Here is a 60948-nt window from a genome sequence, read left to right as displayed (position 1 = left end):
AGAATTTATGTATTAATTCTGGGAGAAATCACATCTTTATAATATTGTTTCTTCCTAATCATGAACATGGTATATCACTTCATTTACTTTTGTTTTTAATAAAGCTTTATGATATTCATCATAAATGTCTACATGTGTTTTATTAGATTCATTCCTAGGCACCATAATATTTTTGTTGCTATTGCAAATGGTATCTTTTTAAAGATTATCTTACTCTAAGTGGTTTCTGCTTGTATATAGGAACCACTGATTTTTTTAATATTGATCCTGTATCCTGAAACCTTATTGAACTCTAATTATTAATCCTTGTAATTTGTAAGTTTTCTTGGATTTTCCATTTTTACAACTATATCATCAGAATGTAACAACTGGGTTTTCTTCTTTTCTGATCCTTATAACTCTTATATCTTTCTCCTGATCTATTTCTTGGGGTTGGATTTCCAGTAGAAGCAGAATAGTGGACATTCTTTGTTGATCCTGCCATGAAAGAAAATGCTACTAAAAGTTCACCATTAAGTATGTTTCCTGTAGATTTTTGCAGATACACTTGGCTATGTTAAGGAAACTCCTTTCTATTCCTTGTTTGCTAATAATATTTTTTTTATCTTGAATTGGTGTTAAAGGCTCTCAAATTTATTTATATGATAATGTGACTTTTCTCTGTTATTCAGTTAACATGTAAATTATAACAGAGAATTTATTTAGAGAAAATACTTTAATATTAAATTACCCTCACATTCTTGGAATTAATTCTACTTGGTCATGATGTATTTTTGCAATCTTTGCTGCATTCAATTTGGTAACATTTTATTTAAGAATTTTACATTTATGAGATTCATCTTTTGTGCTGCTTAAGATATAATTTTCTGAGGTGATTTGTAAATAAGTTAAAATCTTCTAGAATTATAGAAATTCCTCTTTCTCCTTGTAATTCTATCCATTTTTGCTTTATATATTTTGAGGCCATATTATTAGGTGTATCTTCCTAACAAATTATTCCTTTCATCATTAAATATGATCCCCTTTATCCTTAATGACTCTTTGTCTTAAAACCCTTATTTTTCTTTTCTGATACTGATATTGCTACACTAGTTTTCTTTTGGGTGGTAATTCTTTGATGAATCTCTTTCCATTCCTTTACTTTCAATTGTTTTATGTCATTATGTTTTAAATATTTCTTTTATAAACAGGATATAACTAGATTTTGTTTTCTCATTCTACTTGAGAATTTTTTCTTTTAGATGATAAATCAGTTCCCTTTTTCTCATTTGATGCAATCTTCCTTCATTTTTCATTTGCAATCTAAATCTATTTGCAATTTGTCATTTAAATCAAACAATTCTGTAACAGTCATTATAGGAATGGGATATAAGTAAAGGTCCTAGTCAGCTAATTCACTGTATCTGAGGGCCCAAACTTCAGGGCAGCTCCTCTCCCCTGCAGAATCAACTCCGGTCACAGGGAGCCAAATTCTGACAAATCTCATCCTGCTGAGATTGGGAGAGGCAGCATGCTTTGTTTGTGAAGTTCAAGGGAATGAACAACTGGAGAAATCCAACTGCTAAGGGGCCTATGCACAAAAATGTTTCTGCCATACATTCTACCAAAAAGGAATTAATTTGAACATTCAAGACCCTCCTTTTAACACTTCCTCAATTAAGTGATCTATTAGTCATTCAACTATATGCACTGTTGAACATCACTTGATGAGCATGTGTGCCAGGCACTGGTTAGGATTCAGGAAGCATTAGGACGTGCTTTCTGCTCTCCCAGGGATCACAGTCTAGTGGGAAAGCTGGGGTAACCACTGTGTCCCCAAGTCTTACCAGGCTGACTTTAAAAAAATATTAACTCGGGGCTCCCCAGGTGGCACAGTGGTTAAGAATCCACCTGCCAATGCAGGGGACACAGGTTCGAGCCCTGGTCCGGGAAGGCCCCACATGCCACGGAGTAACTAAGCCCAGGCGCCACAACTACTGAGCCTGCGCTCTAGAGCCCACGAGCCACAGCTACTGAGCCCACGTGCCACAACTACTGAAGCCTGTGCACCTAGAGCCCATGCTCTGCAACAAGAGAAGCCACCTCAATGAGAAGGCCCAAACCGCAGCAAAGAATAGCCCCCGCTCACCGCAACTAGAGAAAACCTGCATGCAGCAATGAAGACCCAACACAACCATAAATAAATAAATTTATTTAAAAAAAGAATTAACTCTAATAATTCCAGATGAGCTTTGCTCAAAGAGTTCATCCTAATAACTAAATTGAAGGACTTTGTACCATTTTTCAAGAAAATCAGTGCTGCCTGAAACTCTAAGCGTTGCAGTGTCTGAGCCTCACCTCCATGCAGTTCTTCTCCCCAGCACACCTGCCATCTCTGCCCCTCAGTCTCAACACCTGCGCATGCCCTCCTTCAGAGTCCGTTCCCTGAAATGGAATACCTGTCATAGGAGGTTTCATGTAAATTGGGTTTTATCTGAAATCTTTCCAAAATGTTTCCCTTTCCTTCAATCCGTCACTCCTAAATGAGTTAGGAGAGAGAAAGGATCACTTTGGAAAAGCTGTTATCTTACGGAACCTGCTCTGGTATTGACAGAAGGATTGGGGTCAAAGAGCAAAGCTCACTCAGGATTTAACTGATAAATCATTAGTGAACCTGTGTACAAATTTAAAAAACCCTATAATTATTAACATGACGACAGAATTTCCATGTTTCCTCTTTTGCCAATTATCTTTTTCAAAGAGAAATTCCAATATTTTCCTAGCTGGTGAAGTATATTCTGTATCTTCAAAGTAATTCATTATTTGGGAAATAGAGATGGCAAGTCTCTTGACTGATATCCTGTCCTTCCTATTTACCAGTCATGGGGTAGTTCCTCACCTTCTCTGGTCTTATAGAAAATGAAGAAAATTACACCTGATCTGCTTGAAGGAGAGAGAACAAAAAGAACGAGAGCAGAAGTCTCTTAACATCCCTTATAACTTGGAAATAATTTCTGTTTAATAGTCTTTTTACCTCTGAAACTAGAGGAAGATCTGGGAGTGTTATTTCAAATGCCTCCTAGATCGGGAGGGAACCCAAGTTTCCTCCTCATCCCAGTTTTCAGACTCAGTGGATATCACTGTAATTCTAAAAAGATCAAAAGACCCAACATCTTGGAAAACAACTTTGTGCCATGTTAGTTGAATTATAAACTGCCAACTTACTGGAGTGCATTTAAAACAGACATACATTTTGACCTAGAAATCCCTCTTCAAGTATTTCTCCAAAGGAAAAAACAGTTAATCTAGTGCACAAAGTTCTATGTCCTAGGATGCTGGAGAAAATATAGCTGTCCATCAATAGGGACTCAATAAAATGTATGTAGACTTCCAGCTTCTCCACCATGTAAAGGGCTTGGAAGATGTCACTCCCATTTTTACAAGAGGAAGCTGAACAAACTGAAAACCAATGACTTTTCTTGAACCCATCAGAGAAGTGAGGTTGCAGAGTGAAATGTCACTCTGAAATCTAGAAATACAGGCAGATCTTCAAAGTCACAGGCAAGACCTTCTTAACCTGGAGCCATAACTGGTAGAAATATTAAACAGTAATTTTGACAAATTGCTAGAGGCTGAGTGTGGACTAGCATGAGAATAAGAAACTCCCTGGTTGCCAGAGTTTTAGGAGGACCCTTAACTTCTCTGGGCCTTACTTACGGGCACATCACCAGGTGAAGATCCCTTGTCATGGTGAAGATCCCTTCATTGCTCTGGCTGGGAAAGGGGAAGAGTAACTATCACACGATGTGCACGGAGACTTCACCTTAACAAAGATCTGTTCTCCGGGGCAGATGACTTTGCCAGAGCCCTATATCAGCTGTGTGAAAGGCATTGCTCCCACTGTAGCCGCTCTATGCTTCCTACCTCACCTAAGGGAGAAAGAAAAAGAACATAGTCAGAAGGGGTAAGGGCTTCAAGGAAACAAACTGGGAAAACGAAGCCAGGGGAGGGAGTCGAGGGCGGAAAATTTTTTTAGTTTATACTTACAGAGAATTTATAGAGAAATACTTGTGAAGATCACAACCCAGTCCAGAGACATAGGCCCACTAAAAGACTAAGATCTAATCATAAGAGTTTTAAGCCTCCAGTATAGTAACAGTGGATTACAGCTGAAAGAGCTGCCTTGGCTCTATTTAGAGAGAATTTCTTAAGGAAACCCTAAGATAACAGGGGACAAAAACAAGGACACTAGAGGAATTTGAATCCTCTGGCACCTACAGTTACAGAAAACAAACACATCCCAGCTTCTAACCAGATTAACATAAAACCTCACAGTAAAGGCTTATTTACCTCAGGTCCTATTACCCAATACATCACAACCAGTTTTCATTAAAAAGTTGCAGGAATGCTAAAATGATAGGAAAAAAAAATACAGTCTGAAGAGGCAAAGTAAGCATGAGAACCAGACTCAGCTATAACACAAATACTGGAGTTATCAGACATTTTAAAATAATTACGATCAATACATTCAAGGCCCTAATGGGAAAGGCAGATATTATGTAATATCAAATGGTAATGTAAACAGAGAGATGGAAACTTCAAGAAAGAACTGAAAGGAATGCTAGAAATCAAAAACACATAACAACAGCAAACAGAAATGAAAAATGTCTTTGATTGGCTCATGAGTAGACTGAACACGGCTGAGGAAATAATCAGTGAACTCTGAAGATGGGTAATAGAAACTTCCCAGATTAAAATGCAATGAGAAAATATAGTGGAGGAAAAAAAAAAATAACAGAACCTCCAAGAACTGTGGGACAATTTCTAAAAGTGTAATATGTGTATAATTGAAATATCAGAAGGACAAGAAAGAACAGGGAAAAACTATTGAAGTAACAGTGGCCAAGAATTTTCCAAAATTAAATAAAATATATCAAGAAATATTATGAAAGAATTAGGAGTGATGACCCAGATCTACATTTTTTGAATGAAAAGCTATATTATTGACTATAAGCAGTTTATGAAACGTCATGTATATACACAGGTACACACATAAAAAAAATTTCTGAAAGAACGTTTACTAAAATATAAAGGTTAGATTTTTTTGTGATTTTTACTTTCTCTCATGCTTTCTAGGCAGGCTTGAGTTTGTTGTTTTCACGAAAAGCATACATTACATTACAGTGATCAAAATAAACATTTTTCCTTTTAAATAAAGAAGGTACAACTTCCCACTGTGAAGTTGTTCAGAATGCTGTGTTTTGCTTTCCCACCCTAGGCAGCCCCTGATGCTGTTGGGTGCCTCTCACCATAACAGCCTTTAAACTTACAGCCCAAGACAAATCTCAAATCCAAGGAGTTTATAGCCTCCAGTGCTCGCAGAAGCAAAATAGATCACAGCCCAGTAGAGCTGAGGAACACGTGCCAGACCTCAGGAACTCAGCATTTTCTCACCTCAGTCCAGCACCGTGACAGCTTGGGCACCCCAGGGAGAGGCTGCATCACCACTGGCCTTGCTGACATGTGTCATTCCCACAGCACTTGACCAGCCAGATCACAGAACCACTTCCTACAGCCCCCAGAGCAGGATGGGCTGGGAGCTGGGAGCCCACGCAAAAGGGGACACTTGACATTGAATTTAAAACCTTTCTGTGCTTACCTGGTAACCTCACCTCTGATGGGCATTTGGGATAAAAGGTTATTTCCCAGATGTGGGGGATGTGGCCAAGCCAGTTGTCCTCTGTGCAAGGTGATACAAGACGTCCACCCTGTATGCGGTTCCCCCAGCCCCACCCTGCTGGAGGAGAAAGTTGAGAGGACGTGAGCACTGGCTGACCTGCGAGCTGGATCCATGCACTCAGAGGCCCCTCACCCCCTCCTCTGTCCTTGGAATATACATTCTTCCCATCACTCGCACAGTGAGAGCTGGTCCAAGGATGCAGCCTTGAGAGAGTACTGTGTACACGACTGGACGGTGTATGTTACTGAACGCAATTAAGGCCTCTATATAAAATTTTAAGATTCCAGTGGGCAGATGCAGAGACCTACTCTACCAAGACAAGCCTCATAAGTTCCCTTGTTTATTAAATCTGCCACCTACCACTGTGGAGGTGCCTGGCTCTTTCTTGCCCTCTGTGTATGGGAGTCAGTTATCAACCCAACACCCCCTCACCCTCCCAGCTCCAACTGCCCTTGTCACTCTCCCTTCTTAGGCACTGCCTTGCAAAGGCACATGGACACCCAGTCCAGAGCAGCTGGAAACCCGGAAGAGACCTACTCACAGCAACCTGGATGGATTGTTAAAACATGGTTCTGAGTGAAGAAAAAAAAAAAAGCACACCTATTGACATAAATTAAAAATGCATAGGACTTCCATAGTGGCGCAGTGGTTAAGAATCTGCCTGCCAATGCAGGGGATAAGGGTTCGAGCCCTGGTCCCGTAAGGATCCCACGTGCAGTGGAGCAACTAAGCCCGTGTGCCACAACTACTGAGCCTGCGCTCTAGAGCCCACGAGCCACAACTACTGAGCCCGTGCATCTAGAACCCATGCTCTGCAACAAGAGAAGCCGCTGCAATGAGAAGCCCGCTCACCACAACTAGAGAAAGCCCGCCCGCAGCAACAAAGACCCAACACAGCCAAAAATAAATAAATTTTTTTAAAAAATACATTCACCCCAAACAATAAACATTTTACAAGAATACATACCAACAAAAAGGTATATATTAAACACACAAAATAGTTGCTTACGGAGATTAGGGGTGCAGGGGAGTCAGGAGTGACAAATGGGAATTTAAGAAATTAAAACATAATAAAAATAAAGCACCCTAACTCCTCAGCTCTCACCTTCTTGCCCTATTCAGATACCTAAGGGGATACGCAGCTGTCCAGAGCCGTCCCTAGCTTTTTGGTGCCCTTCTCCTTTCCTGTGGACTACCCCCTTCCCCATTAGTCCCTCTTGTCTTCCTCCAAGACCCCCAATACGAAAACCAGTGTCTTTACCCATTTAATTCATGGATATCTTCCTTCTCTCTCTCTTTTTCACTCCTCTCCTTTCTAAGTCTCTGACCCCTGCAACTATATCCTGACCCTTCCCCCAGGCCCATCACCACCCTTCCGCAGAGAGACTCTCATCCTGATGAGACCCCGATGGGACATAAAACTAGCAAAATAGTCCAGAAGACCTTTGCTTTGCCTGCCTGCCTGCCTTCTCTTTTCCCTCTCCCTCCCTCCCTCCTTCCCTCTCTCCCACTCCTTTTCTCTTTCTCTCCCCTTGGGACCCGCCGGAAGCGGAAGCAGTAACCCCTCCAGGACTCCCCTGGGGAGCTCCTCCCCTTCCGTCCTAATCTCAAAGTCCAGCTGGTGAGTGAGCAGTGGAGCCCTTCCTCAGACCTGCTTCCACGGGGATTTGCTGCCTGACTGGGAGAGATGACTCTAGCCTGGAGACATTTGCTGAGAGCTTTGTACCTGGAGACCTCAACTCCCAGGACTCCCAAGACACGCCCTTCCCCCAAAGGTGAGTGGAAACCAGAGGGACGTGGGTCAGCAGAGGGTCAGCGAGAGGGGAAGGGCTGAGCTCTGGAGCCTGTTGCCTGGAATTCTGGAATGTTAGACCCGGATAGGGTCTTAGAGACAAGTCAACTAAGACCTGTGAGCTAGACCTCACCTTGTCAGACCCACTGCCCCCTTCTCCTGTCCAATATTTTGTAATGCTTCCTTTCGTCCTGAAATGAAATTCATGGATAATAAAAACTGACTATACACAAGTTCAAAATAAAAACAGTCGCACTAACATAAAGAAGAAAGAAAAAGAAAGAAGTTCAAAATAATAAAGTATTAACTGTAGTATACAGATGCTTGAGGATAACTATTTTAAAAAACAAAGCATTTTCACAAATTTCTACCAGGCCTCCAGAAAGTGGTACCACCCCTTCAATTACTAACAAGGAAACAGCCTCAGAGAAGTGTAGTCATTTACCCAAAGTCATTCAAGCCAGGTCTAGACCCTGAGCCCTCTTCTTCTACTCAGACTCTCCTCTTTCTCCAGCAGTAACAGACCTGGGGTAGCCAGGTCTGGTGGTGGCGTCATGTGCCTATCTTGTTTCACTAGGAGCTTACCACCTACTCACCAACTTCCCTGCTGCAAACTCGAGCGTAAGTAGGCATTTGCACACTGATGTGTCATAGTGGGACCCTGTGCCCCACAGGCCCCGAACAAACAGAGGGGACCCTTTTCCATTGCCCATCATGATCAATTTTATCTTCATTCTCTCCTCATCTTTCCTTTTCCTATCTCCTTCCTTCCTCTTCCGTTTGCTTTTTTCCTCCTTAACAATTGCAATTCTTTGAAACTTAATACATATCTGATGCTTTAAATGCATTATCTCCTCTCATCTTCAACCAAACTTCTTAGGGAGTACTATTATCCCATTTCACAGATGAGGAGACAGAAGAATAAAGGATAATTAAGAAATTTGGTCAAAGGCAGAAACATAGAAGTGGCAACTTGGGGTTCAAAGCCAGGTCTGTCTGGCCCCAAAGTCAGAGCGATTCCACCAGGCCCTTTCTTACCCACCCTTTTTCCAATCCTGTTTGGATTTGTCTTTTCCCCTAGTCATGGGTCTTTCTCCAGAACACTATTTAACTCCAACATTTCCTGAGAAGGAGCTAGAATTATACCCAGAGTCTTATGCTCGGTAAAGAGGATGCTATCCTAAAAGTACCAGTTGTTGACAAAGTAAGAGAAAATGCCCTCTCTGCTGCCTCTTCCCCTTTCCTACCCCTGCCCTGAGGGTTGTGGAGCTGGGCTGATGGTGGGAGCAGGAGATGGGAAATGGCAGGTGAGGCTCGGTGCCTAGAGATCTTGATCAACTCACTGAGGACCCCTTCACGTGGCTCCACCAAGGACACTACGGGGGAAAAGTAATCTTGCAAACCCAGCACACGTAGATATGGATGTCATACTTTTTACCTGGTCTTTCCAAAACCTTTGGGACTTGGCTTCTACTTTCTTACCTACTAGTCCTAAATACCTGCCTGCTTGTTCATCCAAACACACACTCATTGAACACACCCTTCTTAAGAATCTGCGGGGTGCAAATAGACATTAGGCAATAAGTATGTGAGGACCTACCCACACCTGAGCAAAACAAAATCTCAGCCCTTACGTATCCCAGTGGGGGAGACTGAGCATAAACAGATAAACAGGTAAATATGTAAAAAATGAAATCCAGTCGAGATACATGCTGTAAATCAAACCAAATCATGGTGAGGCAATAGAAAAATAAAATGGACGGAGGGGGAGGCAGGGGCCATGTTAGACAGGAAGATCACCTGGTGTTAAAAGCTGTCAGACATGCAAAAATAAAAATGTGTCACAGGACTTCCCTGGCAGTCCAGTGGTTAGGACTCCAAGCTTCCAATGCAGGAGGCGAGGGTTCAATCCCTGGTTGGGGAACTGAGATCCTGCATACCTCATGGTGCAGCCAAAAGAAAGAGTATGTCACAATCCTTGTAGAACACCTGCATGTATATTATGTGATATATGTGTGCATACAATGTTCAGCCTTACCTCTGTTTGATAGGCACAATCACTTTAGGCTATGTCCACAAAGTTACAGAAGCAATTTGTTTTCAGGATAAAAGAATGGAGAAAATATCTCAGCCATGCCTTCTTTCTTACTAATTAGCTAAAGATTATTAAATTTATAACATGTCTAGGCAGGTGGGGTATATGCTCAAACATACCATTTTGCTATCACCTGCCTTCTCTCCCACAAGGAGGGGTGCCCAGGAGGGCAAGTGGATTGCAAATAACACCCATTTCCAGCTGAGAAACTTCCCAAGCCTCCTGCAAAGTCTTTCTAAGAAAAACATTCAAATTAGCCCTAAGGGTAGGTGTCCCACCTGCCCCTCCAGGTCATCCTTGCGGCCATCTGCGGACTGAGCTAAGCCCAACAGAGGGCCAGGAGGGGCTCAGAGAAGGCCTGCCCCCAAAAGTACCAAAGGAAGGCTGGAGCCACCAGCCTGGGAATCAGGCAGAGCTCTTGCTGGTGAACAATGGCATCTGGCCCTGGTTTACTTAGGGAAAAGGACATTTATTGGAAGGATACAGAGGGAAGGTGGGAGGGGCTATAAGAATCAATAGGATGGTGAGGAGGTGGGCAGGACTGGACGTGCAAAGATACCAGGGAAAGCCCCGTGGAAACAGCAGGAACTCCAGGCAGGAACAGCCTCGGAAGCACATCATGGCTCTAATGAGGACCTCCAGCTAGTCCCTCCACCCGGGTCCTTTGCTCAAGACTTCAGATCCAGAAGCGGGGACATCTGATTCACCCTTCAGAGGTCTCACGCCCTTCCCTTGGCTTCCCTGGCGGGAGACAGGCAGCTGGTATTATTATCCGGTCACCTAGAGCACACAGTTCAATCAAGGCTGAACATCCTCCGTAACTTCCTGCAGACTGTGGGACAGTTTATGAAGGGAGAAAGGAGGTGGCCTCAGGCCCTCAGCCCCATGGGAGGTGAGGGTGGGACCTCAAAGCTGCAAACACGTCACGTTTAATCACGGCCTCAGCTCTAAGGTAAGGGATAAAATCTTCCTCTCCTAACTCGCTGGCTAGCCTGAGTATCAGATGAGATACACAAAGTGACAAGCTTTTTTAAAGTGACCTAATATGCTATGCAGAAATAAGACATCGTTAGCACTTTAATAAATTCCCTTAATGTTCTACCAAGTATGTCCATTGTGTATTTTCAAATATTTTATAACCTTTTTTTTATTTGAAAGAGTCACAGGCTCTTAATAAATACCCACGCTGTGTTGAAAGCTGGTTGTGGATATTAGAAAAATCTTCATCATTACAAAGAGAATTTCCCCAAGAATTTTCAAATGTCTACAGAAACGGATTTCTCTCACTTACCTTGCCCAACAGGTTTTCATTTTTTGATACTATGATTTGGGGGGAAAGAACACAGAGCTAAGGTGACTTGTCTGTTGTGGAACCCTGTTGGTGAGAATTAGGCGGCCGGAAAATTAAATCTAGTTTCCCACTTGGCAAGAGTGGTGGTGGTCTCCAAACCGAACCATCTTTTTATTTGAAGTAGAGTTGGTTTACAATATTGTGTAAGTTTCAGGTGTACAGCAAAGTGATTCAGTTATACATGTATCTTTTTTTTCAGATTCTTTTCCATTATAGATTATTGCAAGATATTGAATATAGTTCCCTGTGCTATACAGTAAATCCCTGTTGTGTAGCTATTTTACATAAAGTGATGTGTATCTATTAATCCTATACTCCTAATTTATTCCTCCCCCTCCCTGCCCCAAATGCCATCTTTAAATGTCTTGAGTTGTTCAGATGAATTGAGTGGAAGTTGATGAATTTAATGAATTTAATGAAAATCATTAGCTGTCATCCATGTTCACCATCAGGCTTAAAAAGGCAACATCAGACCAGCCAAAATGATAAAAGAGGGACAAAAAAAAATTTCTATGCCGAAATAGACGTGGGATTCAGTTTTATTAACCCAGATTTCATTATCCCTTCCCCGACCCCCTTGGTGCTGTCTTCTCCCCACCACCACTAGCCCCATACTCCCGGGCCCCAGGCGTGCAAACAGGCAGGTGCACACACGCGCACACACAATTTCCAGGAGCCCAAGAGAAGCTTTATCAACCCTCAGCTCTACGTCACCCTCAAAACATAGGCTATTTTGAATAAAGAATGCAGGCAACTATCAACATGTTTAGGTTTGAATTTCTTCCAGCAAATAATGAAAACTGAAGCATTTTCTTTCTTTTTGTCAATCAACTATTATACGTACTGTTATTTTTGAGTTTGGGTTGTTTAGCGAGAGGTTTTCAGCTGTTTGAAGATGTTGTCTAGACTTTTTTCTTTTTTTATCAAAGTACAGTTGATTGACAATACTATATTAATTTCAAGTGTGCAACATAGTGATTCAATATTTGTATAGATAATACTCCATTTAAAGTTATAATGAAATACTGGCTATATGCCCTGTGCTGTACAATATATCCTGGTACCTTATTTATTTTATACATAGTAGTTGTACCTCTTCACCCCCTACCCCTACCTGGCCCCTCCCCGTCATCCTTCTCCCCACTGGTAACCACTAGTTTGTTCTCTATATCTCTGAGTCTGTTTCTGTTTTGTCATAGTCATTCATTTGTTTCATTTTTTGGATTCTACATACAAGTGTGAGATGTAATCTAGACTTATTTCACTTACTGACATTATTTTTCCTACTTGCTTGCTAATCTTCCTTCCTTCCATCCTTCCTGAGAGCAGAATTTTAGGTATTTCATTTTGAGCACTCATTCAGCCATCATATTCCTATCAGTTTGGTGAATAAACAAATGAATGAATGCATATACCTAACTTGACCATTTAAAATTCAAGCTTTTCCTTATCAAATTTTTCCAGCTCTCTTTCTTCCCCCTCCAGACTTTCATAATTTCCTGTAACTTTGAAGTCAAGAGACCTTTCAGTCTCCTCAATGGATAACTCCAATTTCGCAGATAGGAAAATGAGACTGCAGGAGTGAAGAGAATTCGAATTCTTAGAAACACTCAGAATTTTTTTCCCCATATTAGAACAGTAACTAATGTAGAGAGACACAATGAAAAGCTTTTGAAAAGGTGAAATTCTCAGAAAACTTAGCTATTATTTTTTGGGTCATTTCTATGTATGGATAGCCAAAAGCCACTTGCTTTTAAAGTAAGAGCAAATTAACGACATTCGTGATTATTTAGAGCAGAAAAGTGGATGAGCTTTCTCTGAAAGAAAGAGAGTCAGTATCATTACTTTCCAGATTCATTTAAAAACACAATTGTTCATTGTGTTTCTCAGGAGGGTGACTTTATAGCCACACAAAACACCAACATTACATCCATGGATTCAAACCTTCAGGCTGAACAAGAGACATCGTTTCCTCAGCTCTCTCCACCTGTAAAATTTTCTCGATACTGACCTTGAATCCTCAAAATTAGCAGCATTCTTTTCTAAGAGTACTTATAAGGTTTCTAGATATCTCTTCCAGCGCCGATGTTCTCTGGTTCTATTATTCCATCCCACTGCTATAGAGGGGTCAAAATCTGTGCTGGCGGAGGAGGATGGAGGTGGCCAGGGAATGAGCGAAACGGTACCAGGCTGGGAGTCAGAAACTGGGAGTTTTGTTCTTGTTCTGCAGCTAACTAGCTTGGTGATCTTAAACAAATTAATTTACCACTTTAGGCTGGTTTCTACATCTATAAAATGAGCATTTTGACCACCCCCCCCCCAAAAAAAAACTAAGCTTCCTTCTAGCTCCAAATATTTAATGATTCCTCTGGCTCAGCTTATCTTTTCTTTGCCATGGTCTTGTGTTGTCATGGACTTCAGGTTGTGTTTTACAGGAAGGTTTTGTCTTCCAGATCTCCTTGCATGTATTTATTATTATAGTACATGGCCTAGCACCTCTCTCTCCTCATCCCCTACAAGAATAGTCAAAAGCCATTCGTTCTTTGTTTATTGGAGCCAACCCAGTACTGGGAACTGGGCTAGGCACTGGGATTCAGGGACTAGGAAGGTCAAAGCTTAGAAAGCACCTCTATTGACAGAGGATGGGCTCCTGCAACCCCCGGCCCTGGCAGAAGTTTGAACTGAACAGAGAGTTACAGTCCATACAGGCGGCAGAGGGCGGAACTTCTCAAGCTTGTGAGGGACCCAGGTGGGAGAAACCATGACTTCCCCCAGTATCCTCTGTGCCTTCCCTGACTAGATTTGAGAGGAGCTCTCTTTTTTTCTCCAGAAAATTCATTATTTTTTAATTTTTATTTTTAATTTGATTGAAGTATAGTTGATTTACAATGTTGTGTTAATTTCTGCTGTACAGCAGTGACTCAGTTATACACATATATTCTTTTACGTATGCTTTTCCATTATGGTTTATCACGCGATATTGAATATAGTTCCCTGTGCAGTACAGTAGGACCTTGTTGTTTAAGAAAATTCATTACTGGGACTTCCCTGGTGGTCCAGCGGCTAGGACTCCGCACTCTCACTGCCGAGGGCCTGGGTTCAATCCCTGGTCAGGGAACTAATATCCTACAAGCCGCGTGGCACAGCCAAAAAAAGAAAATTCATTATTAAGATACCTCAGTTTGGGGCCTGAGCTCACTGGCCTGGTGACGTCAGAGGCTGGAAAATTCCACCATCCGGTCCCACTCAGAGCCTCCGTTTTGAATATGCAGACTTCGTAACCGAGATGCACCTGCGCAGAGCACCAATTACCTCACCTTCTTCCCTACCTCCGATTACCTTTCCCCACATCTAAGACCACTCTGCTTATTCCATAAATATCCCAACTGGGGAGGCAGTTCTGAGGCTTGTCCTCCAGTCTCCTCGCTTGGCTGCCTTGTGAGTAAAACTCTTTCTGAGCTGTTAAAAAAAAAAGAAAAAGATACCTCAGTTTTAAATCCAAAGGGTGATTTAAATAAGAAATAAACAAAAGTGCCTCAGGACTTTGATTCAGGTAACCATAGATGATTCTTACGAACGTGCCTGTGTGATGTTTAGCTGAGGACACTAACTCACTTCACTTTCAGCAGGTGCTTTCTGGACATCAGTAACCAAGCTCGGCCTTCATACGAAGCCCAGCATGCCTCCGTGTGACTTCACACCTGAAAGATACCAGGTGAGAGTAAGAGCTTTAGGAATACCCCAACGAGGTGGTTCTTCTTGGGAGGGCTCAAGTAGTTGCTTCCTCAAGAAGGACCCACAGACGGCCCTGCCTGCCCCTGAGCCATCCATCTCAGATGTCCTATCCCTTAAGTCACTGGGAGCTTCTGAACTCTCTTACCCCATTCAGTGGCATTGCATGAGTTGGTTTGTGTGTGAGACAGAGACAGACAGAGGCAGAGATGGAGAGACAAAACAGAAGGAGACAGAGAATACAAGGAAGAGACTGTCCATGACAATATACGTATCACAGGGATGTAGGCATAGATGTACTCACACAAAGAAATACATAGATCACAAATGTGAAGGCTCACATTTTATTCTATCTCATATGTCAATGCATAATCTGACCTTCCTGAGTCCTCCACCAAAAAATATAAAGTTATCATTTTGCTCTCAGGCTAATAAATATTGAACTCATTCTCTCTCTCCCTCTCTGTGTCTCTGTCTCTCTCCCTCTCTCCCCAACACCCCTTCATCCTACATAATATTCATAAGTTAGAAACTGTAGAATTAATAGAGTCAGGAGGGACCCACAGAGAAGAGAACTATAGGACAGAGGCTTTGTAATTAAAGACATAAACACCACAAACACTTCATTCTTTTATTCTCAAAAAAAAAACTACAGAGGAAAAAAACCACATTACTTCAGACATTTACTTCCAAAGTCTTTTACTTTTTTTCACAGCTAGAATTAATTCAAAGCCAAGGCTTTCCATTGAGAGGTAGAAAATTCCAGCCCCCTTCTCCATGTTTGATCTAGAAAGGGATTAAAGGGCCACACGAATAATTTCCTCCACTTGAGAGGAAGGACCTGGGTGTCTGTCCTGCAAGGAGGTCACTGGGCAAAGAGCTGCCCTGATGGGCGAGGGCAGCAGCCCTGTGCTGGGTTGGTGGGGAGGCCAGGCCCTGCTATATGGACCTGCTAGTGATGTTGTAAGCAATGTGGGGATGAGGAAGATGTTAAACACTTAAATCTTGCCTACCTACAGTCCCTTGCCTATGATCGAGTCCTGGAGATCCACAAGCAACATCTTTCTCCTGTGCTGACAGCCTATTTCTCAGAGCCCTTGTTGCTCCACCAGGGGCACATGGAGTGGCTCTTTGATTACGAAGGAAACAGATACCTGGATTTCTTTTCTGGGATTGTCACTGTCAGTGTTGGTCACTGCCACCCGTGAGTATCCTTATATTCTGGCATTTTCATTCCAGAAAAATATACAGAAAACAGGCTAATGATCATGTTCGTGATTCAGAACCTCAGTTAAGGGGGGCACTTCAAGATGGCATAGGAGTAAGACGTGGAGATCACCCTCCTCCCCACAAAAAACACAAAAATACATCTACATGTGGAACAACTCCTACCGAACACCTACTGAATGCTGGCAGAACACCTCAAACTTCCCAAAAGGCAAGAAACTCCCCCGCGTACCTGGGTAGGGAAAAAGAAAAAAGAAAAAACAGAGACAAAAGAGTAGGGACGGGACCCACACCAGTGGGAGAGAGCTGTGAAGGAGGAAAGGTTTCCACACACTAGGAGCCCCTTCGCGGGCGGAGACTGCGGGTGGCAGAGGGGGGAAGCTTCGGAGCCATGGAGGAGAGCCCAGCCACAGGGGTGTGGAGGGCAAAGCGGAGAGATTCCCGCACGGAGGATCAGTGCCGACCAGCACTCACCAGCCCGAGAGGCTTGTCTGCTCAGCCGCCGGAGCGGGCGGGGCTGGGAGCTGAGGCTCGGGCTTCGGTGCTAGCTGGGAGGGAGTCCGGGAAAAAGTCTGCAGCTGCCGAACAGGCAAGAGACTTTTTCTTGCCTCTTTGTTTCCTGGTGCGCGAGGAGAGGGGATTCAGAGCGCCGCCTAAACGAACTCCAGAGACGGGCACGAGCCGCGGCGATCAGTGCGGACCCCAGAGGCGGGCATGAGACGCTAAGGCTGCTGCTGCCGCCACCAAGAAGCCTGTGTGCGAGCACAGGTCACTCTCCACACCGCCCCTCCCGGGAGCCTGTGCCGCCCGCCACTGCCAGGGTCCCGTGATCTGGGGACAACTTCCCCGGGAGAACGCACGGCGCGCCACACACTGGTGCAACGTCACGCTGGCCTCTGCCGCCGCAGGCTCGCCCCGCCCCTCCGTACCCCTCCCTCCCCCCCGCCTGAGTGAGCCAGAGCCCCCGAAGCAGCTGCTCCTTTAACCCCGTCCTGTCTGGGCGAAGAACAGACGCCCTCAGGCGACCTACACACAGAGGCGGGTCCAAATCCAAAGCTGAACCCCGGGAGCTGTGCAAACAAAGAAGAGAAAGGGAAATCTCTCCCAGCAGCCTCAGGAGCAGTGGATTAAATCTCCACAATCAACTTGATGTACCCTGCATCTGTGGAATACCTGAATAGACAACGAATCATCCCAAAATTGAGGCAGTGGACGTTGAGAGCAACTGTAGACTTGGTGTTTGCTTTCTGCATCTAATTTGTTTCTGGTTTTATGTTTATCTTAGTTTAGTATTTAGAGCTTATTATCATTGGTAGATTTGTTTATTTATTTTTTTAAATTAATTTATTTATTTATATTTATTTTTGGCTGTGTTGGGTCTTCGTTTCTGTGCGAGGGCTTTCCCCAGTTGCAGCGAGCAGGAGCCACTCTTCATCGCGGTGTGTGGGCCTCTCACTATCGCGGCCTCTCTTGTTGCAGAGCACAGGCTCCAGACGCGCAGGCTCAGCAGCTGTGGCTCACAGGCCTAGCCGCTCCACGGCATGTGGGATCCTCCCAGATCAGGGCTCGAACCAGTGTCCCCTGCACTGGCAGGCAGACTCCCAACCACTGTGCCACCAGGGAAGCCCCTAGATTTGTTTACTGATTTGGTTGCTCTCTTCTTTCTTTCTTTCTTTTTATTACTTTTAATTTTTTAATTTTTAATAATTTTTAGTTTTTTATTTTAATAACTTTATTTTATTTTATTTCCTTCTTTCTTTCTTTTTTTTTCTCCATTTTCTTCTGAGCCATATGGTTGACAGGGTCTTGGTGCTCCTGCCAGGTGTCTAGGCCTGAGCTTATGAGGTGGGAGAGCTGAGTTCAGGACATTGGTCCACCAGAGACCTCCCAGCCCCACGTAATATCAAAAGGCAAAAACTCTCCCAGTGGTCTCCATCTCAATGCTAAGACCCAGCTCCACTCAACGACCAGCAAGTTACAGTGCTGGACACACCATGCCAAAAAACTAGCAAAACAGGAACACAAACCCATGCATTAGCAGAGAAGCTGCCTAAAATCATAATAAGTTCACAGACACCCCAAAACACACCACCGGACGTGGTCCTGCCCACCAGAAAGACAAGATCCAGCCTCATCCACCAGAACACAGGCACCAGTCCCCTCCACCAGGGAGCCTACACAATTCACTGAACCAACCTTACCCACTGAGGGCAGACACCAAAAACAATGGGAACTATGAACCTGCAGCCTGTGGAAAGGAGATCCCAAACACAGTAAGTTAAGCAAAATGAGAAGAAAGAGAAATACATAGCAGATGAAGGAGCAAGGTAAAAACCCACCAGACCAAACAAGCGAAGAGGAAATAGGCAGTCTAACTGAAAAAGAATTCAAAGTAATGATAGTAAATGTGATCCAAAATCTTGGAAATAGAATGGAGGAAATACAAGACATGTTTAACAAGGACCTAGAAGAACTAAAGAGCAAACAAACAATGATGAACAACACAATAAATGAAATTTAAAATTCTCTAGAAGGAATCCATAGCAGAATAACTGAGGCAGAAGAACAGAGAAGTGACCTGGAAGATACAATAGTGGAAATAACTACTGCAGAGCAGAATAAAGAAAAAAGAATGAAAAGAATTGAGGACAGTCTCAGAGACCTGTGGGACAACATTAAACGAGCCAACATTCGAATTATAAGGGTCCCAGAAGAAGAAGAGGAAAAAAAACTGAGAAAATACTTGAGGAGATTATAGTTGAAAACTTCCCTAATATGGGAAAGGAAATAATCAAGTCCAGGAAGTGCAGAGAGTCTCATACAGGATAAATCCAAGGAGAAACACACCAAGACACATATTAATCAAACTATCAAAAGTTAAATACAAACAAAAAATACTAAAAGCAGCAAGGGAAAAGCAACAAAATAACATACAAGGGAATCCCCGTAAGGTTAACAGCTTATCTTTCATCAGAAACTGCAAGCCAGAAGGGAGTGGCAGGACATATTTAAAGTGATGAAAGGGAAAAACCTACAACAAAGATTACTCTACCCAGCAGGATTTCATTCAGTTTCAATGGAGAAATTAAAACCTTTACAGACAAGCAAGAGCTAAGAGAATTCAGCACCACCAAAGCAGCTTTACAACAAATGCTAAAGGAACTTCTCTAGGCAGGAAACACAAGAGAAGGAAAAGACTTACAATAACAAACCCAAAACAATTAAGAAAATGGTAATAGGAACATACATATCAATAACTACCTTAAATGTAAATGGATTAAATGCTCCAACCAAAAGACATAGACTGGCTGAATGGATACCAAAACAAGACCCATATATGTGCTGTCTACAAGAGACCCACTTCAGACCTAGGGACACATACAGACTGAAAGTGAGGGGATGGAAAAAGATATTCCATGCAAATGGAAATCAAAAGAAACCTGGAGTAGCAATACTCATATCTGATAAAAGAGACTTTAAAATAAAGACTATTACAAGAGACAATAAGGACACTACATAATGATCCAGGGATCAATCCAAGAAGAAGATATAACAATTATAAATATTTATGCACCCAACATAGGAGCACCTCAATACATAAGGCAAATGCTAACAGCCATAAAAGGGGAAATCGACAGTAACACAATAATAGTGGGGATCTTTAACACCCCACTTTCACCAATGGACAGATGATCCAAAATGAAAATAAATAAGGAAACACAAGCTTTAAATGACACATTAAAAAAGATGGACTTAATTGATATTTGTAGGACATTCCATCCAAAAACAACAGAATACCCTTTTTTCTCAAGTGCCTGAGAACATTCTCCAGGATAGACCATATCTTAGGTCACAAATCAAGCCTTGGTAAATTTAAGAAAATTGAAATCGTATCAAGTATCTTTTCCAACCACAACGCTATGAGACTAGATATCAATTACAGGAAAAAATCTCTAAAAAATACAAGCACATGGAGGCTAAACAATACACTACTAAATAACCAAGAGATCATTGAAGAAATCAAAGAGGAAATAAAAAAATACCTAGAAACAAATGGCAATGAAAATATGATGACCCAAAACCTATGGGATGCAACAAAGGCAGTTCTAAGAGGGAACTTTATAGCAATACAATCCTACCTCAAGAAACAAGACACATCTCAAGTAAACAACCTAACCTTACACCTAAAGCAATTAGAGGAAGAAGAGCAAAAAAACTCCAAAGTTAGCAGAAAGAAAGAAATCATAAAGATCAGATCCGAAATAAATGAAAAAGAAACGAAGGACATGATAGCAAAGATCAATAAAACTAAAAGCTGGTTCTTTGAGAAGATAAACAAAAGTGATAAACCACTAGCCAGACTCATCAAGAAAAAAAGGGAGAAGACTCAAATCAATAGATTTACAAATGAAAAAGGAGAAGCAACAACTGACACTGCAGAAATACAAAGGATCATGAGAGATTACTACAAGCAACTATATGACAATAAAATGGACAACCTGGAAGAAATGGGAAAATTCTTAGAAAAGCACAATCTCCCGAGACTGAACCAGGAAGAAATAGAAAATATAAACAGACCAATCACAAGCACTGAAATTGAAACTGTGATTAAAAATCTTCCAACAAACAAAAGTTTAGGACCAGACGGCTTCACAGGCGAATTCTATCAAACATCTAGAGAAGGGCTAACACCTATCCTTCTCAAACTCTTCCACAATAGAGCAGAGGGAGGAACACTCCCCAACTCATTCTACGAGACCACCATCACCCTGATGCCAAAACCAGACAAAGATGTCACAAAGAAAGAAAACTACAGGCCAATATCACTGATGAACATAGATGCAAAAATCCTCAACAAAATACTAGCAAACAGAATCCAACAGCACCTTAAAAGGATCATACACCATGATCAAATGGGGTTTATCTCAGGAATGCAAGGATTCTTCAATATATACAAATTAATCAATGTGATATACCATACTAACAAATTGAAAGAGAAAAACCACATGATCATCTCATTAGATGCAGAAAAAGTTTTTGACAAAATTCAACACCCATTTATGATAAAAACTCTCCAGAAAGTAGGCATAGAGGGAACTTACCTCAACATAATAAAGGCCATATATGACAAACCCACAGCCAACGTCATGCTCAACAGTGAAAAACTGAAACCGTTTCCACTAAGATCAGGAGCAAGACAAGGTTGCCCACTCTCACCACTTTTATTCAACATAGTTTTGGAAGTTTTAGCCACAGCAATCAAAGAAGAAAAAGAAATAAAAGGAGTCCAGATCGGAATCAATGGAGAAAAGACAGCCTCTTCAATAAATGGTGCTGGGAAAACTGGACAGCTACGTGTAAAAGAATGAAATTAGAACATTCCCTAATACCATACACAAAAATAAACTCTAAATGGATTAAAGACCTAAATGTAAGGCCAGACACTATAAAACTCTTAGAGGAAAACATAGGCAGAACACTGCATGACATAAATCACAGCAAGATCCTTTTTGACCCACCTCCTAGAGAAATGGAAATAAAATCAAAAATAAACCAATGGGACGTAATGAAACTTCAAAGCTTTTGCACAGCAAAGGAAACCATAAACAAGACCAAAAGACAACCCTCAGAATGGGAGTAAATATTTACAAACGAAGCAACTGACAAAGGATTAATCTCCAAAATTTACAAGCAGCTCATGCAGCTCAATACCAAAAAAACAAACAACCCAATCCAAAAATGGACAGACGACCTAAATAGACATTTCTCCAAAGAATATATACAGATTGCCAACAAACACATGAAAGGATGCTCAACATGACTAATCATTAGAGAAATGCAAATCAAAACTACAATAAGGTATCACCTCATACCAGTCAGAATGGCCATCATCAAAAAATCTACAACAACAAATGCTGGAGAGGGTGTGGAGAAAAGGGAACCCTCTTGCACTGTTGGTGGGAATGTAAATTGATACAGCCACTATGGAGAACAGTATGGAGGTTCCTTAAAAATCTAAAAATAGAGCTACCATACGACCCAGCAATCCCACTACTGGGCATATACCCTGAGAAAACCATAACTCAAAAGGAGTCATGTACTACAATGTTCACTGCAGCACTATTTACCATAGCCAGGACATGGTAGAAATCTAAGCATCCATCCATCGACAGATGACTGGATAAAGAAGATGTGGCACATATATACAATGGAATATTACTCAGCCATAAAAAGAAATGAAATTTGAGTTATTTGTAGTGAGGTGGATGGACCTAGAGACTCTCATACTGAGTGAAGTAAGTCAGAAAAAGAAAAACAAATACCGTATGCTGCTAACACATATACAAGGGATCTAAAAAGAAAAAAAAAAAAGGTTCTGAAGAACCTAGGGGCAGGACAGGAATAAAGATGCAGACATGCAGAATGGACTTGAGGACACGGGGAGGGGGAAGGGTAAGCTGAGACGAAGTGAGAGAGTGGCATGGACATATATACACTACCAAATGTAAAACAGCTAGCTAGTGGGAAGCAGCTGCACAGCACAGGGAGATCAGCTCAATGCTTTGTGACCACCTAGAGGGGTGGGATAGGAAGGGTGGGAGGGAGACGCAAGAGAGAGGAGATATGGGGATATATGTATATGTATAGCTGATTCACTTTGATATAAAGCAGAAACTAAGACACCATTGTAAAGCAATTATACTCCAACAAAGATGTTAAAAAAAAAAAAAAAAAAAAGAACCTCAATTAAAAATTCTTTCTCCTTAGGTGCATTCTGGTTTACAGCTAACATGCTCCCTGCTATTTCCTGGGTAACAAAAAAAAATCTTAACGTTGTCCTTTACCTTTTCTTGACAATTCAAGATTTTGTCATCCTCATGGCACGTGCAGTGGGGCCTGTACCATGTGATTGGAGTGTGGCTGTGAGTATGTGTGTCCTCAGTTAACTACAGCTTTCCAAAGAGAGGGAATGCACTGAGGAAAAGGCAGAGAAGAAGGGAAAGGCCAGTGGTTCTCAGAGAACACGGAGCAGGTGGCAGGTGGGAGATGATGAGAGATGAGAAATCACTTCTAGCTCTTCTTCATCAACTTCGAGCCATGAAGGAGGAAAGAAAGGATTATAAGAGAAAGATGTAACCAGAGCTCGAAATTTACACCGGCAATGGATGGCTCCATTAATCTTGAGATTTTCTGTGACCTTGATTATCAGCCCACACACACAGATGTCCTGGGCAGGTCCTTCTGTTGTCTTTTTGGTTTGGGTGCAGCCATCTAATTTTCAGGTCTATTCTGGCTTGCCTTTAATAATCTGACCAATAAAACTCATAGTACGTGGGACAAAAATAAAGCGGCAAGTCTAAATAAATTGTGTAGGTTCAGGCCCTTCTGTGGAAGCAAGGGCAAAAGGTCTTCTCCACAAGCACCCGTCAGGCCGTGAGGAGTGAGTTAAACCTCCCGGTCCAGCTCTCACCCATTCCTCCCATAGCCTTTTCCTTCCTGTTTGCATCTTCAGGAGGCACTAGTCCCATACCAGGTCCTGAGGAGCATGCAAAATAAATTTCAGAAGCAGTTTAAAACATAGGACAAACATGCATGAAGTAAGTAAACAAAAATGAAGTAGAGAACACATTTAAACATTCACATTGAATCCTCCCAATAACATGCAACATTGTGCCTGTGAATCAACAACTCCCACTGGCTCTCATGCCCTTGGTGCTTCTCCTGATCTCCCCCTGACCTTTCAGCTGGTCCCTCTGACCCCCTAACTCTGGGTGTCTCGGGCTCTTTCCTGAGCCCTCTGCTCTTCTCTCTATACTCCCTTCGGCTCTCATGCCCTTGGTGCTTCTCCTGATCTCCCCCTGACCTTTCAGCTGGTCCCTCTGACCCCCTAGCTCTGGGTGTCTCGGGCTCTTTCCTGAGCCCTCTGCTCTTCTCTCTATACTCCCTTCATCTCTTATCATTTCCCCCATAGAATTGGCCCCACCCCATCTCCCCACGTCTGCTCATTTAGTTGCTACATTTTCAGCAGCCTCACCCAACTCTTCACCCTTGGCCTCCCACCAAGCTGTGATAATAGCTCTAAGACACCTAACGTGGGCTCTAAGGTGCCCCATATTTCCCACAGCCTCCAGGACACCCCTGACCATGATATTCCACCATCGGCTGAAATTCGACATTGCCAAGACCAAATCCACCATGCTTTCCACAAAACTCTTTCTATTCACACATTCATTTATTCAAGGAGCACATATGAGCCACCTCCTCTGCAAAAGTCCTTGCTAGGAGCTGGGTAGTTAAGACAACCGACTGTGTTTCTCAACCAATCCTGGGATTTCCCCAATATTACAGGCAAGAATATTGAAGTCATCTTTGACTCTTTTCTGCCTTTCATTCCGTATAACCAACCTGACACCAAGGTCTAGTTTTCCCTCTGCTGAAATGCCTCTTCTAGTAACCCCTCTCACTAATTCCCAGTAGCCCCAGTCTCCTAGGAGCTCTGCTCCTCCCACACCTGGAAGGCTACCATGCCCTCCCAGCTGGCCTCACCATTACCAGTCTTACCCCTCCATTCTACCCTCTTGTGACTCTCAGATTTACTTTGCTAAACAATGCTCTTGTCAAGTGTCTCTTCTATTTAAGAGTTTATTGATACTCCACCATTTTCCAAAGTGAGTTCTGTGGGACACTGATCACAGGAGAGGTTCATTGGTAAAGTGTCCCATTAGAAAGTAAGGTTGGGAAACACTTTAAACTCTATCTCCCTCCTGAGGAGACACAGTGCACATTAGCCTATTAAAGGTACTGAGAAGTCCTGCCGTAAAGAAATCTGATCTGGTATTTCTCAAAATTGTTTAGCCACTGAACTGATGATTTTTTTTTTGGTATGCCAGTTATTAATAAAAACAGAATTAGTGTGTAACAGACTTTGGCAATTGCTCTCCTTTAGATCAAGTTCAAACACCTTGGCCTGTCTTTTTGAAGCATTCCAAGTCAAGTCCCACCTACCTGTCTACCCATAGTGCCTACTACCCTTCAACGTGAACCTTCGGATCCTTCACAGAATGTGGTTACACAGTCAGTGTTCATCAACGCTGACCACTACTAAGACCCAAATGTTGGAATCTTCTTTAAAGGAAAAACTGTTGATCTTTTAAACATGTGCTTGATGGATCTATAATTCTTTAGAATAAAATGGGAAGACACTCAGGCTTACTTCTAGTTGTCTCTATTTTCCAAACTGTTCAAAGTGTAGTTAATAAGAAAATCTAGTTAGAAGAGATTGTAAGTTCAACTTCCTTCTATACTAGGAATTTCTCTTTTAAAATCCCCAGCACAAAAGTCTCCTTTTGAACACTTCTCTTGGTGAGGAATTCATTACATTTTGAGGCAACACATCCCATTGCCAGATACCCCTGGTGGTTAGAGAAGCTCTTTCTTGTGTGGGGATGAAATCAGCCTCTTGAAACTCTTTGAGAAATAGCCGTGGGTTTGAGTTCAATGGCCTGTGTTGTGTTGGGAGGGACATGCCCGCTGGCACTGTGGGTAACTCTGCTCTTCTGTTTATCCAGGAAAGTAAACGCAGTGGCACAAAAGCAGCTTGGCCGCCTATGGCACACAAGTGCCGTCTTCTTCCACCCTCCGATCCACGAATATGCAGAGAAGCTTTCAGCGCTTCTTCCTGAGCCTCTGAAGGTCTGATGCTTCCAGTTCAAAGGGATAGGAGTCTCATGATCCCAGGGAAGCTGGCCTAGGAAACGAGAGTATGGGTGGGAATCTGGTCTGTGCATTGAACATCCAAAATGAGTGCACTAGTGGCCATATCGGAAAGCACTCTAGGAGAAGAAAGGAATTGATGAATTACTGGTGAAACCAGCCGATGTTCGCTTCGTCAGTTCCAAATATCTGCCTCTCCTTGGTCACTCTCCTCACCAACCACATCTTTGCAGAAATCACTTAGCGGGAGCCCCAGGCTTCCTGACACTCTCCTCTGTGTTCCTCAGGAAGTTTTCATCTCTTTGCTCCACAGCCCCTCTGCAAAGTCATTGACATTTCTTCTTTTTTTTTTTTAACTTTTTATTTTATACTGGAGTAGAGTTGCTTAACAATGTTGTGTTAGTTTCAGGCGTCCAGCAAAGTGATTCAGTTATACATAACCGTGTATCTATTCTTTTTCAAATTCTTTTCCCATTTAGGTTGTTACATAATATTGAGCAGAGTTCCCTGTGCTACACAGTAGGTCCTTGTTGGTTAACCATTCTTCTTTAACAAAGAGTGGAGCCATTTTTTTAGAAAATTAATATACCATTAAGTTCATTTGGTCTGAGATGCACTTCGATATTTTTGTTAAATGAGATGTTTTTCTGCGTCCAAAATGATTGAATTTTTTAACTGAATTGAGATGTTAAAATGTTGGCCAAGGTTTGCATTTCGGGATTCAATGAGTTAATACATATTTAGAACAGTGCGCCGTACCTGGTGTTAGCTATTATGATCATCTTCCTGTATTATTTAGGTACCATATTTACTATGTTATCTACAAGAGATGGAGGAAGTTGCAAGAGCTGCAACCTCAGTTCAGGGCAGGCACACTCATGGATGAGTAGAGGCGAGGAAGCCCGCAAGGGCACAGCCCCGGCCTCCCAGTTGCCGAGCCTGGAGGATCCAGTACCCTTCAGTTCTCCCCTTTCTTTCAACCAGGATGAGCCGCACTTTTTTGTTTGTTGCCCGTTTGTTTTAACATTCACACACACCCAACAGGCTCTTCTGGGAGCCTGACTTGTTTCAAGCCTTCAGAATCAGGTGGGGCGGTTCAGGTTCAAGAACCAAGAGACCTGGTCCTCACATGCCCTCAGCCACTAACCACTGTACATCTCAGCAAGTCTCTCCATCTTAGCACTCTGCAGAACATCAGGTAAAACCAATGCAAATCTGGAATATTTCACAACTCCGACAATCCCTTAGTCATTTTTGTATCTCTAGTGCTTAGCAGCTGCGCAGTGAATAGCTGTAGAATTAATATAGTAATTCAATGATGGGACTGCTGGTATGAAGGGAACTCTCCTTAATAATCAGAGGCTGGGATACACTGTCTTTAACAATTTCAAATGAATTGGGTAATCATGTGTCTCATGACCATGTGTCTTTTTTTTTTCTCCAGGTCATTTTCCTGTTGAACAGTGGCTCAGAAGCCAATGACCTAGCCATGCTGATGGCCAGAGCACACTCAAATAACACAGATATCATTTCTTTCAGGTAACCACACCTTGGAACATTCAACTTTAACATTGACTCACCCCAATAGTAAACGTTTATCTTTAAAATATAGCCTAGAGCAGGAGAGGGGCTTTCCCAGGGTGTTTTTCTAATTTTAGATTTTAGGGTAGGGTCAGTCAAATGAATTTTATGGCTGGATAACACCATCCAAATTGGCCTGATCCAAGGTAGGGGTCCCTGACTGAGGTAACCAAGAGTTTGGAGTCCCAGTTTTGTCATAGATTCTCCTATGGAATTAAGAAGAAGGTGACATGACAGCTTTTTAACTTTAAAGATATGGTATAGAAACTAACACACAACAGTTTTCATCAACTATGCTCCAATATAAAATAAAAATTAAAAATTACAATTAAAAAAAATAAAAGTTAAAAAAAAGGTATGGCATTGACTATGACCTATGCCAAATAGTGAATGATTGGTCTGCACCCCCAGAAGCTCATGACTTTGCCATATGACACTGGGCCCACTTTCATCTCTGCTTATGGGAAGGAGCCATAGCCTGAATAGCCTACATGGACTTTCTTTTTTGTCCTACCCAGTGTTCCACAGGCCAGCGATCATAGAAAAGTAAACTTAACCCAGTCCTCCCACTGTTTTCTGTCTGCAGAGGAGCCTACCATGGATGCAGTCCTTACACACTTGGCTTGACAAATGTAGGGTTCTACAAGATGGAACTCCCCAGTGGGATGGGCTGCCAATCAGTAAGTTTTGAGATTTTTGTCATATTTCTCTAAAAACTCCTGGGTGTATGGAATCATTTATCAGATTTTCCAGGCATTAGGACTAGAAACTAATACAAACTAGCTTATATTATATAACTATAATTAATCAGGGGCTCAATGTGACTTAATCGAATTAAAGACCATTTAAGGGAAATGTTTCTTAGGAAGACCTTCAGAGTCTGAGTAATAATTAATGATAGAGGTTTTTTTAAATTTTGTTTTGCTTTTAAATAAAATCAAGTAAACTGCAAATAAATGCACTGAAATAACTTCCCAGAGCCTTGAATGCATAAAATTTCCATAGAGTCGTCCCTGTACTCACCTTCTCTTCTCACTCACTGTTTCCACATTTTCAGCATCAGAATCAGATACCTAATTATTCTTATTCTTTCAGATGCCCTTACCGACCAAACTCTTGAGCAAATTGTTTCCAGGCTGACATTGAAATCAGTTTGCTTTGTAGAGTGCCCTCATAATTGATTTCCAAGAAAAAAATTATCTCTTCAAAGCAGAATATTAGGTTTTTGTCCTAAGTGGGAGAAGAGTAAAGGAGGAATCTTAGTTTCAAATTAAGAAGCCCTCTTGCCTTAACTTGTACCATAGGTTGCCCCAAATTTGCTGTCTTGTGTTCACGTCTTGCTAAACTCCCTCTTTTGTCATTTGCAGACGATGTGCCCAGATGTTTTCTGTGGCCCTTGGGGAGGAAGCCACTGCCGAGATTCTCCAGTGCAAACAATTAGGAAATGCAGCTGTGCACCAGGTCCAGCTGGGCAGGGAGGGAGGCACATGGTGGAAGGTCAGGAGGGATAAGGAATGTGGAGAGAGGCAGAACCATTCCTGAGCGAACAGATTTGAAAAAGTGGGAAAGGGAAAGCCAAGGCAAATACAACTAGGAAATCACCCCTCACTGAACTAACACCTCTTCTGCCAACGTCCACTGTACCATCAGAGCATCTGTCTCCTGTTAGGAAACGCATCTCAGCATCTCATGCTATCAGAGCTAAGCCAAAAACAGACTATCACCTGGTGCTTCACTAAAGGTGCTCTCTTAGCTCTCCCAGCAATAGCTCTGCTGCCAATTTTAAAAGAAAACAAGGTTTTTTTGAGGGATTATTTACCAATTCCCAATGGGAGGAGGGGAAAGGGGAAAGAACATTTAGAAATCTCAAAACTCCAGTCAGGAAGTTCCCCAGGGACTCAGAATACCAGCCAAAATGAGAGCCTTTGTCAAAACAGAAAACCATTCCTGAAGGCTGCTGACATCTCTTCAAAAGTTGTAAAGGCGTCCTCACAAGGAAAGCCACTATTCATCAAGCACGTTGCTATTACATTCTTTACCTCTTCTTCACGGGAGGGAGAGGAGGCGTGGAGACAGCATCTGTTCTTTGCTCATCAGCAAGCCCCACCTCGCACTTGTCATCCCAGGGCAGCACCCTTTGGACAGCGGCCCCTAAGCAGTGCTGAAGGAAATCACTAATCGCTCCAGCCGAGAGATCTTTAATGGAACAGGGTGAGTCACTGGGCTGAGAGGAAGAATGCAAATGGAAGCCTCAAAAATCAGCTTCGAAAGGAAGAAAATTCACAGTCAGCTTAAAATTCAGATGGGATAATGGCAATAAGGAGGTAGGAGGATGAAAGAATGAGCTTTAGAACAAGATGTTATAGTCACAGAACTTAAAACCATAGGGAAGTTTAAAGCTATCTTTCACACTCTCCATTTTAAAGATGAAGCAACACGTCCACACCTAGGAGGCCGAGAGCTAGGACTTGACCGCAATTCTTCTGCCCTCAAAGCCAGTGCTCCCCAGCCATGACCACCCTTGTTCACACCGATATGCCAGCAGGAGGAACCCAGGCTTAAAAATAATTCCCACTCTGCTGGCCAGGATTGAAGAGACACATGAAGTCAGGAGCCCTGGGTTGGACTCTTAGCCTTACCGTGGTTCAGCTGCAAGCAAAATTCCATCTTTTGCTTCCGTTTCTCATCTGTGAAATGGAGGCGGCAATACCTGCCCCCATGGCCCCTCATCCCAGGCCTTCAAGAGACCAAGGAAGAGAGCTTTTGTAGAGGCAGGCAGACAATAGCGATGCCAAGTACAGCCATGCCTGTATCTCATATCCACGTGGCACCAACAACTAAGATCGGTTGGATGAACCTCACAGACGTCAAAAGCACCAGCGCAGAGCTTAAGCAGCAGAAGCCCTCGAGACATGGCCACTTCCTGCCCTCTCAGCTCGTGTCCCTCCCTCTCTGAGGCCTTCTCTCCCTCAGGCCAACCGGAATATACCAGAGCCCCAGGGTCATCTCTCTAGTGGCCTCTAGAGGTAAAATGATAGTGACGGACAGACATTTCTGCTTCTCGGAACTGTGGTCTTTGGCAAGTCTGAAGTCAGCTGTTTTCTTAATGCATGTCTTCAAGAGACAAGACTGATAGCATATCTTTATACAGAAAGGGACTTCAGCCTCCTCTGATGAGTTTAGGGCCTGAGAAGAGTTTGGTATTTGCTGTAAAAAGGCATATTCATATATGTTTATAAATGCATCCCAACGTGTGAATTATTCTGAGTATAGAAGGTTCCAGTTCTCCACTCCTCTTAGAGTTCATTCAGTGGGCACATCCAGGTGCCACTCTTGGTTGGGGGCTTTTTTTTTTCACCTCAAAAGTATGTCGTCATTCCCCACATAGGCATCCATTTTTGAGCCTAATATAGGTATTTATGTGGTAGATTTCATTCCCTTCCTCCACCCCCTCCTCAGGATTTTTTCTTTCCCACTGGTCATTCCACTCCCTGAATTTCAGATGTAACCTGTGATGAAAAGCACCTCTCAACCCACTACCCCACAATGTTCCAAAACTGGTACCGATCATGTCATCTCTCCTTCTCCTTTTGCAAGACAAGTTTCCTTTTTCTTAAAAAATTGTTCTTTCTTGGCATCTCACTCTGCTTAACTCTCTCTTTACCACCAGCTAAAATGAAAACTCTTCCCTCTCTACTCTGTTGCTTGGATAACATCCAGGAGAGCATCCCCTCTCCACTCGCTTGATGTTGTCATGGTGACACTACAGCACCAAGTCTCTCTCCAGAGGCGACCTGACCTGAAGTCACAGCAATGAGCCAATGAAGTAAATGCGAAATGAAGGGAAAAGCCAATGACAGTTGATGACCTCTCATCACTGAATTTGTGGGCAGTGGGGGGGGAAATTATGAAAGGTCTAGTGCAGGTGCAAGCAAAACCTTCCCCACGGTTTGGTTTTGTCCAAATTTAAGCCATTAGGGTTGATTTTGCTCCACCCTTTGATTTCTCTAGTTACAAATGATCTTACTAAATTCCCAAATTATATCCTTTGAACATATGTCTAATTCATCCTTTAGGGTCATCCTAGGTTGTTTTCTCTTCCTTTCTTAATAATAATAGGAAATTTCAACCTCTAGGGGCACAGATTTATTTGTCTACTCTATCCTACCCATCATACAACATAGTGATGCTAAAAAATGTACTTTCTGGGTTTGCTATTCATTTCATTACTTCCTTCTTCAAACCCCCAGCCCTCAATTCCAACTAACTAAAGATCAGGTAACTCTGTCAAGCAAGCTTTCCCAAACATCGCATGTAGTCTGAAAGTATGTTTGGGGCCAGGTCATGTTTTTCCCACTCTTTAATGAAGAGCTAAGTATTCAATATAAAATTTATTTATGGTTCACTTTCAAAGACGATAACTGAAGGTTTCCATTCCTCATCTCTAGCCTTCAGGAGACAGGATCGCATCCATGCCTCTAAGCAAACATCATGATGGTAGAAGGTGACTTGCCTCCCAGACTGCTTTCAGCAGAAATCCCCCCATCACACCCACCTCTCTCTCTGCATCTCTTCTGCTGTCCATGGATGTGGGTTTAGATTCAGAGACTATGTGATGCTGTTTAGAACCAAATTACAGGTGTGGATAAAAATTCTGAAGGTTCAGTCATATATGGATGTACTTGATCTGGGACCTTTGGTATTCCAGAGGAGAAAGCTTCCTCTGCCTTGCTATAATGGATGAAAGTTATCTGACTGTAGTACATGCCTCTTTAGACTGAATTCTGATTGCTATATAAACATATTTACTAACCATAAAGACTGAGATACTTTGTAGCTTTAAAATTGTACATCAGATTAAGTATCAATGAAAGGTAAACATAGTTATTTCCAAATAGATTAAATCCACACAGCAATTACATTTGAATTAAATCTACGTTGTTGAGAGGATCAGTATCCTTAGGTGAAACAGCTATCTATACCAGACTCAATGATGCTTTGGAGCGTTGCTTCTCCAGATGGAAACAATTGAAGTGGTTTGTTTATGCTTTTGTGGCTATGCTAGTCTTGCTGCTCGAAACAAAGTATGAGTCATTCTGACAGAATGTTCAGAACATTCAGAAACCTATATCCTCATATTCTGGTTTACTGTATCTTGAGGGACTCTATTCAATTTACTGTCCTGTTTTCTTTTTTTCTGTTTTCCCCCCATTCTTCTGGATGCCATTCTCACATCTTCAAATGCTGTGTTTTCTGTTGTTGTTGTTGTTTGTTTGTTGCAGACTGCTGCCAAGCTAAAGACCAGTATATTGAACAATTCAAAGATACTCTGAGCACTTCTGTGGCCAAATCAATTGCTGGATTTTTTGCAGAGCCGATTCAAGTGAGTGTATTAACCAAACATTAATTGAGCTCAGTTCTAAATTATCAGATTTTTAACTCATACATTCTAGAGAATTCCAAATTATTTAAGCGACCACTGCTATGTCCCTCTCCAAACTTAATTCATTCCATTGGTCCCCTTAAAAAGGGGGGGGGGGGCTGGTTTTCAGTGGACCTTTGAAAAAACCATCTCCTGCACTCCCAGACTGAACAGAGAGATACATGAAACTATCGAATCCCTAAATCTGTAAAAATAGAAAACCCCAGCAATTTTTAGTTGTTTATCACCCACACTGTCAGGGGGAGCCTTTCTATAATCTTACTAAATCCCCTTAATCTACTTTATTTCTACTCTCAGGAAAGAATATGCTTGCATCCTTTTTCAGCAGGCATGGCATAAGAGTAACGGCCCCTCTTTTCACCCATAGTTGAAACAGTTCTAGAGACTGTTTTAAGAATTGCTGGTATCACTAATGCTAATATTGATCATGACCCGTCTTCAATTTTCTTTTAGTACTTTCAAGGGCTGTACTGCTACTCTAGGTCTTCTTGGTTTGGTCTTTTGCAGGGGGTGAATGGCGTTGTCCAGTACCCAAAGGGGTTTCTAAAGGAAGCCTTCGAGCTGGTGCGTGAGCGGGGAGGCGTGTGCATCGCAGATGAAGTGAGTGGCCATGGAATAGGTGCAATGCAGTGCAGCCGGGACAGGAAAAGCACAAGGAGAAAGTTCTTTAAACCCTCCTCTGTGGTCCAGGCAGAAAGCATCTACTCTGGGGATTCCAAGACGTGGGTATAAGTTAACGAAGCTTTGGCTAGTTGACTGGTTAGTTTGTTATTGGATTAGTTGGTCCATTTAATCAAGTACAACAGAACTTAAACATCCAAATTGAAGTCTATCAAATAAATTGTTAACACGCATAGGTGATGCTGCCATTCCTCAACATACTTTTAAAATTCCTTTTGGGGAGTGCATGTCAGGAGCAGCTTAAACTTCGTTTAATCTCATAACCAAGTTTTCATCTTAATTTTTGCCAAAATAGTATTAACCAGTCTGGAAGCATTCATCTTACCTTAATAACAAAATTTGTTTGGAAATCATACTTAAAAAGAAAGGGTCCAACCTCTAAGTTAGATGAGGGCCACCATCATAGATATTCAAAAATAGTGCCAGGGACTTCCCTGGTGGTCCAGTGGTTGGGACTTCGTGCTTCCACTGCAGGGTCACGGGTCCAATCCCTGGTCTGGGAAGTAAAATCCCACATGCCATGCAGCATGGCCAAAAAAATTAAAAATTAAAAAAAAATTTTTAAGTAGTTCCAAAAAATAAAATAGTTATGGCAACATTGTTGGAATAATCATACAGTACCTCTAAGGGGACACTTTAAGGGAATAAAATCCATGGGCTCTGTGAGCTCTAGCCTGTGTCTTTCCTAATGGGTTTAATTTACATTATAATCACACCGCTTATTGGAGTGTCTTCTGCCTCCTGAGAATAGCAATGGAGATCAAAAGACCAGAGGGTAGTCGCCAGGGCCTCCAAAGTGCTCCTGGGTCACTTCTGGGTGAGCCATCATGATTCTAACAAGTGATTAGACCACCAAAAACAGGAGGAGAACTTGAATGATTCATACCTGTTTCAGTCCTGCCATCTTTGCCTAAACAGTTTTCCTCAACTAAAACATCCCCTATAGGGGACAATGGGCTGCCCCCTCAGCAGAATTCTTTTGCAGTTTCCTACCATGCAGCCAGGTCTCTGTGATCCCCAGGTGAACTGGACAACCCCCGGGCACTGCCCATGGAAGTGTGGGCCAGCTCCTCCTCTTGTGTCCATCCTCCCTTTCCCATCCTACCCGTGCAAGTTTAGGGAACGTGAACCAAAGTCCTGAAGAAAGTTAATCTGCTATTAAAAGAAGAAAAGTCTATTCAGTCAGTTTATAAATAGCTACACTGGTGAAGAGAATAAGCTTTAACCTTTGGAATCACCCATAGTGAAGCTGCCACCATTGGATTAATTAGCGGGAAGGTAGATTGAATTCAAAGAAATTAATGTATTTCAGAATTTCCTATGGTATGCGTTTTTATCATTTTCAACAACCTAATTGGAAACTAACACAGGGTGACCTTCAAAAGAACTGTTCTAATGAGTAGGTAAAGATAAGAATACCTAGAACTTTCTGAGCACTTACTAAGTGTCAGGCACTGTTCATAATGCTTTGTATGTATTAACTAAGTTAATGTTCATCGCGATTCTATAAGGAGTGTCCAGTTGTAATTATGCCCATTTTACAGATGAGTGAATTGAAGTCCAAGATGGTTAATTTGCCTGTTGAGATCATGCAGTTAGTAGGGACAGAGCCAGAACTTAAACCACACTAAGCCAAGACCACACTAACCACTGCGTAAACCTGCCTCTCAAGAATGACAGAACAGTAGATAGCCTCATCCACCAACGGGCAGACAGCAGAATCAAGAAGAACTACAATCCTGCAGCCTGTGCAACAAAAAACACATTCACAGAAAGATAGACAAGATGAAAAGGCAGAGGGCTATGTACCAGATGAAGGAATAAGATAAAACCCCAGAAAAACAATTAAATGAAGTGGAGATAGGCAACCTTCCAGAAAAAGAATTCAGAATAATGATAGTGAAGATGATCCAGGACCTCGGAAAAAGAATGGAGGCGAAGATCGAGAAGATGCAAGAAATGTTTAACAAAGACCTAGAAGAATTAAAGAACAAACAAACAGAGATGAACAATACAATAACTGAAATGAAAACTACACTACAAGGAATCAATAGCAGAATAACTGAGGCAGAAGAACGGATAAGTGACCTGGAAGAAAGAATGGTGGAATTCACTGATGCAGAACAGAATAAAGAAAAAAGAATGAAAAGAAATGAAGACAGTCTAAGAGACCTCTGGGACAACATTAAACGCAACAACATTAGCATTATAGGGGTCCCAGAAGGAGAAGAGAGAGAGAAAGAATCAGAGAAAATATTTGAAGAGATTATAGTCGAAAACTTCCCTAACATGGGAAAGGAAATAGCCACCCAAGTCCAGGAAGTGCAGCGGGTCCCATACAGGATAAACCCAAGGAGAAACATGCCGAGACACATAGTAATCAAATTGGCAAAAATTAAAGACAAAGAAAAATTATTGAAAGCAGCAAGGGAAAAATGACAAATAACATACAAGGGAACTCCCATAAGGTTAACAGCTGATTTCTCAGCAGAAACTCTACAAACCAGAAGGGAGTGACATGATATACTTAAAGTGATGAAAAGGAAGAATCTACAACCAAGATTACTCTACCTGGCAAGGATCTCATTCAGATTCGATGGAGAAATCAAAAGCTTTACAGACAAAAGCTAAGAGAATTCAGTACCACCAAAACAGCTCTACAACAAATGCTAAAGGAACTTCTCTAAGTGGGAAACACAAGAGAAGAAAAGGACCTACAAAAACAAACCCAAAACAATTAAGAAAATGGTCATAGGAATATACATATCGATAATTACCTTAAACGTGAATGGATTAAATGTTCCAACCAAAAGACACAGGCTTGCTGAATGGATACAAAAACAAGACCCATATATATGCTGTCTCCAAGAGACCCACTTCAGACCTAGGGACACATACAGACTGAAAGTGAGGGGATGGAAAAAGATATTCCATGCAAATAGAAATCAAAAGAAAGCTGGAGTAGCAATACTCATATCAGATAAAATAGACTTTAAAATAAAGAATGTTACAAGAGACAAGGAAGGACACTACATAATGATCAAGGGATCAATCCAAGAAGAAGATATAACAATTATAAATATATATGCACCCAACAAAAGGAGCACCTCAATACATAAGGCAACTGCTAACAGCTATAAAAGAGGAAATCGACAGTAACACAATAATAGTGGGGAACTTTAACACCTCATTTACACCAATGGACAGATCATCCAAAATGAAAATAAATAAGGAAACAGAGCTTTAAATGACACAATAGACCAGATAGATTTAGTTGATATCTATAAGACATTCCAACCAAAAACAGCAGATTACACTTTCTTCTCAAGTGTGCACAGAACATTCCCCAGGATAGATCACATCTTGGGTCACAAATCAAGCCTCAGTATATTTAAGAAAATTGAAATCATATCAAGCATATTTTCTGACCACAACGCTATGAGATTAGAAATTAATTACAGGGAAAAAACGTAAAAAACACAAACACGTGGAGGCTAAACAATACGTTACTAAATAACCAAGAGATCACTGTGGAAATCAAAAAATACCTAGAGACAAATGACAATGAAAACTAGATGATCCAAAACCTATGGGAGGCAGCAAAAGCAGTTCTAAAAAGGAAGTTTATAGCTATACAAGCCTACCTCAAGAAACAAGAAAAATCTCAAATAAACAACTAACCTTACACCTAAAGGAACTAGAGAAAGAAGAACAAACAAAACCCAAAGTTAGCAGAAGGAAAGAAATCATAAAGATCAGAGCAGAAATAAATGAAATAGAAACAAAGAAAACAATCACAAAGATCAATAAAACTAAAATCTGGTTCTTTGAGAAGATAAACAAAATTGATAAACCATTAGCCAGACTCATCAAGAAAAAGAGGGAGAGGACTCAAATCAATAAAATTAGAAATGAAAAAGGATAAGTTACAACAGACACCGCAGAAATACAAAGCATCCTAAGAGACTACTATGAGCAACTCTCTGCCAATAAAATGGACAACCTGGAAGAAATGGACCAATTCTTAGAAAGGTATAACCTTCCAAGACTGAACCAGGAAGAAATAGAAAATATGAACAGACCAATCAAAAGTAATGAAATTGAAACTGTGATTAAAAATCTTCCAACAAACAAAAGTCCAGGACCAGATGGCTTCACAGGTGGATTCTATCAAGCATTTAGAGAAGAGTTAACACCCATCCTTCTCAAACCCTTCTAAAAAATTGTGGAGGAAGGAACACTCCCAAACTCATTCTACAAGGCCACCATCACCCTGATACCAAAACCAGACAAAGATACTACAAAAAAAGAAAATTACAGACCAATATCACTGATGAATATACATGCAAAAATCCTCAACAAAATACTAGCAAACACAATCCAACAACACATTAAAAGGATCATATACCATGATCAAGTGAGATTTATCCCAGGTATTCAAGGATTCTTCAATATATGCAAATCAATCAAGGTGATACACCATATTAACAAATTAAAGAAGAAAAACCATATGATCATCTCAATAGATGCAGAAAAAGTTTTCGACAAAATTCAACACTCATTTATGATAAAAACTCTCCAGAAAGTGGGCATAGAGGGAACCTACCTCAACATAATAAAGGCCATATATGACAAACCCACAGCAAACATCATTCTCAATGGTGAAAAACTGAAAGCATTTCCTCTAAGATCAGGAACAATACAAGGATGTCCACTCTCATCACTATTATTCAACATAGTTTTGGAAGTCCTAGCTATGGCAATCAGAGAAGAAAAAGAAATAAAAGGAATACAAATCAGAAAAGAAGAAGTAAAACTCTCACTGTTTGCAGATGACATGATACTATACATAGAGAATCCTAAAGATGCCAACAGAAAACTACTAGAGCTAATCAATGAATTTGGTAAAGCTGCAGGATACAAAATTAATGCGCAGAAATCTCTTGCATTCCTATACACTAATGATGAAAAATCTGAAAGAGAAATTAAGGAAACACTCCAATTTACCATTGCAAAAAAAGAATAAAATACCTAGGAATAAACCTACCTAGGGAGACAAAAGACCTGTATGCAGAAAACTATAAGACACTGATGAAAGAAATTAAAGATGATACAAACAGATGGAGAGATATACCATGTTCTTGGATTGGAAGAATCAATATTGTGAAAATGACTATACTACCCAAAGCAATCTACAGATTCAGTGCAATCCTTATCAAATTACCAATTTCATTTTTTACAGAACTAGAACAAAAAAATCTTAAAATTTCTTTGGAGACACAAAAGACCCTGAATAGCCAAAGCAGTCTTGAGGGAAAAAAACGGAGCTGGAGGAATCAGACTCCCTGACTTCAGACTATACTATAAAGCTACAGTAATCAAGACAATATGGTACTGGCACAAAAACAGAAACATAGATCAATGGAACAAGATAGAAAGCCCAGGGCTTCCCTGGTGGCGCAGTGGTTGAGAATCTGCCTGCCAATGCAGGGGACACGGGTTCGAGCCCTGGTCTGGGAAGATCCCACATGCCGCGGAGCAACTGGGCCCATGAGCCACAACTACTGAGCCTGAGCGTCTGGAGCCTCTGCTCCGCAACAAGAGAGGCCGCGATAGTGAGAGGCCCGTGCACCGCGATGAAGAGTGGCCCCCACTCGCCGCAACTGGAGAAAGCCCTCACACAGAAACGAAGACCCAACACAGCCAAAAATAAACATAATAAAAAAAAAAAAAAAAAGATAGAAAGCCCAAAGATAAACCCACACACCTATGGTCAACTAATTTATGACAAAGGAGGCAAGGATATACAATGGAGAAAAGACAGTCTCTTCAATAAGTGGTGCTGGGAAAACTGGACAGCTACATGTAAAAGAATGAAATTAGAACACTCCCTAACAACATACACAAAAATAAACTCAAAATGGATTTGAGACCTAAATGTAAGACCAGACACTATAAAACTCTTAGAGGAAAACATAGGAAGAACACTCTTTGACATAAATCACAGCAAGATCTTTTTTGATCCACCTCCTAGAGTAATGGAAATAAAAACAAGAATAAACCAATGGGACCTAATGAAGCTTCAAAGCTTTTGCACAGCAAAGGAAACCATAAACAAGACGAAAAGACAACCCTCAGAATGGGAGAAAATATTTGCAAATGAATCAACGGACAAAGGATTAATCTCCAAAATATATAAACAGCTCATGCAGCTCAATATCAAAAAAACCAACAACCCAATCCAAAAATGGGCAGAAAACCTATATAGACATTTCTCCAAAGAAGACATACAGATGGCCAAGAAGCACATGAAAAGCTGCTCAACATCACTAATTATTAGAGAAATGCAAATCAAAACTACAATGAGGTATCACCTCACACCAGTTAGAATGGGCATCATCAGAAAATCTACAAACAACAAATGCTGGAGAGGGTGTGGAGAAAAGGGAACCCTCTTGCACTGTTGGTGGGAATGTACATTGATACAGCCACTATGGAGAACAGTATGGAGGTTCCTTAAAAAACTAAAAATAGAATTACCATATGACCCAGCAATCCCACTACTGGGCATATACCCAGAGAAAACCATAATTCAAAAAGACACATGCACCCCAATGTTCATTGCAGCACTATTTACAATAGCCAAGTCATGGAAACAACCTAAATGCCCATCTACAGATGAATGGACAAAGAAGGTGTGGTACATATATACAATGGAATATTACTCAGCCATAAAGAGGAACGAAATTGGGTCATTTGTTGAGACGTGGATGGATCTAGAGACTGTCATACAGAGTGAAGTAAGTCAGAAAGAGAAAAAACAAATATCGTATATTAAAGCATATATGTGTAACCTAGAAAAATGGTACAGATGAACCGGTTTGCAGGGCAGAAATTGAGACACAGATGTAAAGAACAAATGTATGGACACCAAGGGGGGAAAGCGGTGGGGGCTGGGGGTGGTGGTGTGATGAATTGGGCGATTGGGATTGACAAGTATACACTCATGTGTATAAAATTGATGACTAATAAGAACCTGCTGTATAAAAAAAAAAAAAAGAATGACAGAACAGCAGTGTAGAAAGACAAAGATAGCAGAAAATGAGGGAGCAGAAGAAAATCCTTAGTTTGGGGCCAGTGCTGCCACTCAGTGATCTTACATGTCTTCTTAATTAGCTAACCTTGGCTTTCTCTTCTTTAAAATGAGGAATATGGAATTTGAATAAAAATAGGCCACTGCTGGGACCACAATGGGCACTCAGTCTTTGCTGGTCTGGCATGGGCTGGGTTTAAATTTTAAATTCACTGCTTTTAGGCAGGTTGTGCACGCCCATAGTTCCATCCCCACTCATTGATGTAGGCCCAGCCTGCTTCTCTCAAGACGATATGCCCCTCATCCCTGAAGACATTTGAGTTTAAGAACCTTAGAATGAATCATCTCTGTTCGACTAAAAGATTCTATGGAACTGATACTTCCTAGGTGGCTAAACATGGTTTATGGTCCTACATAATTTCACGTGTTGTCCAAGCAGTCTGATATTTCACCATTTATTGATGGTACTTTGATAGATGAAGTGAAAAATGAAGATAGGCAGAGAGGCAAAATGGATGGTTTGCCATGAACTCTTCCTACGTTATCTCATTTGGGCAAATTCGTCAGCTTGTCCAGAGGCCCGTAACTAGGAAGTCGGAGACCCAGGATTCGAGCCCACATCTGTCTGACTCCCACGTCTAAGCTCTTCTCCTATGTTGTTCACTCTCATCTAATTGTAACCCCCAACATCTGCCTTTGCAACAGCACCCTGGAGAGAGCAAGAAAATAATCAGGAAGCCTGAGAAGGACCCTTGCTCTTTCAAGTGCATTTCAGAATCAACTTCAAGTGCTCACACCTCTACCCCAGACCTGCAATATGTGTATGTGTAGAGAGAGAGATAGACAGACAGCCCAGGAGACTGAGAACCAGAAGGAGATCAAGGAACCTTCACCAAAAAGGCTCTGGCGAAAATTTGCGTGGAAATGTTTGTGTGGCTTTATTCACTTAGGCACTTCTGCCACTTTTTTATCCATTCTACAAACACTAAGTGTCTACTTTTATCAGGCACTCTGCTAGGTATTGTGGATAAAGAGAAAAATAAGATACATGTATGCCGGTGATAATAGTCCAAGGTGAGAGGTTCTGACGGCAGCTTAGGTGCCTTGAGTGGGGGCCCTAGTGGGGCTCAGGAGAATCTTCCTATCCCGAATAATGATGAAACTGTGTTTTGAAGGAGAAGAGGAGTTAGTGAGATGAAGAAGCGGGGAGAGGGCTTTCTAGAAAGAGGAAACAGCATGCACAAAACAACTAAGTTCAACTTAGTTCCATCCTGACTTAACTGACTCAGCTGGGTCCTCCTCATGACTAATTCTCAGGAGGAAAAAGAAATCACAGGGAAGAGGATGACCAGCCTGTCTGGGCTGGGTGGTGGACACCCCAGCGCCAATTTGCTGACTGTAACTCCTGCTTCATCCAGCCTGGGGCAGACACAGCCTTACACACAGGAGATCCTTATCAAGGATTGCTAATCACAATGACCTTTTTCACATGCATTATTTATATGACCCTCACAGCAGCCCTGTGAGGTATTGCTATTGTTTCCACTCAACAGAGTGAACATGGATTCAGAAGAGTTAAAAAACATGTCTAGAATCACACAATGCTAGTAACTGGCTTTTGGTGCCTAAAAGGTCAGGCACAGAACAAGTGCTTTCTCCATAGTAGTACGAGGATGGTGATGACGATGACTGATGATGATGATGATGTTGGGAAGGAGGAGGAGATGGAAGAGGAGGAAAGAGAAGAGACCAGAGAGTCAAGAAAAAACCAACATTTCTTTGAAAGGTTTCCAATGATTTGGGACTGGTTTCCAATTATTTGGGACTTGTTTTCACAGGTGCAGACAGGATTTGGAAGGTTGGGTTCTCACTTCTGGGGCTTCCAAACGCATGGCGTCCTGCCGGATATTGTCACCATGGCTAAAGGGATTGGGAATGGCTTTCCCATGGCAGCAGTTGTGACAACTCCAGGTAGGAACTACAGGCAGTTTGTGTCTGCTTCTGGGTCTCCTGCATCAGCAATGGTAGAAAACATGTGTATTGGAACTTGTGTGGGCTAGAGACAGTGATGGGATTCCCAAGCAATGAAAAAGGGAAACTGTCTGCCAGATGGTGGAAGAGATAGAAGAAAACCAGCCCTTTTTGCTCTTGCTGTAGATAAGACTAATTCTCCCAGACCCACAATGAAATGCAGGGTTCTACTCTACTGACAAGGTCTAGGCAAACATGCCACAAAAACAAAACCAACACAAGAGATCCTTGCTAAACAACCTGAAGCCAGTGCTGAAGTTTCCAAGGGAATCATATTCTTGAAGGACACCCTGACCTAGTCTTGCCACACCAATAAGCTATAGACTCAAGGTCCAAGTGATAGTTTTCTCTGTTGATCATCAAAATCAGCTAAAGACAATACAATCTCACTTAGCTAGAACATTCTATAAAATGAACATTAGAATTAACTGTATTTCCCATTTTAGTCAGGTTTTACAGAAAAGAATTTTATGAACCATTTAGTGTTGAAAATCTTAAAATTATCATTTGTTTTTCCCACCAATAGTAAGCATACTTGAGAGGCTCCAAAGGATAATTAAGTGCCTTGTAATATCTCAGTGTTTTTATTGAACGAAGAAAGGTACTAAAATGTGGATGTAGAAGGTGAAGTATAATGAACCGAATATATACTAACCCTGAAGCAATCTTGAAATTATATTATGAAATCCTTGATATGAGATTTTTTTAAAAATATTTCCTTCTTAGTCCCAAGAGTGGAATATAGAAAAAAGGCTTAGCTAATGAAGGTTCCATGTAAGTTCCCATAAATCAAGTTTTAAAGTACTTTTCAATTCATCCAACACATTAAAGATTTTTATTATTAAACTTCTCATTGAATAAATAAGCAATTTTTCCTTATCCACTGTATTAGTCAGCTTGGGCTTATTCTCTCACAGTTCTAGAGGCTGAAATCCAAGATCAAGGTACGAGCAGAGTTGGTTTTTGGTGAGATCTCTCTTGCAGATGAACACCTTCGTGCTGTGTCCTCACATGTCCTTTTCCACAGCTAGAAAGGGCTCTGACGTCTCTTCTTCTTAGGAGAATACCAGTCCTATTGGATTAGGGCCCCACCCTTATGACCTTAATTACCTCCCTAAAGGCCCTGCCTTCAATTACAGTCACATTGGGGGTTAGGGCTTCAACGTATGAATTGGGGTGGGGGAGGGAAGAGACACAATTCCAACCATAACATCCACTATCTGGTGAGTGAAGAATGAATTGGACGCCATGAAATATATTACACATACATATACAACATGAAGGTAAATATAATCCAAATGCATGATGGGAGATTATAGATAGGAATGTGTCACCCTTTATACACTTTTATTCTGCATCCTCCCCAGAGATTGCCAAGTCTTTGGCTAAACGCCTGCTTCACTTCAATACCTTCGGAGGGAACCCCATGGCCTGCGCCATTGGATCATCGGTGCTTGAGGTACTTTCCAGCAACTGCATCAACATCATTCATTTCACCAAACGACTACTTCAAAACCACACACACATTATCAGAACTCTATCACATTTCATGACTAAAGTGAAGAGTTAATTCCTAGTCCATGAATTTAAGTTAGATTTCCAGTTATTATTCTGCCCCCTCCCCCCTTTTTAAGATCTACTGTGAGTGCTTCAAGTATTGGATATGAAATAATATGTAATAAACCTCACACACATGGGAAATATAAGAACTTCCCTAGATAGCTTGTAGCACTGAAATTTCTTTGTCATTTGAGTGGTATTTTATGGATAGTTACCAATGGCTATCCTTGATTTCAGTTTAATTTTGGTCCTGTCTTGTATATGTTTCCTTATTTTTGTTGTACTGTCATAAATTAAAAGAGTAAAGAGCAAGTGAGTTCTATGCAATTCCAACTAGGTGATTCAGCTGTGGTTCAGCCCCAGGCCATTGATTTTGCCTGGGGTCTCATCTGCTGAAAAGATTTTTTAAATGCCCTTGCTTATATGCATAATAGCGTTTGCTTAAAAGTGTAACGTATTTCTGGAAGAATGTCCAAGAAATTAATAACAATGGTTGTTTGTGCGGAAGGAAACTTGGTGGCTGGGGAATAGGGATCAGTGAGGCTCATTCTACTCTACGCTTCTGTACTTTCTGATGTTTGAACAAGGTACATGATTCACTTATTCAAAACAATTAAATTTAAAACTATTTTTCAATAAAAATAAGTAAGTAAAAGCTGCCCTTGCAAATTAAAAAGTATCTTCAATATGATTAAATCTCAAAATGAGAAAGTGTAGGTAGGATGTTTCATTTATTTCATTCTGTAGACATTGCCAGCTTACATTTTTTAAGTGCTGTGTCACCTCAACCAATTTAACAGATAGAGAGGATTTAGGTGAACAAGTAGGTCTTAAAAACATCAGGTTCTGCCTGGAGTCATGCAGTTATTATCAGCTGGTTATAAATGTAGTATACTGCTTGTGTTTGGTCAGGAATCACAGGTCTCTGCTATGAGTGGAAGTAGGTGAAAATCCTTTTAATGAATATATATCTCAGGTGCCCTGACTCTGGGCCCACAAAAAGCTCAACACTGAGACGTCTCTTTTATTTTTTCCTAAATTTTTACCCACCCCTGAAGATGAGGAGGGTAGGGGGGAGGCATCCCCTCTACCAAGAATTTTTTTCTCCCTACAGCAGATCTTTTTGTAGGACAAGGTATGGCCATACTAGACTTTGGGTTCCATTTGTCTGGTCAAGTTTTTGTAAAGAGGGTCACATACATTTATTTCTCCATGTTTCTCAGTCCATTTTAAAACTTTTTTAATGCAAGGTCATTTGGGGCTTTCTCTCAACAGGTGATTAAAGAAGAAAATCTACAAGAAAACAGCCAGGAAGTTGGCACCTATATGTTACTGAAGTTTGCTAAGCTGCGGGATGAATTTGAAATCGTTGGAGACGTCCGAGGCAAAGGCCTCATGATAGGAATAGAGATGGTGAAGGATAAGGTAGGTTGTGATCCGCTGGTCTCTCTGCAGGTTCGAGGGGGCAGCAAGAGTTAAAGTAGGAAGCCTCAGCTACAAGCTCATTCATTCTCAGGAAGAGAGCACACAAGGACAGCAAGACTCAGCAAAGCTCATTAGAGATGAGTAGGGAGTGTTGAGTATGAAAGACAGGCTAGCTGGTCATCGAGAGTTCTAGAGTGCAGAAGAGCATTTGCAAAAGGGAGCTGATGTTATTCTTGCCAGACTAGGCAAAGAGCAATGGTAATGACTGAATATTTTGAATTAGAAATATAAGGAAGGGAGGAAATTATTGGGGGAGGGGCAGGGGGCCAGAGAGCTAGCGGAAGTAAGGGGGAAGGGCCAGGAGAAGGTTGTGGTGTTGGTTTGGGGTGAGAATGTTAAAGATTTATAGGGTTTTGCATTTGTTTGTTTGTTTGTGAATGGACTTCAATCTCCCAAGTAACAAGGGTGGAATGTGACTTTCTGATGACCTACCGCAAGGTGACCTCAAACTCGATATGACAATTGAACTTAGCATTTCCCTTAAGCCAGTGATTCTTCCCAAGGTCACTGTGTCTGTTTTACACCCTCCACTGTTCTCCCAATTCCCTAGCCTCAAAACCACAAGATAATCTGTGACTCCTTCCCTCTCCTTATTTCTTTTTTTTTTTTTTTTTTTTAATTAATTTATTTATTTATTTATTTTTGGCTGTGTTGGGTCTCCGTTTTTGTGCGAGGGCTTTCTCCAGTTGTGGCAAGTGGGGGCCACTCTTCATCGCGGTGCGCGGGCCTCTCACTATTGCGGCCTCTCTTGTTGCGGAGCACAGGCTCCAGATGCACAGGCTCAGTAGTTGTGGCCCACGGGCCTAGTTGCTCCGCGGCATGTGGGATCTTCCCAGACCAGGGCTCGAACCCGTGTCCCCTGCATTAGCAGGCAGACTCTCAACCAATGCACCACCAGGGAAGCCCCCTCTCCTTATTTCTAACGTCAAGTTTTATTGATTCTTTCTTTGCCGTGTTTCTCAAATCTTTCCCACTGTTGTTACTGCTGCCCCTGGGGCCCACGTCAGTAGGAAATTGTCCCAATCCTCTATAAATGCAAAATCTAGATCCTCTGAGGGGAGTGACAGCAGGGGAATCTTGGCACAGGAAGGAATAGTCAGACCAGCCCCTTCACCCTAATTCTTATCCGTGGGTGACTTCTTGCTGTTTGCTCTCATCACACCAGCCTAGTTTAGAAGGACTGTGTTCAATTCTCCCAATATTCAGACTAGACCGTGGATATAACACTCTCCCATTAGTACCACACAGCAGAGCCTGTGAAAAGCTGGAACGTTTGAACCAGATTTGAAAGCTAAGGAAGACAACAGGAAAATAAGAGTAACATGAGACTAGGCCCTCTGGCTCACAGGCCGTAACATACTTACCTTCAGCTTGGGGCTCCATCAAGGGCTGTTTTAAGGCTCAGAAGAGTCCATTCCAGTCCCCCCAACAAGAGGTCCCTCGAGGATACCTAGATGCCTCAAAGCCCAGACCCCACCAAAGAAAGCCCAGTGAAAGAGGAGGCATTCGTCCCTTTCCCACTAATCCAAAGCCAACTTCTGTGTACTCCAAGACGTGTGAACAGAGATGCTCATCAGAACTTGAGTTGTCATGGTAAAACATCAGAATCCCATTGATACAGAACAAGCTAAAGCATGGTACATCCATACTACATGGCATAGAAATACATGTGACATGGAAAGATGTGCAAACTGTATTATGGAAAAAATTAAGCAGGCTATAAAATAGTATGTATAGAATGAGCTCTTTTTCTCTTCCCTCTGCCCTTCAGTAGTTTTAAGCATGGGCTCTGAAAGAGCGTCTCCATTCCTTAATTCTATTCATTGTCCCCTCAATACCGTTCACTTTCCTACATCCAAATATCACTCAAACTTTTCCCTAAGCATGGAATACAGTACTTTCCTCTCTGTCTCTAGCTATGGGAGTCCTAGGCCTTTTCAAGATCCAACTCTTCACCACATCTCCTCCTGAAGCTTGCCTTTGCTTCTCCCATATAAGGGGCTGCAGCCTTCAGAGAATCTCTCTCACACTCACTGTCTAAAGAGCTCCTTTGAAAGGCTCTTTCAAATCATGTATTTGTTGACTCGGTTTTCATGTATAAATACCTTCTTTTCCTAAATAAATTGTACGCTTTTGAGGCCAGGAAATACACAGATGGTGAGTGCTTTATCCATGTTTGTTGATTGATTTCCGGCCCCTGCAACACTTCAGACCACATTCATGTAATTAAAACAGCTCAGAACTTGGCTTTAATGCTATACAGTGTAACCCAGAATCAAAACTCCCATGAGCAGTTAGTAAGGATGTGAATTGGATACAGCCCTTTGGACAGAAATTTGTCTGTATCTATCAAAATTTTAAATGTATACATTTTGACCTAGCCATTCCACTTAGAGTGATGTATCCTAAAGAAATATTCACAGAAGTGTGTAAAGATATAAATGAGCGAGGATGTTTGCAGCATTGCTTATGATCATAAACAAAAATTGAAAATAACATAAATGTCCAAAAATAAGAGATTAAACAAATTGCTCTACCAACAAACAACAAAATACTAGGTAATCTTTAAGGAGACTAGGTCCAGGGACTTCCCTGGTGGTCCAGTGGTAAAGAATCCGCCTTACAATGCAGAGGACACAGGTTCGATCCCTGGTCAGGGAACTAAGATCCCACATGCTGCGGGGCAGCTAAGCCCATGAGCCACAACTACTGAGCTCGTGTGTCTCAACTAGAGATCCTGCGTGCCACAAACCACAGAGCGCAGGCACTCTGGAACCTGTGCACCACAACTACAGAGAGAAAACCCCCAAGCCACAACTAGAGAGAAGTCGTGCACCACAACGAAGAGCCTGGGAGCCTTAACGAAAGATCCTGAGTGCTGCAACTAAGACCCGACACAGCCAAAAAGAAATAAAATAACTAAATAAAATTAAAAAAAAAAAAAGAAGACTAGGTCCAAATACACTGACATGGAAAGATGTTCTGGATACATTGTAAATTGTTCAAAGCAAATTGCAGAACATTATAAAGTATGACATTTTTTAAAATATGCATTTAAATATATGTATATGCATAGAAAAAGTGTCTGGTTCCCACTAAATTACCAACAGGTGGTATCCCTAGGAGTAGGATTGGAGAAGGGGAAATGTTTCATTTTTACTAAGTGCATTTCCATATCACTTTCAGGAGTTTTTCCCAATAACCCTGCATTACTTTTATAATTGTTTAAATGAAGACTTATCCCTGAAAAAAGGCAAAAAATAAATAAATAATTAAACACGAAGCTACATTATATCCCTGAGAAGAGGTTAGTTACGAACATGCCCACTTGATTATGGAGTGGTTGGGACTTAGACTCGAGCACAGGGCCCGGGCAGGCTGTCCTGTGGCTTTGTCTCATTAGCTTTTCCGACCGTGCTTTTCTCTTCGGAATGCCTACAAGATGTTCAATTAGTCATAGCAGTTGAGACCAGGGGGTAATAAAATGGACAAAGGAGCAGGGAGGGTGCTGGCCCAGACCAGGCTGAAGCCAAACAAAGTTCACCTCTCCAGACCCTTGATAGCCACCAAGGCCCACCAACCCAACTGCCCCTGAGGAACCCTTTCTCACCTCTGACCTCTCGTCCCCCAAACCATATTTGACTTCTTTCCAGCTTTCACAGTTTAGCCCTAAATTATATTGTCGTGTTTTAGTCTTTCCTCATTAGAACATCAGGGGCAAGCAGGATGACATTTTAGGATCAATGAGGAAATGCTGGTCTTTTCCCCATCCTGGTCCTCCATTATCTAGTAGTGGGAAAGTTTGAATAGTGTTTTCTTTATCTTAAAGCTTCACAACAGACTAGTTGGAGCATTTGTGCTCACAGACTCAGAAGTCCCCAACCCAGTGTCATCAAAAGGGTACTGGAATACCTGGGCCCACAGGAAGGGACCACCTTCAGATGCCAAGTGACCTGAAACAGCCTCTAGGCTCCGGAGACCTTACCTTTCCTGACCCTGGAGGTTTAAGTCTTGGGTGAGAAAGAGCAAATTCCACAAGCAGGGCAGATGAGGACAAACGGCCCCACCCCAGTTGCCCAGGCCATACTGTGGCCCAGAGAAAGCTTGGACCGTTTGTGCCCTTGTGCAACTTCAGAGCCATTTCCTGGACTTTTTGAAATGAATTTTTTACATGGACGAAACAAAGTGCAGGGCTGAGGACAATTTCCACATAAATAAAGCAAACTCCAAATACGGCTATTAAAGAACCAAGCTCCCAGGGTAACCAACTGCAGAGCCAAGATTCACTGACGGTCCGCATTCCACTTCATCTTGTCTTTGGGAATTTGGGATGAACTGGGATAAAAACAAATATTTTCAATAACACCCCCCCCCCCAGAAAGAAATCCAATTCAGCAATTAATAGCTTTATTCAATTACAGGGGGAGACAGGTTGAGAGGGAGAGAAGAGCATTGATTGCTTGAGTTGCTTTTTATTCCTCTTAGAAATAATGTCTTGAATCATTCAAATGCCAAATATTTTTTAAATGTATTTACAGACGAGCCGCCAGCCTCTTCCCCGTGAAGAAGTAAATCAAATCCACCAGGACTGCAAACGCATGGGGCTTCTGATTGGCCGGGGTGGCACTTTTTCTCAGGTAACAAGAAGGCTGGCCTTTACCTATCACTTTAGGTAAGCATCTCCCTGAGGTCCCAGTGCTGGTCCCTTGTCTTCACCCCTATGCTAGGGGACCCAGTTCCGCTTCCTCTAGGCTTAGTGTTCAGACGTTTTCAAAAGAAAGGGACAGTGAAGCCCTCGGGCCACTAGAGGGCGCTGTGTGAAATGGTTTGGTTACCGCGGTTCGGCGGGGAATATACACAGAGGACAGTCTAAGGAGGCAGAAAAAAGCTGCACAGACAAAGCAGAGGACTTACAGGACAGGTCATAATAGTGTCATAACAGTCATGCGTAACCAGTTTGTCTCATGTGTGAATTAGTTCTAACCTCTGAAAGCGCAGTCCTAGTCTTTTTTAACTCAGCCCTGGGCTCTGACTCTGTGACCCGCAAGCCCGCTAAGCCTTAGTGGCCGCTGTGGCCAGGAGCAACGTCATAGTGCTGGCAGGGCTAGGTGGCCCTGCAGGGGAGGTGGGGACCACCCTGGCCAGGTCCCTAATGCAGAACTCAAAATCAGCCACTCCCAGTGCCCTTCACTCTCAGGCTGGCAGAGGCAGAGAACAAGCTGTCCCTGCCCCCTTCCTGGGAAAGCCAAGTACAAGCCCCACAGTCGGGACCCTGGTGTGGCCCTGCCATGGGCATGGGCTGCTACTGTAAAGTGATCTGCCCCTCCATCCCTCACACCAGCAGGACCCTCTCCAGGGATTCGCTCCAGGGCAGAGATTTAAGATGTAAGCTCACTCCTACTCCTCCCCTAATTTGTTCTTGGCCTTTGGCATCCTTCTCTCCCGTTTTAAACATGCGTCATTCTTCCTAGTTTCCCTGCTTCACTGCTGCCTCTCACTTGATTTCAGCGAACGCCCTCGTCTGGTGCTTCTCAGAGAAAATGGAAGCCATTAGGCAAGATCCCTATAGAATCTCATCTGTCCCCCGAGCCAGTTCCCACCTCCTTTCCTAAAGGTTAGAGAACGAGACGTCTCTCCGTGCTCTTGACCCTCCACACTCCCTCCACTTAGGGAAACAGGTCTGTGTTCTCTTGTTTCTGCAGTTTTTTTCAACTTCCCCTCAGCCTGTGAACAAATAGACTGAAAGCTCTTCCAGCCCAAACCAAACCATAGCAAACAAAACCAGAATGAGTGCTTTTGCTGGGAAATGCTGAGTTTTTTCTAGTCCTGGTCCCAGATATTTTTCTATATGAATCAGACGGAGTAAGTTAATGATTCAAAATCCTAAGACGGGCTACTTATAAACACAGAGAACAATTCATTGTTTACTTGCTGAGTTAGTCCTTAGTTATCCAGCACACACCTGAGTCCTAACCAGCCACTGCTTGGCTGGATACTAGAGCTACAGTGAGAAATAAGATCTGTCCCTCCCTCCATGGAACTGGCAGAGGAGAAGGACTTAAACAGAAAATGATGATACAATCTAGTATGCTTGCCGATAACCATACGAAGGGATAGAGTACACTGTTCTAAATGCTTTGCATATGTTCACTCATTTAATGTTCTCAACACGCCTATGGAACAAGTACTCTTATCCTTATTTTACAGATGAAGAAAAAGAGGCACAGAGAGGCTAAGTAAATTGCCCAAGTCACACAGTTAGTAAGTGGCAGAACCAGGATCCAAATTCAGGCAGTCTGATTTCCGAATCTGTCCTCGTAGAAGAGTAAACCCGAGGGGACGAGACTGGAGGCCGGGAGTCCAGGTGGGAGCTAATGATGCTGTCTGAACTTGAACAGCAACCGTAGGGATAGAGGAGACATCCAGAGAGCAATCTGGCAGTGAAATGCCCAGGACTTGGGTATAAAGGGATGAGTGCAGCTTTGAACTTGGTCCCCTTCTATCTATAGACAAGTCTGTAGCTCAGAGGAAAGAATCGAGGTGAGGATCACGATTTGGTGGTCATCAGCATAGAAGTGGGGAGAGGAGGAAATCTCCTGGGAAGGGAGTCTAGATGCGAAATACAGAGAGATGAGGATAGACGCCTGGGTCACATCAACTTTTAAAGGGCAGGTGGAAGAAGAGGTACCCAGATGGAGACACAAAACGGGTGGAGAGCTGTGAGGAGAGCTAGGAGGGTGCGGAGTCATGGAAGCAAGAGAGTGGGGAGGTTCTGGAAGGGGGAGCGACAGAAGTGCCAAATGCAGAAGAGAAGGCCAGAAAGGCTAAGGGCTGGAACGTGCCCACTGGATTCCACGCTTAGCAGCCGACTGGCAGCTTTAGCCAGAGTGGGGCCAGAAGGCTGATGGGACAGAAGCCAAGCTGCAGTGCGTTGAGATGTGAATAGAGGGAAGGCAGAGTGGAAAGTAATGGCCAAGAGCATCAACCAGTCTTTTTATTTTTATAAGTTTGATAAAAGGAAGGATAGTATATGTATGGTAGCTGGAAGAGACCAGGAGGGTCAACACATTTTTATCTGTGGTTTTTTTTTTTTAACGTCTTTATTGGAGTATAATTGCTTTACAATGGTGTGTTAGTTTCTGCTTTATAACAAAGTGAATCAGTTATACATATACATATGTTCCCATATCTCTTCCCTCTTGCGTCTCCCTCCCTCCCACCCTCCCTATCCCACCCCTCTAGGTGGTCACAAAGCACCAAGCTGATCTCCCTATGCTATGCGGTTGCTTCCCACTAGCTATCTATTTTACATTTGGTAGTGTATATATGTCCATGCCACTCTCTCACTTTGTCACAGCTTACCCTTCCCCCTCCCCGTGTCTTCAAGTCCATTCTCTAGTAGGTCTGCATCTTTATTCCCATCTTACCCCTATGTTCTTCATGACCTTTTTTTTTTTCTTAGATTCCAAATATATGTGTTAGCATACAGTATTTGTTTTTCTCTTTCTGACTTACTTCACTCTGTATGACAGACTCTAGGTCCATCCATCTCACTACAAATAACTTAATTTCATTACTTTTTATGGCTGAGTAATATTCCATTGCATATATGTGCCACATCTTCTTTATCCATTCATCTGTTGATGGATGCTTAGGTTGCTTCCATGTTCTGGCTATTATCTGTGGTTTTATGTGTGGCTTGGATTTAGATTATGAGAGCTGTAAGCCTGCTTGTTTATAGGCTGAGGGGAAGTTGAGGAGAAGGTGAAGATGAGAGAGAATGCAGGGGTGTTTCCTGGAGGGAAGGTGATGGGAGAAGAAAGGGCCAAAGGCACAGGTAGAAAATTCGGAGTCGAATCGTAGACGGTTTGTTGCTTGAACCTTCAGGCTAGGATATAAGAATCCACGTGGGAGCAAGCAAGTTTATAGAAAGGTCTTGCTTGACAGCTTCTGAGGGGCATGAGGCAAGATTGTCTATGAAACAGAGTGAGGGGTGTAGGAACTGAGTGAGGAAATTGAGAGGAATGGGAATTAGAGTGGCAAAGGAGAGAGGGCCTGAACGTTTAGGACACCAGCAGAAGTAGGACCCTGAATTTCCTGTGATGTCTGTCCACCAGCGGTGGGATTTTCTTTACCGCTTCTCAGCTCTCTGTGTTGGAGCAAAACAGTTCTGTTATAGCTTTGATCGGACCTGGGACTTTGCTGTGTGTGTGCAGCAGCGGAAGGGGAGGAAGGCAAGCAAAGTGAGGGGGAAGGTGAGAGAGGGGTTCATATCCTCAACCCTGTGCTCCAAGCTGGGTAGGAAGAGGAGGATGAGATCTGAGGGGGGTGACACACTTGAAGATCATGGAGGGAGGAGACTGAAGTGTTCATGGGAAGGGCGGATGCAGTGGGGTCAGAAATGGAAGAATTCCTAGTGAAGAGGAGGCTCGTGGTGCTGGCCTGGGGCGTGAGTGGGTGCAGAGGAGCGCAGATGAAGGTTCCGGGAGTTGTGGCGATCAAGAAACTGAGACGCTAGTTTGTTGGGTTGCACACAGGGACACAGAAGGCAACCTCGGTGATGGCAGAAACGGAGGCTAGATAGAGGCCTAAGACCTCAGTGGAGGCGGTGGAAGGACCAGGAGGTCAGCAGGTGACAAAAAGGAAAAGGGGCCGAGCGGATGGTACCAGAATTTCTGAGACTAGAGGATGAATGGCCTGGATACAGCACTGGGGAGGGAGGAGACGAACCCTTGAGGGAAATATAAGGAATGCCATGAAAACAAGGTGTTGGATTCTTAACCTAGTGCATTTCCTTGAAGTCGTAATTGATTCTATGATGATCCGTTGCTCTATTTTCCTTTATCTCCTCAGACATTCCGCATCGCACCCTCGATGTGCATCACTAAACCAGAAGTTGATTTTGCAGTGGAAGTATTCCGTTCTGCCTTAATCCAACACATGGAGAGACAAGCCAAATAAATTTTTTGAAAATAAAGAACCACAAGCCTCAAGAACTTCCCACTTATGTTCAAGGGTTAATTTGAGAAATTTCAGAACCACTGGTATAAGTTGTAAATTGTTGACTGCCTACCAGCCATATTTGTTAACGGAGCCCCTGTTACCTTGAGAAAGCCATCCCTCAGGAAAGGATCTGTATCCCTAGCTCAGAGAATAAATCCTAATTAGTCTAGATTAGTTATGCTAATTTTATTCTCCTTTGGGGTGAATGTTTACACCTGAAATGTGACATGATTCCTGCAGGAAAATATTTTGGTGGAGGTGTCTTCAGGAAAAGTTTTCTTCATCTCCGGAAGAGATGTGTTCGTCTTGCATTGAAGCATCAGATGTCACGGTAGGACTGCTCCAACCACCGTCAGCCACTTTGCGGCCCTGAGGACAAAGCTTATTTGCTGAGGTTGGAAGGTGGAGCGAAGCTGAGTCCTTAGTGATGTCAGTGGGCCACTGATTTAACCAATCCTGGAGCTCCCTTACCTTGGGGCTTCTTGTTATCTGAGAAAATAAATTCAATGCATTGCACATGCCTTTTTCATTTAAGTTTTCTCTTATTGCAGCCACAAGCATCCTGGGAAATGATGCAGAAAATACCCCACGTAGATAACTGTCCTCTCCTTTAACTCCCCTAAAATGTCTGTCAGAGCCTCCTTTGTTTCCACTGCCATCATCCCACGCTGGACTAAATTCTCATTACTCTTATTATAATAGTCTCCAAGACCAGAAGTTCCCAAACTTTATAGTCATTAGAATGCACATTCATAGTGCTTCTTTCCTATATGTATGCACTATTTGTCTTAAAATTGACTTAATATTTTTCCTTAATCTGACTTTTTCACTTAGATGTATTTGATAGTAACGTTTCTATTATTATAATAGATGAGAAATCAGTACTACTTGTCACAACTGGAAAGTGCTCATAAAATAGAGTGAACACAAAGCGATGCAATTCAGGTGTAGCAAAATACAGTTTCTTGAAGATGTTCTCAGCCTGAGGCTTGTTCTCTCTTTGTTCAAAAGGGAGTTTAGGGGGAAAAAAAGAGCTTACAGAGTGTTTGAGGAGTGTAAAAAGATACTGGCAAGCTGAGTCCCTCTCCTTAACACAAACAGAAGATGCACAGAACTGAATAAGAAGTAACTTTCTCAGCATGTAATTTGATGTTTATTTAAGCTGTGTCCCGGTTTGAAGCCACGTCCTAATGGTTTACCCCAAGGTGTCAGTTCCACTAAGATAACCCACACCTCACTGCCCGATTTGTCTCCCTTGGGCGTTGACTTAAACATGTCCTTCTCTTGCACAAAACCTTCCGGTGGCTCCCCATTGCCTCCCAGATAAGATCAAAACCCCTATAAGAAGGAGTTTAATGCCCTCTAGTATCCAATATCCAAATAGAGCAAACACTTTAGAAATGCTCTGCTTGGGCGCAGTGGAAAGATGATTGGATTACGAGCCAAATAACCTGAATTCTAAACTCAGTTCTCCCATTTATTTGGTACAGATGACCTTGGGCAAGACTTTTAATCTCTTTTTAACCTCATTTTGTTCCCAGGCAGATCAATACTTGTCCTTCCTACCTCCTGAGAATCAAGTAGCCTAACAGATGGAAAAGTGCTTGCAAACTAGAGAACTATGCAAATAGCAATTTCTTCCTTTCAAGCCACATTTCCCTTCTTTCCTTCACTACAGAGTCTCCCAAGAGCAGCCTTTGTGCTCCTGTATACTTCCTTGCTTCCCGTTCATGCCTCAACAACTAAGACCCCATTCTGGCCTCTCGTTCCTTGACAACTGCCTTCGCAAAAGGCCACCAGTGACTTCCTTATGGCCAAAACTTAACGTTTCCTTTGAATGTTGTTTCTAAACAACTGCTCCTTCTTGAGTTGATTCCCTCGGCTTCTGCAATGTGGTCCTTTTATCTCAGATGGCACCTTCGTAGTCTCCCCTGGTAACTCCTCCACGACAGGGTTCTGTCCTGGGCCATCTCTTCCTCCATGCTGGACTCTCTCCCTATGGGCAACCTCATCCACTTAGGAGATTTCCCCTATCTTGACATACTGATGACTTGCAAATATTCATCTTCAGTCTCAACCTTTTTGCTGAACCCCGGCTCCAAGGTTCTAACTGTCTGGACACCTTCATTTGGATGTCACAAGAACACTTCAAATTCAACATTTCTAGCACAAAACACACTAAATTTCTCTCCTACAATGAATTCCTTCTTGATTAATGAGGCTTTTGTCTCAGGCTTAACATTTAGGGCATTATTTTTCTCCAAGTTATCTTTTTGCCTTTCATATGACTACATCTCATAAATACTTTCTCCAACGTAATTTTTCCAGTATGGCTCATTTATACCAAAACTGCCTTAATTTGTGCCGTCATCTTCTTTCCTGAACTATTTCAACCACCTCCTAACTGGTATTCTGGACGCCTTCCCAATCCATTTTCTACACTGATTCCAAAGTCAGTTAATTAAAGGATAAGTATGATCACATCTCTCATCTTTTGAAGGCTTTGAGGGCTCCCTATTGCTCATGGAACAAAGTCCAAATTCCAACTATTATGGTATTCAAGAGCCTTCACAACTTGTCCCCAGACCAAGTTTTCATGCTTTACTCCCTTTGCTCCTTTCATGTCATGCATATTGGTTCTTAGCTCCTATAATTCACTCTACCTGGTACGTTCTTCTGCTCTTCTTTGTGAGTGAAAATTATGGGATCAGGGAGATTGGACAAGAAAGCCAACACTTCTTTGTTATTCTTCAAGGCCTTCCCATTTTCAGTATTTTTTTCCTTTCAAGATAAAGAAAAAGGGGGAGGGATTTCCCTGGTGGCTCAGTGCCTAAGACTCCACACTCCCAGTGCAGGGGGCCCAGGTTTGATCCCTGGTCAGGGAACTAGATCCCACATGCATGCTGCAACTAACAGTTCACATACCACAACTAAGGAGCCCGCTGGCCACAACTAAGGAGCACATGTGCCACAACTAAGGAGTATGCCTGCTACAACTAAGACTCGGTGCAACCAAATGAATAAATTTAGAAAAAGAAAAAGGGGGAAACATTGAAAATAATGTTTATGATGACCATTTAGAAATTTAATAAAATATGAAGGGAAAACAACAAAATACAAATTTAAAACAAAATAAAAGCAAAAAAAGGTTTCATGCTTAGGCCAAGATCCCTGCCAGGACACCCTCTCCTGGAAGAAGGAGGCTGAGGGATTTAATTGTTCAGATAAATTCACAGAACATATTCCTTGTGGCTTCCTGAGTCCTACAGGATCTTGTGTACATCTAGGAGTACACCCTGTTAGTCTCCCACCTCCTGGAATCTGTGTAGAGTAAAAGCCAGCAACGGAATTCTGAAACATAGCCAGGTCCTAGGTCTCATTTCTTGACTATGAAGTTTGTATAACCCTATCCAAGTGCTCTGACCAGGATAAACTGCTCCTCTTTCTTGAAGAGCATTTGGGGATTTAAAATGTGTAAGCCATCGGAGGTATGGAGCAGAAAGGGCAAACATTGTGGCCTTGATGCATGTATTCATTTCTTTCACTAGTTTATAAACATGATGGATTCCTACTTCTTTCCATCTGGAACCATGGGTAGGAGTTTAGCACCACCATTTCTTGCCCTTCCATTTTCTGCTCTACCCACAGGAGGTGGGATGTAAGCCAGCTTACATAAGACAAGAAGCCCACATGCTTGCCAAGCTCTTTTTTATTTCCTTTCTTGTTGAAACTGCCTGAAGTGAAGCTAATGAACACTCAGCTCACGTAAACTTCTTCCACACAAGGAACATATTGACAGTTAATCATGTGATGAGAATATAATATTAAAATGTTGGCAACTGTTTAAAAACCCTTGAAATGACAATCCACTCAGGAGGGAGTAATTAAAAAAAAAACACATCAAACTTTGATTATACCATTAATAATAATAATTATAAAGAGATGTAAAATAACACTGATAAATTGGTAATACAGTAATAAACTATGCTCTTATTTGTGTTTTCAAGCGCCATCTTTTACATCAGTGTAGTTTTTAACTTTCTAGTAATTCAAAGTAACCTCAAAATGTATCTCTAAACTATGGGAGGACTTGATCCTTCTTCCACCTTTAAATCCCACTTAAATCTCATCAACATTGGTCACTTCATCATCACTTAGTTCCAGAGCATCACAGTCAAGTTTCAAAAGTAGGTTTGAAGACTCTGGGCCGTGCAGCAGCAGATTGCTCGGGTTAATTAAAGCTGAAGCCTCATTTCCAGCTGAGGCACAAACAGTCAAAATGGTGCAGCTTTGCCCATTAAAAACAGGAATACTAGAACAAAACACCACAAAGTATCTCAACAAAAACAAAAGGGCCACCTAACTTAGCAAGAGTGAAGACACAGAACCAAAGGCTCAATTATGCCAGTACCTTTCGGTTTAGTTCAGATGAAGGTAGGTCATCCTGGTCTGACTGGTGACAGACGTAAGGAGTGTTGGCAGAACCGGAGGCATTGTGCTAGTAATCCAGGACGGAGAACATAGAGAGACGTCAAAACACAATTTAATCAAGAACTGGTTGGGGAGGGTCATTGCAGACAGCAACTAATGAAAACACAACGTGCAACAGAGAGAGCCTGCACAAGCTCTCCACCTGATTTGTTTTGGGCAAATTAACCTCTCTGAGCTGAAGCTTCCTTGGGTCCAAAAAAGAGGATAATATAATCCCATGGATCCCTTGGGAGGATTTAAATAAGCAAATACACTGACAGCTGCTCAATTAATATTAACTCTTTCCTTAGTGTCACTTTCCTTTTGATACAGAACTTCCTTAGTTGCACTTGGCTCTCACCATCTTGGGATAATGTTGATTCCTGTGGATACATCTTATCTCCTAACCAAACTCTAAAATCCTGGCAAGGTGACCTTGTCTTCTCCATCCTCATATACATCAGGCCTAACAGAGTGTCCCTCACCAAAAGGCAAAGACTAACTCCTGAGGGTGCTGTATGCATTTTATCCATAGGTGGTACAGTGTCACCAACAGCTTAAGGCAGCAATTACCCATCTGAAATAAATAATTAGCCATCTGGGAGCTGAGATTGGAAATGACTCTGTGTTTGCAGCCGTGTGGTTGACAGGGTATTGGTGCTCTGGTCGGGTGTCTGGCCTGAGCCTCTGAGGTGGGAGAGCCGAGTTCAAGACATTGGTCCACCAAACACCTCCCAGCCCCATGTAATATCAAATGGCAAAAGCTCTCCCAGAGATCTCCATCTCAACGCTAAGACCCAGCTCCACTCAACCACCAGCAAGCTACAGTTCTGGACACCCCATGCCAAACAACTAGCAAGACAGGAACACAACCCTACCCATTAGCAGAGAGGCTGCCTAAAATCATAATAAGTTCACAGACACCCCAAAACACACCACCAGACATGGTCCTGCCCACCAGAAGGACAAGATCCAGCCTCATCCACCAGAACACAGGCACCAGTCCCCTCCACCAGGAAGCCTACACAACCTACTGAACCAATGTTACCCACTGGGAGCAGACACCAAAGACAACGGGAACTATGCACTTGCAGCCTGCGAAATGGAGACCCCAAACACAGTAAGTTAAGCAAAATGAGAAGACAGAGAAATACACAGCAGATGAAGGAGCAAGGTAAAAACCCAACAGACCAAACAAATGAAGAGGAAATAGGCAATCTACCTGAAAAAGAATTCAGAGTAATGATAGTAAAGATGATCCAAAATCTTGGAAATAGAATGGAGAAAATACAAGAAACGTTTAACAAGGACCTAGAAGAACTAAAGAGCAAACAAACAATGATGAACAACACTATAAATGAAATTTAAAATTCTCTAGAAGGAATCAATAGCAGAATAACTGAGGCAGAAGAATGGATAAGTGACCTGGAAGATAAAATAGTGGAAAGAACTACTGGAGAGCAGAATAAAGAAAAAAGAATGAAAAGAATTGAGGACAATCTCAGAGACCTCCGGACAACATTAAACACACCAACATTCAAATTATAGGGGTCCCAGAAGAAGAAGAGAAAAAGAAATGGACTGAGAAAATATTTGAAGAGACTATACTTGAAAACCTTCCTAATATGCGTAAGGAAATAGTCAGTCAAGTCCAGGGAGCTCAGAGAGTCCCATACAGGATAAATCTAAGGTGAGACACGCCAAGACACATGTTAATCAAACTATCAAAAATTAAACACAAAGAAAAAATATTAAAAGCAGCAAGGGAAAAACAACAAATAACATACAAGGGAATCCCCATAAGGTTAACAGCTGACCTTTCAGCAGAAACTCTGCAAGCCAGAAGGGAGTGGCAAGACCTATTTAAAGTGATGAAAGGGAAAAACCTACAACCAAGATTATTCTACCAAGCAAGGATCTCATTCAGATTCGATGGAGAAATTAAAACCCTTACAGATAAGCAAAAGCTAA

General features: G+C 42.1%; 1 protein-coding gene across 2 annotated transcripts; it reads left to right on the top strand.

The window, feature by feature from the left end:
* The first annotated feature begins 7406 nt into the window (after window positions 1-7406).
* On the top strand, window positions 7407-54995 carry AGXT2 (alanine--glyoxylate aminotransferase 2). 2 transcript variants are annotated; one of them, XM_059919244.1, is made up of 14 exons: window positions 7407-7494; window positions 14587-14672; window positions 15709-15893; window positions 25486-25609; window positions 27075-27169; window positions 27798-27891; window positions 28579-28672; window positions 32494-32594; window positions 33162-33254; window positions 42267-42399; window positions 43827-43918; window positions 45295-45444; window positions 50043-50141; window positions 54358-54995. In XM_059919244.1, exons 1-14 carry the CDS (start codon window positions 7407-7409, stop codon window positions 54463-54465), a joined length of 1542 nt encoding a protein of 513 aa, XP_059775227.1. In that variant the 3' UTR covers window positions 54466-54995. The 2 variants fall into 2 exon arrangements, with proteins under 2 accessions (XP_059775227.1, XP_059775226.1); XM_059919243.1 differs by having other exon boundaries at window positions 14584-14672.
* The last annotated feature ends 5953 nt before the right edge of the window (window positions 54996-60948 follow it).

Source organism: Balaenoptera ricei, chromosome 3 (assembly GCF_028023285.1).
Source record: "Balaenoptera ricei isolate mBalRic1 chromosome 3, mBalRic1.hap2, whole genome shotgun sequence".
Lineage (NCBI taxonomy): Eukaryota > Metazoa > Chordata > Mammalia > Artiodactyla > Balaenopteridae > Balaenoptera > Balaenoptera ricei.
This window is presented reverse-complemented; position numbering and strand designations above follow the sequence as displayed.

Excerpts from the sequence above, each read along its gene's own strand:
- AGXT2 (XM_059919243.1), top strand. The coding sequence starts at position 7,407 with ATGACTCTAGCCTGGAGACATTTGCTGAGAGCTTTGTACCTGGAGACC. Across the intron at positions 27,892-28,578 it reads GTGGGATGGGCTGCCAATCA|ACGATGTGCCCAGATGTTTT; the intron begins GTAAGTTTTGAG and ends TGTCATTTGCAG. Across the intron at positions 50,142-54,357 it reads GGGGTGGCACTTTTTCTCAG|ACATTCCGCATCGCACCCTC; the intron begins GTAACAAGAAGG and ends TTATCTCCTCAG.